Below are 72,089 nucleotides of genomic sequence, written 5' to 3' on the forward strand. Positions count from 1 at the left end.
CATCTCTTAAGAAACTAGTAGATGAAGATTTGGGAAATTTTATGAATCCAACTCACAACCGGCAGAAGTCATGCACACCATTGGGGAATATGGCAAGGCTATGTACGTAGACCTGCCTTTAACTATGCTCAGGGTGGCGAAAATAGCATAAACGCTTTAACTAGAAAATTTTTACTCATGGTATTAAATCTTGGTTTGAGATTGATCTTGGAATCGACGACCGCGGCCTGATAGTCGTTGCAGCAAATTGTAGCCAATATGGCCTCAAAGCGCACTAACTTTGAAAACCTTTATTATTTGGTTGCAATGTAGGGTCACAGGCAACAGTCTATTCGCCTAGATATAAATACCATGCATTAAACATCTTCTCCAAAAACTAACATGAAGGAAAAGAACAACATCTAGTCCTATCATGGGAACAAAACACAAGCTGGTTGAAAATAGGGACAGTTTTCGTGAAGTAGATATAACACAATTTTGAAAGACCTCAACAACCAATAAATTTGATGTGATAAGTATGTGAATAATTTATGAAATGAAGAACTTTAGGTTTAGTTTTCTTAGTCTTAATCTTAGAAAGAATGTGCCAGCTACTGCTACTGATGATTTGCTTTAATATGAAATGCATAGTTTTCATCATGCGCTCGTCTTTTGATTGTCTCTTACTTGCACATCTGTTGCTCAGGGATCTGTCATACAATGAGTTTACAGGCCCCATTCCTGAGAGTTTTGCTTCGTCGACAAATCTGCGGCTTGTGTAAGCACTATTCCTTTCTTTTTGATACTTGCTTTGTCGTGTATTAAAACATGGCTACCATCCCATCCTTGATTGCACTGTGTTACACAGTAGGGGATGTGTTCTGGATTACTCCATAATTTTAATTACGCCTATAAGGGTAGGCTACTTCATAACGAAAAGATGCACAACTAGCCCAGTGAGCCATTTTGTTGGAGGTGATTACTCGTACATGAAAATAATTAGGACGAGAGCTAGTGGACCACTTATGGACTTAGCACCTTCAGCTAGAGATGGTTGTGCAAGTTTTTAAAAATTTGATGTTTGTGGCTATTCCCACTTTATGCATTCTTGTTGTATACATCTATCTTACGTGTTTTTGTGTATCAGGCTGTTGAATGATAATCAATTGGAAGGCCGGGTACCAGATCAGATTTATTCTGTTGGTGTCCATGGTGGAACTATCGAGTATGTTCTACTTCTCTTTAGAACAACATTTTTTCTAAAAATTGTAGGTTGCATATTATGTTTAATGAGCCGTGTGAAGTGTGAACAGTGGTAGATAACATAGACTTGAACACGAATAGAATAAATAGATTTTTACCCAATCCCTTGGCGAATTTTCTATTTTTCTATGCACATGAATTGTTCTCCTCAGCAGCTTCGCCAACGATAGATTAAGTGGTTGCTACTACATGAGGAGTTCTGATCTTACTCTTCATAAGCTAGTGAATTATCGATAAATCAGCTCCGTCGACAGATTTATATAAATTTTGCAAATTGATCTCACGTTAATGGCTTTAAACTATGATTCATGTTAGCTGATCACAAATCATTACGTTAAGAGACTGTATTTTAGCCACATGCTGACGTTTAGCTTTTACTTCAGTCTCTTTGGAAACAAGGGCCTATGCGGTGTTCCATCTTTGCCAGAATGTCCCTTTTTCTGGGATAGTGGCCGAATGTCTACTCGCGGTAAAATTGCAATTGGCATATCTTGTGCTATTGTTTTTGTCTTGCTGATAGTGGTGATATACATCTGCATAAGAAGAAAGAGGAATGATTATGACTTTGGCCTACCTCATGAGTTAATGTGTAAGTTGATTTTCGTGCTTCTCCTCTCTCTTATACCATTATGTGTTGTGTGTATGCTGACGAGTACTGAACTTCATACAAAAATTTACAAATATTCCTTGAGATACAATCATCAAATGGTTGCATTTTGGCATTCATGATCTCTAGATTCTACTATTACATTGTTGCATAAGAGAGGCTCTCTCATACTGTGATGGGATTACAATATTATAAAGCGTACATGATAATTGCATTCACTTGAATTTCATTTTTGGCTTTTGGTGGTTTGGGAGGAGGGAGGAGGGTGATTGTGCCTTTGCTCTGTCAAGGGTTATGACAGAAGATCTAATCAAGTTCTAGTTATTAAAGACCTGGTCAAGTCTTTAGTTTGAGTTTTGTGTATATCTTATAGAAACCTATTCTTCATCTTAGAGCCTTCATTATGAGTTCTCACTCCTATAAGATTGTTTTTCGGTCTCACTCTCCATTATAAGTTCCCGGATGTTGTCCATCTCACGCGAGCACTAGTTCTTAACTTCTTATCAACTAAAAACACAAAAGCTAATAGTTTTGTCAATGGCCAACCTGACATGGTAAACTTGTGATTCTTGTATACTATTTCCTCTGTTTGTCATTTCCTTCCCTCTTTTATTTTTGGATATTTCATTTGTCGGTCCTCCTTTTCGTTTTTAGCAAGTTTTATGAGCAAAATAATAGCTCTAAGCATTTTTTTTTTATCTTTGAGACGCGATGGATTAAATCAAAGTTACTCTTTAAACTCTATGCATTTCTTTTTCTTCACAAATTTGCTTTCAAGATATCGATCACTGTGATCTAACCAATTGTCTAGATCACATAAAACAAAAGAAAGAGCTACTGCGGCCTTACTTCCCAAGTATCCCCCTTCCTGGAAATGAAACTCTGCCACTTCCTCCTTTCTACTCCCCATCAAACCCAACCCAACCAAATCACAGCTACCTCTGCGACAGACCATGAGATCATCTATTCCACCTACCATCAGACCCAACAATGCCATACCATGGCCGTCAAGTAGTCGTCAACCACCAAATAATCAAACATTCACCACCGTCGTAACATAAATACTTTTCAAACTTATCCACTCCCACCAGAAGAACCCCCTTTTTCAACAATTCTGATGAGACATCAAAGTTGGCAAAAGTTACTGTGCTATGGATTAATTATGTAGGGTTTCTAAAGAATCCATCAGCTTCGTTGCCAGAAAAAATGGTACTGGAGGTTTCTGGTGGTTGTGCGGGGTGGTCACTTGGCGGCGTTAAAGGGTGAGAATGTGCAAAAGAAAGTGTGGAATGATTATATTGTCTCAGTGATTATGTATAATCATCCAGCCCCGAATTAGTATAGTATAGTTTGTTGCATCAAGAGTCCTTTTTTGGAAGCAACCTCTCAGTTAGTGCCAAGGAAAGGGTATGTATATTTGACCTCACTACCTTCCCTTGGAGAAGATACTTCTTCAGAGGTACTACGATAATGGTGATGACTAAGATGACTATCTTCCTATATATCGCTACTGCAGGATCTGCAATAGATGTTGGTCTGTTGTTCTCTAGAATTGGTTAATTTACCTCCGTAGAAAACAACTGTTCGGCTAGTTATCTCAGTTTAGTCAGACTTTTCAAACACAGTTTAGGAAGGTAAGGCGGTCAATCCATGGTAGGTACAAAAGGATAATTGCTGATTATAGTAGAATCAATAAAATAAAACATAATTCATGACAATTACTTTACTAATAAAATCACACATATCTGAATGATCATGTGATTTATGTTTTTCCGTTGCCCAAGATGGAGCTTATTTTAAACTGTCAATATATTCTCACCTGTCTGGGTAGCACATTGAGAAAGTCTATATTTTCGCTTAAGATGTTACGGAGTATTTTTTACGCTTTCATGAATTTTATATTTTGACTAATGCCTCAATCATTTTGGGTTTATATGTTCAGCAATGGCTGCGAAGAGGAACAAGTATCAACGGCAAAAGTCTTTGATGGATCTTGAGATGGAAAGTCAACATGCCAAAGGGTTAATGCCATCAAGGACCCTACAATAGCCGGACACATCACTAGACAGGAACAAGTTTTGGTTTACATTAGGTTAATTTCAAGAGGAAATACGAGAAACGCGAGGGATATGATCAAAGAGTGTGATCCAGCATAATCGAAGATTTTGACAGGTTTGGCTTATTCCGAACAAATTGTTGCAAACTGTGGTCACAACACACAACCGCATTCCTTGACAAATGCAGCTCATCTCATTATATTCTTTGGAGATAACATTAAAGGGGAAATGCCCTTATAATTGTCTTATACACATTTCTTGGATGCATTTGGATTTGTCAACACTGAAGTTGTTGTTGCTGGTCCCTGATCCAAACATCATTATCTAGCTTAACTTATTGGATTCTCATCTCAGCAGTTTAGCACATAGTTTTATTTTGTATATTGTATGTATTGCTGTCCACTTACAAAATTGTATACGAGATTCATACGTTTTCTTGTTTCTAGAACTGAATTGTTCGAATATGTTAACTGTGTCTGTCAAAGCATTCTGGAATTGTTTAGGACACGATTCTTGTAGAACTGAAGGATGGATGGATTTTGACAAATTTGTTATTCGTGCTAGCTTTTAAATGTCGTATGATTCCTATAAATGCGCGGGTGTTTACATTAAGAAGGAACTTTTATTTGCGATATGAGTTGGAATCTTGAAAGTTTCAGGCGGATGTCTTGAACTTCGATTGTAAGTTTGTGATCGACTGTTCTTTACAAGGACTAATTTAAACGTGTTAGCGATGTGCTTTGTATACATATTTCGCTCGTCTATATTAGATACTCCCTCTGTATCTATTTCCTTTTCGGGATTATTATTCGATAGTTATCTATTTTCATTTTAAGTAACTTTTTACGAATCATTTATAATGTGCAAATGAAATTATGTACTCCGTATTTTATACTTTTATGTAGTCTATTCTAATCATCATCATATATTATATTAAAGCTGTAACCAGCAGCCTATTTGATCGCCACATGTCAACACGTACTCTTACGCCACGTGTCATTTGCCGAAATCCTAAAACTAAAAAAAAAAAAATATTGATACAGGCATTCACGTACAAATTCCTAACATTATTAAATAGCTTTCCTAATACATGTTACAAAATCACAATAACAATAATTTCAAATGTGCATTGAATATTCTAATCAGAGTAACAAACACAGTCCGGGATATTATCATTTTACACTCCTTGATATCCGGGATATATTTGACTACCCGAAATCTTATCATTTTATACAAATATATAATTGCTATCCATTTATACAAATTAACTAATCATGTCGTCAATTAGCATCCTTCATTTAAGTTAAGAATATTAAAGGCAATTGATTGATATTTTATATATTTCCTCTAAAAAATTCGTTTGATCTACACACATAATTTTTTGTGATTAGTATCCTTCACTTAAGTTAAGAATATGTAAAATAATTTCAAATGTGCATTGAATATTCTAATCAGAGTAACAAACACAATCCAGGATATTATCATTTTATACTCCTTGATATCCGGGATATATTTGACTATCCGAATCTTATCATTTAATACAAATATATAATTGCTATCCATTTATACAAATTAACTAATCAAGTCGTCAATTAGCATCCTTCATTTAAGTTATGAATATTAAAGGCAATTGATTGATATTTTACATATTTCATCTAAAAAATTCGTTTGATCTACCCACATAAAATCCGGGATATTATAATTTTATACTCCTTGATATTCGGGATATATTTGACTACCTGAAATCTTATCATTTTATACAAATATATAATTGCTATCCATTTATACAAATTAACTAATCATGTCGTCAATTAGCATCCTCCATTTAAGCTAAGAATATTAAAGGCAATGAATAAGAACAAATCCTTATGAGTAGAGAAACAAAGGTAACAGTAACATTTTATATACGTTGAATTAGAGAAGACTGATTTCTTTCGATTCCCATTTGCTTAAAGAAACGAAGTGAGAATAATGACTTCCTTATATATATATATATATTAAGGTGTTGTAAAATTCTATCAGTATTTAAAATAGTACATAATAAAATTGGTCTACATATTCCACAAGACTACAATAATAAGGTGAATACTCACGTCATTATTTAAATAGCTATAAAATATATATACTATTTAATAATAAACAACAACACGAAGGTCACAATATATCGAATGAAATAGTCTCATAATAAAATCATGATGACATGAACCCCATATATAGTACCAAATATTTATTTCATAATAGTTCGGTATTTTGATAAATTCTTAAGTTTCAAATTATAAAAATAAATAATAGTGTGACACCGAGTAGTGAGAGAATAATTTCAAGGACAAAATACCAGTGCACAAAAACTTAGAAGGGACGATCTCTTACTAAGTTATTAATGAGAGACAATTTTTCCCCACCATTTCGTTTGTTTTTTGTGACCTTTTTATTGTTGATCGTAAGCAGAAATGACACTTTTTTACGTACCTATTTGGCTATTTTCATAATAAGCGTATCTATTTTACCTTTATTCACGATTCATACTTAGTTTTTTTAACTCCTATACCATTTTTACTACAATTGATAGTTTCATAATAAACATATTATGAGATCGTCTCCTACGAGACTTGGTCAAGTGAGGGTGGGATGATATCTACTCATGTTAATTGTATTTTTGATGAATTGTTTTAGAGTGGCTATATTCTTGTAAAATTTGGGTTGCTATTTTAAGGGTTTTATAGATTAGGTCATTTGAAATGTTTCTAGGACAAGACCATTAAGGTTGTTTACATCTACAAATATAGGAGTATCAAAATTTTGATTAGGGCTTTTAAAATCTTATATGGTACGAGTATTGAATACAAAATGTACTTGTGTATACTCTGTAGTTAGACTTAGTTTGGCATGAAAATGGAAGGATCGAGTAAATGGTGGGAAACATGATGGTGGGAAAGGTTATACATCCTCCGTTTTTATTGAATTATTTACGTTTACTTTTTGCACAAATATTAAGAAAGTGGGTGTCTCTACTTTTCATATGCACACCTACAATCGTAAGTCTCCCTTAAGATGCCACTATTCAGGAAAAGAAACAAATGGTATGAAACTTGCCCCATCTAAAGCTTAAGACAAATAATGCCGTCTTAAATGAGAATTGGTGTACTTACAAAACTACCCTCATAGAAGCCTCACACCTTTTGTCACCCACACCAAAAAGTACAAAAGTAGAGAAGGGTATGTGGGTCGTTTAATTAATCAAAGAAATCCATATAAGGAAACGGAAACAATCAAATGGAACGGGTGTAGCTTAAAATGGAAAACGTAAACTATTCAATGTAACGGCGTAAATAGAATTTTTTGGTTGCATGACAAAAATGACGAACAATGTTCACAGGTGTCAAAATAATAAACAAAAGAAAAGAAATAAAACTACTGGTATTTGACAACTTGAATAAAGATATGAAGGGGCGGTGTCGATGGTGGGATTAGAGGTTGTGAAAGGGGAGGGGTTGCGATAAGTGGGTACGATAGGGTGGATTTTCATACAGGTATGACCAGGGTTAGAGGTCGCGCATAGGTAAGGGTCAGGGGATGACAGTTATGTCGGAGGGATTGTGGGAGGGGGCTTACGGGATGGCGGAGACAAGAGGGGGTATGAGATGTTCGAGGAGGTGATTAATGAGACACGAATTGGTTGGTTAGTTGGTTGGTTAGGGGGGGGGGTGTTGTGTGCTGAGATATAAGTTGAGTGGGAGGTTGTGGCCCAGTAGAAATGAGGGGTTGGGGCTGGGTGCGGTGGTGCGTCGGGTGGTGGGTCTCGAGCAATACTATAAATATATTGCAAGATTTAACTATATTAATATGAGTATGCATTAACAAAATAATTTTTCAAAAGTTTCATCTAAAATCTACTAATGAATTAATCTTACACCTTCACTCCAAAAGATGTATACATAATATCTACTTCGATTAACTCCCTACATCGCCACCCGTGCAGTGCACGGGTACAAAAACTAGTCTTTATACTAAGAGAATAAAAATTCTCTTAGTTTTCCCTCCAAAATGCATTGGTCTTATTAAGGAAACAATTAAACCTTTCTTTTAATAAACTATTTATATTTTCCTTAAAATATAATTTTATTATAATTATAATTATACTCTAATCTTTTAATTAAATTCAAAATTATGATTTTTTTCATTATAATAAAATAAAATTGGTAAATTTTTCATAATGCAATAATGATTACTTTAGAAAGTAACTTAACACATCTCCCTTGTACTAAAAGAATAAGATGTCTCTCAAATTTTTCCGCTGAAGTGAAATGTACTGTATTGGTTCTCGCACTATATCATAAAGTATTAATTATATACCATAAATAGGAGATACTATTACTAATTTTTAATTTGTAAACACACAGGGATTGCATTAATAATGAGGATGATATGAGAAAAATATTCTCCACAATTTTTTTCATAGTTCTATTTTCCTTTTTTTACTACAAAGGTACTCTACAAGTTGACTATCTCATATTGCAAATTCTCTAATTTTATTGTCTATTTAAGTCCTTACTTGAGGTTATTCTTTTGGTAAATGTAATTGTATAATAATTTTATTTTTAATAATTACGTAATAATTTATATAATTAGTTTTAGTTAAATATCAATCTTAGGTGCTGTTTGGCCTAGTTTATGTGAAATAACTTCTACTTTCTAGAATGAGTTTTTTCATAAACTACTTTTTGAAAAAGTTGAGGTTATTTGGCCTAACTTTTGTAAAAGTAGTTTCTTAACAAATTGATGTGTGGCCTACTACTGCTTTTTTTTTTTTTTTTTTTTTTTTAAACTATCAAATTTTCGCTCTTATCCGCTTATCAAGCTATAATATTTAACGTCTTTGTATATTATTATCTAAAAAACCGCGCATTTGTGCGCGGGTTCTACACTAGTAAGAAGACAACTATTGATCTAGGCGGAGCGAGTATATCATATACTCCCTTTCATTCAGATCAAATTGTCGGTAGCTTACAAATATGTGAGAAGAATTTTGAAACGGGGGAATTAAATTTTAACTCAGTTCAATATCGAAACTAAGAATTGTCGGTAGCCTACAAATTTGAACAAGAGAAAACAAGAAGTGATATACATGTATAAAGTAAACGTAAACTTTTCTATTGAACAGAGGAAGTATACTCCAATACTCGTATTTAACAAGAATATGGCAGTAGAGAGCTTAAGAACGCAGTTTTATAATAAGCATTGTACAATCAATATACATTTTATCGGAGCATGTGTAACTTTCCCGAGTTTTTTAAAGTTTTTTTTTTTTTTTTAAATGTGTGAGTTTAGAAATTTTACAGGCTCAGATTCTTTAAAACTTTAATACAGAACTCGATTTTTACACCATATAACTGGTGATATAGTCTATTAATTGCTTAAAAACACTGGCCGACTTAAATTCCTAATCTCAATTAAAAACAACTCGGTCTTGCATATTTAACAATAAAAAAATAAAAACCAAGTGCCAAACAGATCTTACCTCATGCGTGTAATAGTACATTAGTACCTAACTTAATTTGTACTAACTTAATTTAACTAAGATGAACATTGACTACAAAAATCCAGCTATTCTAAAACAACAAACATTGACTTCAGAAAAAGTTAGGAAGATAACGACGATGTTATACTATTACGTAGCACACTTAAAACACTATTGCACTAAATATTTCTATGTATCTTTCCATAAACAAAACTACTATAACGTGTGTTTCTAAGCTTATTTGTAAGTAAGTTTTAACAGGACCACCTCAGTTATGGCCAGAGGGATCGGATTCAGTGGTTTTTCATATTACCGTATAAATTTATCATGCACCTTAATTTAATAGAAGGTTTTCATTTAGACTGCAGCCAACTGTGATATCTTGTTGACAAAAAGTTACCAGAACAACAAACACTTGTTACAACATTTTGTCGTTAAATGAATCACATTTACCATAAAAATGGTCAGATAAGGTCATCTGAAACCTTCAGACGGAATAGTACGTTGAAATGAGAATTAGTCTTAATTCAATGGCTAAGTGTTAATACTCCGTATCAACTAAAAAGTCAATCATTTAAAGTAGTTCGACCACTTATTATTGTTCCAAGATCCGTTACTAGCATACAAAGATGACTTTGGAGGGACTAGCCATTTAGTAGGTGCTCTTGCCTTGCCGATGAAGGAAAAATAGGAAAATTTTAGTTAAAATTTCCAAAACTTTGTCTAAGTTTACATTATGTTGTTACTTATTCACCCTGCTAATCTTTTTCTCTTCCTAACTATAAATCCCGACTCCGCTTACTACTTACTAGCCACAACACAAATCAAGGGTTAACCTATTGACTATTAAGCCGGTCCAAGTGGCAACCCGGCTTAAAAGTCTACCCTATACAAGTGGCCCAATCAATTTTGACTTTTCAACTGGTTGTAATGCTGTACTATTGCGTGCCATGTCAGCAATATGAGTAACGACATCATACACTCGATCACCATACTCTTATTTAACCAATAGAATTAAAATTTATGGATATGGTCAAATATTTAGTGGACGGATGATGCTTTCAACCAAATTCATGTTCATATTATCACGTGTATGCACGTGCTTGAATGTCATTTACTTTATATATAGCTAGTCTGACTTGTGACGAGTTAATCCCGTCAGAAGCTTGTAACATCTCATAAAAAGAGAAGAGGGGACAAAGTGGGGCACCCCATGTGCTTCCCACTCACCTCTCAGTGGGTATTTTGTGAGAGGAAACGGTATCCGTCACAAATGAGAATTTGTGCTTTATATAATCACAAATTCTTGTTTGTGACGGCACATATCCGTCACTTTTGGGTGACGGATACCATTTTACCTCACAAAGTACCCACTTTTTCTCTCTTTGCAACACTATTCATGTGGTCCACTTTCTCCACTAACCCATTTTGTTACCATTTTAACTCACAAAATATCCGCCACAAATGGTAACCCGTCACAAGGGAAACCAATTGTTATATAATATGATGAGTATTAGTACATGACTCCTATAGGATAGAAACAAAGATATGAGAATGCTGACGAGATTTAAACTAAGTTACGCGTGTGCTCCTGACTTTACCAACTAAGTTAATTGACGTATACAAGCGGCCGCCCCCGCTGATGTTTGAAAGTTTCGAATTTTTTAGTTCAAAATTTCTAATTTTTTCAAGGTCCCTTATAATATTACCCTTTTACCCTCGGTGAAAATTTTCGCCCACGCTGACTTAAAATTCTGGCTCCGTCACTGATTTCAACAAGGTTGATATTTCCCGAATTTTTCCAAACATGCATCATCCCGAAATAACAAAGCAAATACTTGGTATTAATTAAGATTAAAATGGGGTATAGACATATAAATTGATGATGGGTGAAAGCAATAAGGATTAAGGGGCGGTGGACCTACATTGACCTGGACAATTAGGGAACCATACTTATAAATGTGAAAAATGTAGTATAGTTAATGCTTCCATCGTGTAAAGTTAATTTGATCGGCTATTCGCATCACATAACTTACCTATTCTTGACATGATCACGTACCGTCTTCGAATATGCTACGATACACCACCACGGCACCAATGCACATTTTTTATGATATCTTCATATCTAGCAATCAAGTATTCCTCATCTTCTTAACGGATATTAATTTAAATTTATGGGTAATAACCGTCTACACTAATCCTTTGCGAATTCGAGTTTAACTAAACTCCATTCAATTCAATTTAGTGTCATTCAATTTGACTCATATCAATTCAAACATCAAAGTAACTTTTAATTAAGTTTCATCTATAGTTTTTTGAGAGAAAGGAACAATTCATTAATAGAACGGCATACGGCATTTACAAAGAATAATTATAATCGAAAACAAATCTAATGGAAACCAAAGAAAAATAATTTTCTTATAAATTAGGGATCTCAAAACAGCATCTGACAATTCGGCTCGTCCTATTATCGCTATCTTCATGTAGCTTTTTTCTAGTTTAAAAAAAAAAAAAAAAAAAAAAAACTATCGTCGATTTTCGAGGCCTTTACTTGTATACGCAGTAAATGGCTTAATGTTTGATGGTTTAGTGCAATGCAACTACTTGTATTAACGAAACCATACAGGACTTTTCTTTTTCACTTTCAAAGAACATGAACTTTTCAAGTTCTATTGATTTATTGGAGATCGTATATATGCGTTCTCCACGAAATTCCCCTTTTGAATCCCGCATGTTCAAAGGAGGTGAATAAAGTGTGGTCTCTTCTTAATTATTGGCGATTTATACGAAATTCGGTTTGGCGAGTCCTATACGCATCGACTGGCGAGTTACGCACCGATATTTGTCAAGTTCGAAAAAATACGACGTTCTTGACAACGAAATTTCAACGATTTGGCGGGTTTGAAAAGCGACGACGTTCCCGCCCGACGAAACCGATTCGAAAATAGAGCCGTTTCTCTTTGTTTACCTTGCAAACCCATGGAAATTTAGACAAATTACCATGGGTTTGAGGGGGGATAATAGAAGATATTACGGTATATATCGTAATATACCGTAATTGGAATAATATCGGTATTAGAATAAGTTATATTATATTGCGATATTAGTTGATATTATTTAGATACTCTGGGTACTATATAAATATGGTACCATTGTAATCATTCGAACCACGAACTATTATCAATAACACGATTTCCTTTATGAATTCCTCCCTCTCTATTTCTAATAATTTATGAAATAAAATTTATCTCTGACTGGTTCCAAAGATTGTTGACAAATCACTTTTACCCTTTGAAAGAACACGCTGCAAACCATCAACGAACTACTCTTGACCATATTACTGATGAAACTAACCCCATGAATAAATGGAAAAACCCCGAAATAAGGGACAGAAAAACGATTCTCACCAAAAGGGAGACTTTTATTGAATAAAAGATAGATATGCATACTATTGATTGAAATTTGAAATAATTTTGGGGCTTACCATCGATCGATTGATGATCGATGGGAGCCCCCTGTATAATATGATGGAGGCTAGGGTTTTTTTTAGAGAGAGTTTTAGAGAGAAAGAGAGAGTTAGGTAAATTGTAGATTTTAAAGTAAGTTTCATTTATAGTTACTTCAACTTAATTCAGCTCATTTTCATTCAGGTCAATTCAATTTAGTTTTTTTTTATTCAGTTAGTTGAATTTAACTTCTTAAAGCCTAACTAACCTGTATTCTGTAATCTCTATAATTATTTCTTATTCATCACTTAGAATAAAAGGTGAAAGTGGTCCAATGCAAAGGTCATCGGATAACATCACAATCCAAATAGATACTTTAAAGATAGAGCTTTGCTAAACTTAATGATGCTGATTTGATAAAATAATAAAGCAAAACCAAGAGCTAATATTGTGCAAGAAAGAAGGAATGAGGTGATCCACAATGAACGTTCTCCGATTGGTTATAGAAATTCATAAAAATTGTCAAATATAGTCACCTCCTAAATTATTTTGTATTATCTTCATTCTAATTATTTATTTACCTTTTATTATTTTTGTGAGAATATTTTAATCATAGGTAAACAAATTATTAAAAAGGAGAGAATAGAGATAAGCCTTATTTGTGGTATTGCGTTTTTTAAAAATTAGTTATACGCGAGTTAAAATCATGTAGTAATGCTCATGCGTATATAAGTAAGCAATTAGTCTTGCTTATAATAACCATTGTAAGTTACAACGAAAAGATGATATGTATCATCACTTCAAAAAAAAATATTAATTTAGATGAATTTACAACAGTTGCAAGTAAAAATTTGGAATAAACAAGTTATGTATTCCACTTTAAAATCTATTGCATCAGAAATCTTATCTTTATTAATTTAGAAGACAATACTCAATCTAGGACGTGACACCTCATTAATTTAGCCTTTTTTTTTAAAATTCATGTTATGGTGAGACCCGTTAGTGTGCAAAGGAATATATTTTTTCAGAATTCCGCCAATACAAATATTCTACAAATTCCGTCGTAGAACAAATATTATGAATAATTTTATACATTCCGAATAAATGAAATTAATGGCATATAAGCGGTATGAATTACAAATCGGAATAAATGAAAATAATACTATGAAATAATTTTATACATTCCGAATAATATGATAAAACTATATTTATAAATATGCAATAAATTGACTGACAACGAGTCCAAAGCGATAAAAGCTCAGATGAAGTGATAATTAAACATTGCTTTCGTGAAGCCAACAAGGTTGCTGACTTCATGGCTACTATTGGACATTCATGTCCAACTCTTTCGAGGTGGTTTGATAGTCGGTGGCTTCAACTTACCTTTCTCATTCGAAAGGAAGAGATATGTTGGTTCTACCCTAGAGGATCAATCTAGTTTTCTTACTTAATAATAATAAAAAAAAACGATAATAGCCAAGGTTTACACTTTGATTTTATTTGTATACAGATTATTAATTTTATTTTAGCAATTCGAAATTTTATGATAAATACGGCATCTTTGAATTTGTTAGTTAAAAATAAGAAATATTTAATTATCAAAACAAAATACGAAGTATTATTTATCGATCCATGTACTTCATTGTATATGGGCTTAATAGCACACACTAATTTTACCAATAAATCATATAAGCTTTGACATTCTGATGTTACACTAAGTTGTGTTAAAGTAGATTATTAAATTATATTTTATTTATTCGGTGTGTAAGTTTTTATGTATGCAAATTTTATTTTTGCAATAATATATTACGTTATTTTCTCTTAAACCATTGCATTTGAACAAGTATTTGAAACAAGTGTAAACATTAATTATGTTCGCTGATTTAGACCAACTCGATAATTATAATAGAAATGCAAAAAAAAAAAAAAAAAAAAAAAAAAAAATCATCCAAAATCATTAATACCAGCCCAAATACATACACGTGCAATTTTATACGGGTTTAAAACGAGTTATATACGATAACCTGCATGCGTCATTATCCAATAGTTTCCACAGTAACATTAAAATGGTAACATCACTTACATCGTGTAGCTTTTTGACCCTTTTTTATTTGACAAAATCTCATTGAAGACGGACGATATCCGTCACAAGCTTGTGATGGATACCGTTTTCTCTCACAAAATATTCATTGAGAGGTGAGTAGGAAATACATGGGGGGTGCCCCATCTTGTCCCCTCTCCCTTTTTGTGAGAGGTCACAAGCTTGTGACGGGATTAGCCTGTCACAAGCAAGACTCGCTGTTTTTATTTACTTTATTTACTTTTGTTTCGTGATGTTGATCAGTGATTACTCTTTTTTATTACTTTATATTATCTATAAGTACCTAGAAAAAAAAGTACCTAGCAAATATCACTTGCTAGATCATCCAACAAAAGAACCAAGTAATTGGTCAAGGACTTTTAACCCAACTTAAGTTTCACAAAATTTCATTGAAGACGGCGATATCCGTCACAAACTTGTGATGGATATCGTTTTCTCTTACAAAATATCATGCAATTGGTCTCCCTTGTGACGGGTTACCATTTGTGGCGGATATTTTGTGAGTTAAAATGGTTACAAAATGGGTTAGTGGAGAAAGGGGACCACATGAATAGTGTTGCAGAGAGAGAAAAAGTGGGTACTTTGTGAGGTAAAATGGTATCCGTCACTCAAGAGTGACGGATATGTGCCGTCACAAACAAGAATTTGTGAATATCATGAGAGGTGAGCGGGGGAGCACATGGGAGGTGCCCCACTTTGTCCCATCTCCCTTTTTGTGAGAGATCTTCAACTTGTGACGGGATTAACCCGTCACAAGCAAGACGCCTAACTTAAGTTTTTCCAATGAAACTCTTTAGTGCATTTTACACTTACTAACATTCAATTAATTGGCCCGTAAGGGTGAAGTCTAGTGGTTAAAATTTGGGTGAAATTCCGGGAGACCCAGGTTCAAGCCTCCTCAAGAGCAAAATTTTGTGGAGCATTCTTGGCCTGAGTTCATGCCTAATAGACTTCGAGCATGTCACCCTCGGGTGGCTTACCTGATATACGTGGTTTGCAGGCTATCACGTACACCCGAAGGTTTATCCAGTGTGCACCGAAGGTAGCGGTTGTGGGTTCCCTCGTCAAAAAAAAAAAAAAAAACATTCAATTAATTAATTAATGAGTGCTATTAATAGTCGATTGGTTAGTTTCATAAACGATCATCTCACGTTATTTTAACGTGAGATATAACACTGAAAGCTAAAAAGGAGAAAAAACAAATTAAAAGAAATGTTAGACAAATGTCGGGTTTAACTGCGCTAATCAAAGGGAGGAATTCCGCGTCACAACCCCAATGATGTTTCGTCACAAAACCAGTTATGGCAATAAGAAAAGTATTTTCATGACACAAATTTTCATTTGTGACGGGCAATATCCGTCACAAGCTTATGATGACGAGTCAAATAAAATTCACATGGGTAGATAAGACAAATATATGTGGCTCCCTAGACACTACTTATTTTTGTCTTATCTATCCATGTGGTAATATTTGAACCGTTACAATCGTGTGACGGATATACTCGCCACACTAAAGACTTACTGTTTTCCTGAAATTCCTATCGTAATTATTCAGTATGGGAACACTCATGTCATATGTGACATTTTTATACGGGTTACTGGGGTTATCGACACAACAAATAGAAAATTGAAAAAATGGAGTTAATAGTATATTCACGATATTTACACAAAGATTCTGAAACGCTTTTTATAATTATATATATCGATAATATAATAAGTGACTTTTTGAAATGTAATATGGAAATAAATTCAATTGGTCAAGACGTTATTTTCACTAACCACTCTTATAAGATTGACGTTATATTCTTCTTTATTTTTTGACGTGTCGACGTATTATTTAACAATAAAACCAAAGAGAAAAAGGCATTGGCGCAGCCCTAAATTTGTAAGCATGTGTGTTAATTTAATTAAGTGCGTAATTATGCATTAAGGATCCTAAAAGCATATGTTTATCTTTAGCTATCCATAGATTTGTTTTTTTGCATTTAAATATTAGCAATGAGTTTATCTTAATCATTAGTTTATTTATTAATTATTAATTATTAATGCCTATTGTATTATAGGGTAACTCCTTCAACTCCCAAGAGCCTTTTCTGTTGGTGATGACCTAATAAAACTAATTGATCTGATTAAGATGACACCTCATGATTGTCGTGAATGTCTTTATGCAACGGTTAGTTGTGATGATAATTTGTAATCGGTTTTTTTAATATGTGTCTTAAGGATTGAAGATAATAAGTTAATTAGAGAAAGATTCATATGAATATGACATTGTTGATGTATAAACTGATAATTATCATAATTAATGAAATAACTCGGTAAATGTTTTTCTAACGTGTGATTTGAAGATTTACGATAAAAAGTTGATTAGAGAATGAGTATTATGAATATAATATTATGGAAGTGCAAATTGATATTTATCATAATTAATGTGTGTTTTAAGGGTAAGTGTTAGAAAAATCGATTTGTAATACGAAATTAACAAACAAAACAGTGCTCGTGTTGGTATATGTTACTCCGACTCAGCAATGCGTGTCGGATATGACATAGCGTTAGAGTGCTTGATATTGTTATTACATGCAGTTTTTGATTTTTATTTAAAATGAAGTGTTGAAGTGTCGTGTTATGTCGTATTCTGTCAAAGATATCTAGCTCATGAGTCATGGCTATAGTATGGGCTCAGCCTATTTTTTGAAGAAAAATCAATATTTAAATAGGGTAAATCAAATTAACATTTTATTTTATAAAATAAATATCTTAACTTAGTAATGATGATCAAGATATTGTTAGTAACAAAATACAGTTCACGAATCACGATAGATCACTTATTCAAATTACCATCTGTGGTAATTCAATAGCGGGTGAGGAGAAATGAATATTTCTTAGATTTCTATTAATAATTTACATTTATATTATTTTATAAAGGAACAATAAGGTTTCGATTAATTATAAATTATTAATTGAGACGGAAATATATAAGAGCGAAAGCGGGCCAAGCTATGAGAGGAAAACAGCAGAGAGTAGTGAGAGAGCAATAGTAGCACAACAATTTTTACTTATTCAAACACATTTATAGTTAGCGCGTGGAATAGTCAGTCAAGTTGATTGAAGGAGGTGCGGGTCGGGGGGACCTTGATCGATCATCTACCAACAAGATTCAAGGCTCAAGGACCCCTCCCTCCATCCGTACATTCTTATTTATTGTTTATTTATACAATTTTCACATTATTCATGCAAATAATGACATGAGACAAATTGACTTCATTTATGTATTTAAATTTGTAGGGACTTTTTCTTGGTGTGGGTGTAAGTGTCACATTGTTAAGCATTGGCTTAGATCGAGTAAATTGCCCATTCTGATTGGTACATATACGTCGAGTCATTTTCAATTATTATGTTTTTATTAGGTCGATTAATATATACCTGATCAGATTGATTTGGTCATTTTTTTTTTTGTTTAATTGGATAGTGTTATTATTGGGTCATTGTGATCTTATAGGTTATGTGCATTTTGGGTTGCCTACTTCGTGGCTGAGTTTCTGTGACGGGATAAATCAATTATTAGAAGGATAATTTCAATTTGGGTTTATTTAGAATTTTGTCGTGTCCTAAGTAGATGGACTTGAGTGTAATTCAAAATTAAATATGTTGAATTGTTTTATGTGTATTCATGTCATTCTAGAGTCTAATTTTTTTATAGGCATTTTGTATCATACTTCTCTATACCACACCAATGATAACATTGAGAATCTTTACAACATTCATGGTCGTAGAGAATTTTCGATATTATTCTTAAGCTATAGGACAAAATATAGTTATGTGAGATCTTGTTTGATTTATCGTCATGAATGTTATAAGAATATCAAATTTTTATAATTTTTAATAATGTGTAGCTAAAGATATTTACGTTGCAAAACGTTTCTCGATAAATGTAAAAAAGTCAATGTTATCATTGGTGTGATATGGAAGGAGTATTACTTTTATGTTTAACAAAGACCAAACTATCTGTCAAACCTAGTCATTTTGAATTTAAATAATTTTAAAGCCATTTTATTTAGGTTTAATTGGAGTCTTATTTTCATTGCTCAAGTTAAACTAGTTTTGTCATGACTAAACATGCATGGATAATAAACACTACAAGGAGATGATATTTGAAAATCCATGATCATATAACAAACGGAGCCAGAATACAATTGGTGAGTAGCATTAATTAAAACTCAAAAGACAACTTTCTTATTGACCGGATTTAAACACAAATTATAAGTGTTAATTTCCATAGTTTTATCAGTTAAGTTGGGCTAATTAGGTGACAATTGACGTTTGCATTACCCCTACTATTTATACACAAATTCTCAGTTAACAGGGACAAAATCCGTCTTAAGTTTAAGACAAGTCAAATGCATACCAAATCACACGGTAAGCTGCTTATCAAATGTCAAAAAAATTATCTTTATTACCATAATGTAGTAATAATAAACCTGTTTTGATTTTAAAACAGATAATACTCGTCTTAAGCAAGACTTAATGTTATTAATACGGTACATGAATGATGATTGATGAATCCACCATGTTCAATTATTTTGCCATATTTGGAGTACATCACTTTCACGAATATCTTACACTCCCAGAGAAATTAAATAAAGGACAAACAAGAGAGGGGACTGCCCACTTGTTGGGGGACCTTGAGTCCTTGACAATCAAGAACTACGTCGGTAATGCATAATGTTTGTTTAACTAATTAATGTAATTTTTGGTTTAAATTCCAATTGTTAATAAATAACCAAGGGCATACCATACACCTAAACAATTACACAAAATCTCATTATAGACGGCACATATCCGTTTATAACTAAAGACATGTCAAATACAATATCATATTTTTAATAGGACAAGCAACAAGTGTGGTGGTGTGAGCCAAAGATGTCACCACTTTCAAGCTATTTAACCTGTCTTTAGTTATAGACGAATATATCCGCCTATAGTAAGACTAGCCGAAACAATTAAGGCACTGCCAAATTCAACGTGCTAAAAGTAAGGCCGAATAAGATAAAGCCAGTGATTCACTGCAGATGTAATCAAAGCTCCCATATTTTCTCTGATCTTTTCAATGTCTATCTTATTCACATTTTCATAAGCAAAAATATTTGGCCAACACAAATCTTACACAAGTATGTGCACTAATATAAATATCTACATATGCTTTAATTTTTTGTCATGTAAAAATCAAGTTAGGTAGATTAACTGATTTTATAAATAGTGTGTAACACTATATTGTGACTAGAGCAATGTTATATCTTTCTTTATCGCATCAAAATTTTATTATCTATGAAAATAATTATTAGACAATAAAAATCTATAAAACGATTTAAAATCTAAACAAGTACCTGGGGTATGATTATTGACTAGATACTTCTCATTCTTAAGACCCTAATACGAAGTATATCAGTTCATCACTAAGTTTTATTATTTCTTTATTATTCAAACTCACCTCATGCTTTATACATTATACGTTAGAATCACCTTATATTCTACTTTTCTACTTCACTTGACAAAGTAGGAGGTTACACAAAAAAAATTAAAAAAAGAAAATAATACATGTGATCCATTTATGCGTCTTAAGTGAATCTTATCATAAAAGTACAAAATTTATCCAAAGACTCATCAATAATCTTATAATCTTATTTTAAGACGGTTTTAAAAAAGACAACAAAAACAATTAAGGCATGCACTTGTACAGTTGTATAATTGTACACTTGTACCAAATCCAACGTGCTAAAAGTTAAGAGAGAATAAGATAAAGGAAATAGTGAAGATATAACCAAGGCATACAGGATTACAAGCTCCCATATTTTCCCTGATCTTTTTAATTTGAAAGTCTATCTAATTCACATCTGTCACACTGTCCTTACATACTTCTCCACCATTGGGGTATTGGGTCCACTACCCATCCTTTGTTACCCTTAACTTGTTCTTCTTCCAATTGGCCAACAACATTCAGGAACCTTAATTATGTACCATTATTGGTGGGTATGTTATCTATGGCTGCACCTAATAATAGAGCTATTCTTATGTTGTTGTGGGCTATGGGCATCAGAATCAGATAGTAGTAACATTTTGGGTGAAAGAAAATTCAATGCCTACTAGAAGCACAACCCTCAATAATTAAACATGACACTAATACGAGTTCTAAAAAGAAATAGAGAGTTCATTTTCTTTCAATAATCCAGATTACATTCTGCTGCATTGAACAATTTAAGATTTATGCATAAAAAAATGAAGGGTTAATAGAGTGTAAAGGGGAAAATTTAATTAAATGGGGTTGTGAGAGGAAATGGAGAAAAAGAAATAAAGAGCCTCTTAATTGCAATAATACTACATACTCCCTTGTTTTTATATTCTTAAACACATTGACTTAACTCGAATTCTGACCGAGAACATGTGTAAATATCGAGATATTTTGGAAAATATATTATGAATTTTCTTTTGTGAAAAATCAAAACTCAAACTCGTAGTAAGATTTAACGAGGCAAATATTTTACTACAAGTGGATTGATATTGGATTCATATTGTATGTTAACAATCTGAATCCTATTGTGGTAAAAATGTAAAATATATCGACAAAATACTCACTTAAATAATCAAACTTTTTGGGATTCAGATTGTTAACATTTAACCACCCAAAAAACCAGTTAAAGCGCGATAGGATGATCAAGAATACTCATTTAAATAATCACAGTTATAATATGACGGTTTAAGTACTAGCCTAAATTTCGATATGCTTACTAAGTTACTATTAAACCGTTATAGAGATAAATTGATAGAATCATATCCTCAACAAATATCGAATTAACCTAATTCTCAACTCGCATTATAACATTCTTAATTAATGTTATTACTATAACATAACATAAATCAATAAAAAGAATTGATAAGATAAGAAGGGAGGGCCATCTAGTCATGGAGTAGAATGAGAAACAAGCATCACGTACTACATTACTACATCATAGTATCATACCTACAAGGGGGATGAACTTACAAAACCACAACCCAAACTCTTTAGAAGTTTCTATTTTTTATCGGTCTTCTTTAAAATGGCGAATTTATCTTAAATTGTAAACTAGGGCAAATATTATTGTGTTTCATATAGATGATAAGACAAAATTTTACCATTTCTTTTGCATTTAACTTTTCAAACAGTTTTTTTCTCATCTATTTATTTAACCCATTTTAATATCTAAGACCGACATATCCGACTTAAATAATTTGGGAAACCCAAAAAATGACCTGTCACATGAATCCCTTCAACTTGACAAGTGGGTCCCCCTTCACACATCTTCTCCCATACATAGCCCACAACACAACATATACACTCTCACTCTTTTTTTTATGTTTATTTAATTATTTAATTTAAACCTCTCTATCCTTGAATCTTCCTTACCGTTGACCCACATCCTCCTTATACAGTACTCGTATTTCTTCATTTTCCTAAACATATTTCTCCTCTTAAAATATTACCAACATTTTGATTTTTGAATTATTTCTTCCCTTTTTATTCCTTTTTTAGGTAATAACAATAACATTAATAATAATATTTTCCTTATATATATACCCACCAAACCTTCATATTTCCCATCTCATTCAAACTTCAAACAACAATCTCCTCCTTCTCTCTCTAGATTTTTAATCTCTAAAACCAAATTAAAATAATGGAATCTATTTCTAGTATGGATAATGAGAGCTCTTCAACAATTGACTCCCTAAAACCGAACAATAATAGTAATAATAATAATAGTAATAATATCATACACCCGTCCCCTTTAGCCCGAATGGGAAGCGGGACGAGTGTAATTATCGACTCGGAAAACGGGATCGAGGCCGAGTCGAAGAAACTCCCTTCCTCTAAATACAAAGGAGTGGTCCCCCAGCCCAATGGGCGCTGGGGAGCCCAAATCTACGAGAAACACCAGCGCGTGTGGCTCGGGACATTCAATGAGGAAGACGAGGCGTCTCGTGCGTACGATATCGCTGCGCAACGGTTCCGTGGTCGTGACGCTGTTACAAATTTCAAGCCGTTGTCTCTTGATGTTGAAGAAGATGTGATTGAGTTACAGTTTTTGAATTCTCGGGCGAAAGCCGAGGTGGTAGATATGCTTAGAAAGCATACCTACCACGACGAACTCCAACAAAACAGACGGAATCTGAAACATCAGATTTCGTCTGGGTTTGTTGGGTCGGTTAATAGACAGACAAACTTCCCCAATGTCGGGGGAGGTTGTCTGAAGGGGATGACTAGCCGAGACCAGTTATTCGAAAAGGTAGTAACCCCGAGCGACGTGGGGAAATTAAACCGGCTAGTCATCCCCAAGCAGCACGCTGAGAAGCACTTCCCGCTCAACAACAGTAATGACTTGAGCGGGAAGTGCTCCTCGCCATCTAAAGGCGTGCTGCTTAACTTTGAAGATGTAAATGAGAAAGTCTGGAGGTTCCGGTACTCGTACTGGAACAGCAGTCAAAGCTACGTCTTGACCAAAGGCTGGAGCCGGTTCGTCAAGGAAAAGAATCTGAAAGCTGGAGATGTTGTGTGTTTTCAGAGGTCTACTGGGCCTGACAGACAGCTGTACATTGACTGGAAGCCCAGGAATGGTGTGCCTTGTTCCGGATCCGGGTCTGGGTCGGGTGAAGAGGTTTTGGGCCAGGTTGTTGAGAGTCCGGCCCAAATGATAAGGTTATTTGGGGTTAATATCTGTGAAGTTAATCCAAGTAGTATTAATGAAAATGGGAAAAGATCAAGAGAAATGGAACTGTTAACCATGGAAACTAGCTGTAAAAAGCAGATGTTTATTGCTGCTTTGTGACAAATATTTTATCTTTTTAGGTTCGATTTTTCAAAAGCTAGGGTTAAAACCGTCTTAAGTTAAGACCTCTTAGGATTCTCTTTTTGTTGTTGTCTTATGTAAAGTTATTGTGAGTGTCGTCTTAACTTAGGACAATCTTTTGTATACCGGTGCACGAGATGTTAATTGTAAATTAGTACTCAAGTTACTATTTTAGGGGAAAAAAAGGTAAAAAGTGAAGGAAAAAACAGCTGAAGAGAGCTGGTAAATGTTAATGTAGGTGCATAAATTAAAAGTTGGAACAGTATGAAAGGAATTTTTACTTTTTTTAGTTCAAAAGCAATGGGAAATCTGTTAAACATCTTTTTTGTCTTTTTTTTGGATTATTATCACACTGGAATGCGGTACCGCATGAATTTTCCGTTTAAAATTTGATTAATTGAAAGTGTGTTCATAAATTAGATCTAAAAAAGGAATGGGATTGAGTATCACTAATTCAAGATTTGCTCACTGTATAATGTGTTAAAGTGGAAGCAATATTAGGTGGAGTTTTGCTAATTAATCTCTTTTTTGTTGAGTAGTCACACTTCGATTTAATTTTATGACCGACATAAGTACGAATACTGTATATAGTTAGAACTTAGATGTGATTTATGTGTTTAATCTTCGCAATAATTTTAGCAACTTGCTTGATGTGATTTATGTACTCCATATTTGATTTTTTTTTTTGTATCTACGAATTATGCATCGACAAAGTGGTCCATCAATAGAACGCGTGCTAAGTTCTACCTAGACTTTATTAAATTTATTTTCTAGAAAAATTCGAATAATCTTATTATGTAAAATACTGCATTATCAACAGACAACGTAGGAAAGGAATTTGTGAATTAAATATTAATATATGATTATTGATTTTTCTCTCATTTTTCAAAGTTATAATATTTTAATACCAAGTATTCACGTACATGTCTTAAGTATATGAATAGTACACACATGACTTTGTTTGCCCGGTTCTTATTTCTACTCCTTTGTTTGAACAATTTGTCTCTCTTATATCATCTTAAGATTAAAACAGATTAATAATATTCTATTTATATGAACAAGATAAACATTTTATTAATATTTTGATATTTAACTTTTATTTTATTTATACTATTTAACTCGTTTTAAGTTTAAAACGAATACAAGTAACAAAAGTATTATTGTGGAGTAGGTAGGGTGCCAAATAGTCCAAGTTAATCAACAAGTTGCAATATTGCATGGTTACTACAAGTCTTAAATACAATAAATTTAAAACCCCACTATGCAATTGCACTAGTGGCATACGTTTACAAATACGTGTTAATACAATCTTTTATGTGAAAAATATTCAATTTTCTGTTGAGAAATCAAGTTAAATTAATTAGTTAGATAGCTTCACAATCCCCCAAATTGACTTGGCTTGCAAATGCAATGCACATGCTTATATAGATTGCTTTTGATTTGGCTTAGTAAGTTTATAATCAATTGGGTACAAGCACTGACAGGTTTAGGGGGCTGGAAATTGAGAATTTCGAATTTTTTAGTTAAAATTTTCGGAGGTTTACTTTATGGTATTACCAGTTCGGTCCTGTTGAAATTTTTCGCCCCCTTAACGAAGAATTCCGGCCTCGTCACTGTACAAGACTACAAGATCGAGTATAGTTGTGATTTGTTTAGACTTGAACCCATTATCGAGTATAGAGAGTCTAGCTGTAAAGAAAATTCCGTAATTGCTAAAAATAGTTAAAACATTTAGGAAAATGAAACAAATACTAAATCTTACAAAAGTTACAATAACTAATATGTAAAAAGCATCTCAAGTTATCAGTTAATAGATCCTACAACCAATTGTACACAATTGTATGCTCTAGAACTCGAGCTATATAATAAAGTTTTGGAGTTTTGTTTTAAAGAAGTCGAGCTATAACATAAAATTTCGAAACTCACTCACTTAAACATAAAAAAAATTAACTTTAAGAAAGCTAAAAAAAAAAATTACAGGTAAGCTCGATAAGATATAACTTGGTTGTATGATGTTATTGTACAATTGGAGGTATAATGTTATTTGTGTCAAGTTATGCACTTTAGAGCACCTACAATAGAGAGGATTGAGCCTCCTCTTAACTCTTTTTCTTCTCTAAGAGGACATCATCTCTATGTTAAGAATATTCAACAACCAAATACTCTTCCCTAGTCTTACGCCTTCTATTTCTATGTTTTAGCTATTAGTTGTTGACTCCTTATTGTTAGCTTGTACATCCTAGTTTCTAGCCTTTAGTTATTAGGTTTAGTTATATGCTCCTCTTTGCTAACTCTACTATATATACATGTAATCTGTACATCTCGGTTACTTCATCAATATAATTCTTATTCATACTTTACATGGTATCAAGAGACTTTCGATCCTCACGATCATAAAAAATAAAAACAAACCCGTTTCCCGCACCTTGCGTTGTGTATCCGTCCCTCAGTCAGGCATCCTCTACTTCTCGCAATGGCCAACAATCAACTGCTAATCCCCAACGCTGCCCAACCAAACGCACCTCTCACCCTTGTTAACCTTCCTAATTGTATCCAACTTAAGGACACCATGACCTTCCGACAATGGCGCTTCCAAATCCGTGCCATCATGAACGGACTCCACCTTTTCTCGTACCTTGATGGCTCTAACCCCGAACCACCAAAAACCATAACCGTGGCTGCTGTAGCTCCTGCCACCGAACCCACCATTGAAGATAACCCTGCTCACTCGACTTGGTACCGTCAGGACCAACTAATTCTTGGTGCTCTCACAGGTACCTTGTCGTCCCCCATTGCCGGTCTCATTGTGAATGACAACACGTCACATGAGGCTTGGACCACACTCACTAGGACCTTTGTCAATTCCTCACGTGGTCATCGACTACAAATAAAAGACCGCCTCGACAACATTAGCCATACCGACAATATGACCATTACCGAATACATGACATCCGTCAAAGCCTGCACCGATGACCTTGCCCAGCTCGAACACCCAATGGACATTGACGATATTACTAATAAAATTCTCAATGGCCTTGACCAAGAAAAATACCGTTCTGTTATTGATGTTGTCCGCGCTCGAGATACCTCGATTTCTTTCGAATCTCTCCACGAAAAGCTCATCCAACATGAACTCCGTATCAAGCATGCTAAGCCCGCCACCAATCCCACCGATTTCCAACCCTCTGCTCACACAGCCACCCACTCTCGTCATACCTATCAAAATCAAAATCGCTCATACTCGAAACCAGCCTACAACTATCAAAATTCCAACAACTATCAAAATTCCAACCGTTCCCCTCCTACTGGTTCCAACTCCAACCAGTCCTACCTGAAACCATACCGTGGTCGATGTCACTTTTGTGACGAAGTCGGTCACGTTGCCTCTGCTTGTTCTCTCCTTCAAAAACTCTACCCGAATGTCGTTTTCCCTACCCGTCCAAAAGGCCCCCGTCCCCAAGCCAATACCGCAACCCAATCTAGCAATATACCTCGCTCTTGGATTGTTGATAGTGGCGCATCTCACCATATCACGGATGATTTGAATACACTGTCCCTTCATAACCCGTATGAAGGACCAGATGATCTTCTAATTGGTGATGGATCGCCTCTCACAATCACTCATACTGGTTCTTTTTCTTTCTCTTTATCTCCTCGCTCCCTGTTATTTACTAATGTTCTAGTCGTTCCCAAAATTTCTCACAAATTGTTTTCCGTCTCTCAATTTTGTCGTGATAATCATGCTTATGCAAAATTCTTACCCGATTCTTTTTCTTTCCATGATGTCCAGACGGGCTCCCTTCTTCTTCAAGGTCGTCTCATTGACGGCATGTATTATTGGACTCCGCCTTCGCCTCACGCGCACTCTGCCAAAGCTTCTGACTCCTCCTTGTGGCATCATCGTTTAGGACACCCATCGCTTAAAATTATGCAGCTTTTCAATTCTAGGTTTAATTTAAAAATTTCCAATTCCGATTATTGTAATTCTTGTTATCTTAATAAAAGTCACAAGCTCCCCTTTTCTATTTCTACACTGCGTTCCTCTGCTCCACTTGACTTAATATTTTCCGACCTTTGGACATCTCCCATCCTTTCCCCCGCCTCCTTCAAATATTATGTTATATTCGTGGATCACTTTACCCACTATGTTTGGTTATACCCGTTAAAACACAAATCCGACACTGCATCCACATTTATCAAATTCCGAGCTATTGTTGAAAAATACTTCAATAAACCTATCCGTCAGTTTTACTCCGACAATGGAGGTGAATTCATTAAACTTACTCACCATCTTCACACTAATGGCATTAATTTTCTCACATCTCCACCACATACTCCCGAGCATAATGGGTTTTCCGAACGCCGTCATCGTCACATAGTTGAAACGGGACTATCCCTTCTTACTCATGCTCAACTTCCAACTTCCAACTTCCAACGACTGTCTATTTAATTAACAGGATGCCCACATCGACACTTCAAAATAATTCCCCGTACTCCATTCTATTTAAATCCGAACCAAATATTTCAAAACTTCATAGTTTCGGGTGCTTATGTTACCCGTGGCTTCGTCCCTATACCCGTCACAAACTCGAAACTCGGTCCATTCAATGTGTCTTTCTTGGGTATTCGCAAACTCAAAGCGCTTATTTGTGTCTTGACCCGCTCACGTCTCGGGTCTACACCTCCAGGCATGTTCGTTTTCTGGATCATATTTTTCCATACTCTGATCTCCTCAAACTGTCTCCCTCTTCTTCCTCTATCACACCCTCTGACTGGTGCTCCGTCTCTCTCCCTGTTCTGAACCCGTCACCCACACCCACCCCTTCCACGGCCTCTCCTTCCACTTCCACCACTGCCACGATTCCTTCCTCCCCTGCCCCTTCCCCGAACCCCGCTACCTCCCCTGCTGATCACCCATCCGAACCAATACCCGCCTCCACCTCTGCTTCTTCCTCTGCTACTTCCTCTGCTACTGCACCTACAACGGCTCCACAACCGTCTCCATCTTCTACCTCCCATCACAACACCCGTCTCACCAATAACATTATTAAACCCAATCCCAAATATGCTAAACCTAACCCGAAACACGCCAAATTATCGTCCGTACCCTCTGCCTATATTACTCCCACAACCGTCAAACAAGCTCTTGTTGATCCGCGATGGAGAGCTGCAATGCAGTCCGAGTATGATGCTCTCCTTCGCAATCGTACCTGGTCCCTCGTCCCTCCTGATCAAGCCCAAAACATCATCGGTTGTAAGTGGGTTTTTCGAATTAAGTATAATCCCGATGGCTCTCTCAAGCAACATAAAGCTCGTCTTGTTGCTAATGTTCCATCAACGACCCGGCCTTGACTATACCGAAACCTTTAGCCCAGTTATTAAACCCGTTACGATCCGACTCATTCTTTCCCTTGCTGTCTCACACGGTTGGTCCTTGCGACAAATAGACATTAATAATGCCTTTCTCCAAGGAAATCTGACTGAGTCCGTATACATGACTCAACCTCCGGGATTCGCAAATACTGACGCTCCAAATCACGTTTGTAAGTTAAGTAAAGCTATTTACGGATTAAAACAAGCACCGCGTGCTTGGTACACTGAATTGAAAAATTATTTTTTATCTTACGGTTTTCGAAATTCTATTTCGGACTCCTCACTGTTTATTTTTGATCGCACTGACATCCGGTTATATGCTCTCGTCTACGTTGATGATATTGTTATTACAGGTCCGAATTCCAATGATGTTGATCGGTTTATTGCAGCTATTTCTGCTCGTTTTTCATTAAAAGATTTGGGCCCTTTATTTTATTTTCTTGGCATGGAAGTCACTCCTACGACAACCGGTATACATATTAATCAGTCCAAGTATATTTCTGACATTCTTGTTCGATTTAATATGCTCGATTGCAGTCCCTCGACGACTCCCATGCTCTCGCATCCCTACTTAACCCGTGAAGATCACTTACCAATGGTTGATGCCACGAATTACAGGGCAGCCGTTGGTAGCTTACAATACCTGTCCTTAACACGGCCTGATATTGCTTATCCGGTTAATAAATTGGCACAATTCCTTACTCATCCGACATCCACACATTGGGGAGCTTTTAAGCGCCTCCTTCGCTTCTTAAAGGGCACTATTCACAAGGGTATTTCGTTTGACAAAAGCAATCATTTTAATTTTCATGCCTATTGTGATGCGGACCTAGCTGGTGATCATAATGATTATTTATCTACTACTGGTTTTCTTGTTTTTATTGGCAAGCATCCCATCTCGTGGTCCTCAAAGAAGCAACGTGCATTGTCTCGATCCTCTACCGAGGCTGAATTTCGTGCTATAGCTGATACTACGTCTGAAGTTTTATGGTTAAAGTCGCTCTTCAGTGAACTACGTCTTTCATTGCCTAAAGCTCCAGTTATCTTTTGTGATAATCTAAGTGCTACGAATTACTCGGCCAATCCTATCTTTCATTCACGAATGAAGCATCTGGCCCTGGCCTTCCATTTTGTCCGAGAGCAGGTTCATCTCGGTCACATACGGGTTCAACATATTGATGGGGATGATCAACTTGCTGATACGTTAACTAAGCCCTTGTCAAGACCACGTTTTGACTTACTTGCATCCAAGATCGGTCTTACACTCCGTCCGTCCGTCTTGCGGGAGTGTGTTAAGAATATTCAACAACCAAATACTCTTCCCTAGTCTTACGCCTTCTGTTTCTATGTTTTAGCTATTAGTTGTTGACTCCTTATTGTTAGCTTGTACATCCTAGTTTCTAGCCTTTAGTTATTAGGTTTAGTTATATGCTCCTCTTTGCTAACTCTACTATATATACATGTAATCTGTACATCTCAGTTACTTCATCAATATAATTCTTATTCATACTTTACACTCTATTGTGAGAACTATGCTGGGTGTCTTCTTGTATAGAGAAAGGATTTTAGAGAAAGGAGACATAGGCCATTGTGTCCACAAGCTAATGTTCATTTGCCATATCGCCCATATGTATAATATTTAAGTTATAATTTTTATTTATTATGGAAATAAAATTACTCAATATACTTTTAATTGTTATTGTACATTCATATTTGTTGGAACATATATAGACTAGGTTTCAAGGCTCGAACATAAATTAAAAATATGTATCACAATTTAATGTTGAGTTTCATGTATTTTGTTTTATGAACTTTATATCTTACTTTGTATTATGAATTTGATGTATTTTATTTTATGAATTTTATATGTTATTTAATTTAGCAACACAATTTTTTTAAAAAAATTAGTTTGATTAATTTGTAAATTATTAAAACAATATAAAGTAACTCATAATATTAAATATAAATAATATAAATATAATAATAAGAAAAGTAATATAAGAGGATCCTTTCTATTCCGGAGGAAAAAAGATGTACTAGAAATGAAGAGGATGTAGAGAGTGGGAAATGAGGTGGATGAAAGAGGAAATGTGGTCTCAAAAAAATAGAAAGAAAGAGAAAAAATAAGAAGATGAAACCATCATCTTTATTGTGGGTGCTCGTAGAGCATCCGCAAAGGTGGGGAGGTGCCTCCCCATATGTCCTCTCTCTCCTCATATGGGGCTTCTCATTGTTGCACAAAGCTCCCTAACATTTGAGGTTCCACTGTTTTTAGAGGAGCTCCAAAAAAAAAAAAAAAGTAAGGCAATTTGTGTTACTTTTGGGGAGTTTTCCAAATTTTTGTGTGTGAATTGGGAAACCCCATTGTTGCATAAATGTAATTATGAAATGGGGAGGGTAAATGGAAAAGTTAGTGGAAAATGAGGTGAACGGATAAAAAAAGGAAAGAGAAGATATGGGGAGCCTCACCTTTGCGGATGCTCTTAGAGGAATTGTAAATGGAGTGACATTGTGACAATTATAAGGGTGATATTAATGTTGACTAGCAGATTTTCAAAATTTTAGTTACATTTTTCAAAAATTTTCATGTGTATTTTATATTATTACTCATTGGTTCTCTCTAAAATTCTCTGTCTCCATAAATTCAATTCCTGACTCCACTACTATTACCCAGTAAACCAGTTGATATCGACTTAGTTTACCAGATATAGAGGTTATTAAGAGAGTCCTCTCAAATTCTCAATTATGAGTCCTTGCGTGGCAGAACTATATGACCATATGAGGAGTATGGATTCTCTCCATTTTCTAAAAGAAATGGAGAGTCCATTTCTCTCTCACAATGTAATATTATATTACACTTCTCTCTTTACTACCTTTTACCTTTATTTATCGCGATAAAATCCGAAGCGTTGAATCGCCCCCAAATGAAATTTTGTCCGTTAAAAAGAAATGGACCCTCTATTTCTTTTAGGAAATGGAGAGAGTCCTCATTGCTATATGAGGTAGGTTGTGAGCCTAATAGTACGGTTTACGTTAAAGACATTTGTATTCTTCTTCAGTCTTTGTCCATATGTGCTTGCTGGTTTCTGATCTTTAACGAGATATTCTCTCCAATCGAGGTATGTTCTGAAACAACTATTGGTCCATTTCTAGTTACTGTCATTAGGAAACTACTCCATCATTTACTCACTTAAAAAGGCATCTAACATTAAATCCGGAATAACGTTATTGAGTGGTATCGAGTTTGATTGAAATTTTTTATTAATATATAATTTAATTATGTTATTAAAATATCTCAAGTGAGTATGATAATGTGAATCTCATTACGACCGTGTGATGTGTTACACTAATACGGAGTATAATTCTTCCGTTTGTAGTCTGTAGATGATTGGAAAATTATTCCTAGGACTGTATCATTCTTTCTTGAGGAGGAATTATTTGTTTATATGAGTTACTTGCGTGATAGGATAATACTGAAACTTTGTACTCCGTATTATACTAGGTTGAAAACTTTGAAAATTCGTAGACCTATATTAGAATGTTACAATTCTCAGAATATGGTAAAATTTTGTATCACGTTATAATATGTAATCTACTTTTTTTATGATTTACCTAATACGAAGTATCATAGTTATAAATTAAAACATCGATAAAAAGTGTGATAATCATTACCCTCTAAACAGGTAGTATCGATGTTTAAATTGTCGATCCTAAGCACATAGTACTGATAGTAGTAAACTAGTAATGCTACTTTGTCTCAAATACAAATAAACTTGAGTTGATCACGCCGTATTTTATATAAATATGATAATATTGACCCGTTTAACTTAAAATTATACTCCCTCCATTCAACTCCACAAGGCCATTATCTCTTTTGCACACTATTCACAAACGGACATTCAAGTTCAATTTTCTCTCGATACATAAGTGAAAATATATTCGTGTGAGATCTTATTTGATTCGTCTTTAGGAGTACATTAAAAATATGTAACTTTTATAATTTTTGCAAATACGTAACTAAAGATATTTGCCGAGTAAAAGCCGCGTTGGCAAACGTGATAAAGCATAATGGCCTTGTGGAGTTGAATGGAGGGAGTAATGGACTAACAAAAAATACATCAACTCGCTCAAAACTAAACTCTGTAATTTTAAACCCCTTTTACCCTAGCGATAAAACTCCACAATAATAATCTGATACATAGACACATAGTATACGAAACCATTTGTCTCCCTCTAACCTTCTCTCCAACTTTCTCCCTTTATCTTCTCACAACCGATTAAATTAATATAGATCGTGTGAGGTTGAAAAATAAGTGTCAAAATATATACTAATAATAGTGTAAGCGATTGTGAGAGAAAAAGGTAGAAGAAAGAAAGTCGATAAATTATGAGTATCATATGCCCAGATGACAGAATGCAGGAATCTGACTATGAAAGATTAAAACAATCCTGTCTATACACTACAAAAAACAAACATTGTCAGGCACATGGAAGCTTACAATGCATGCTCCTAGTGTTGTGTATGCTATACGTATGAAATACGGGTTACATTCGTACAATCGTACATGTAGCAAACTAGCAATGCTATACGTCTAAATCTTTCATAACTTGATAAATGAATTTTTTTTACTATGATACAACATACTCTCTCTGTTTGATTACAGATTGTCCCGGTCATTTATTTACCTTTGGTTTTGACACAAAGATTAAGGAAAGAGGAGCAGATTAATTATTGGATGACAAGTGGGTCAAACTGGGTGTGGATGATTAAATTACTCATCAAAGACATTTCGAAAATAGAAAGGTAAACAATTGACTAAGAAACTTTAAAATGTAAACAAATAAGTAAACAAATAACCGGATCGGAGAGTAATTATAATCACAAATTCTCATTTAAAATGAATCAAATAGTTAGAATAAAATAAAAGTAGGATGCACAAGGAAAACCAACAAATTTATCTTATATACACATTTGGGATGATACTTGACCCGTTTTAATATTAAGATGAATATATACGTCTTAGAAAAACTTATTGAATTATATAATTTTTGTTGCGAGTCTTATGACTGATCATATACAAAGAGTAACACTCAAACGAAACATATCGTTGTTTTAATACAGAGCCGTGCTTAACCCCACTTTTAGTAAATTTACATTTGTATATCAATGGTTTACAAATAATCAAATATATATTCAAAATTACCCTTACACATGAAATAGTGATAGACTTGTACTCCTAATTTGTTGTCAATTAGGTCAAAACGTGCTTGACTGCTTGCGCATTAGTTGTAACTAATACTCCCTCCGTCCCGGTCATTTGTTGTCCTTTGGTTTTGGCACAAAGACCAAGGAAAGGGAAAAGAGGCCAATTACTAAATGACAAGTGGATAAATTGAGTGTGAATGATGAAATTACTCATCAAATTCATTCTTAAAATAGAAAGGACAACAAATGAGTGAGACACCCCAAAATGGAAAAGGACAACAAATGACCGGGACAGAGGGAGTATGTAAATATTTAAAAAAAAACGAGTCACAAATGAAACATACTCCGTAGAAAGTTAGAAACAACTTATCAAGACATTTCAAATTAAAAAATTCGATCTATTTTAAGCTTAAAACCTATATTACCTGTTTTTGAAAAGAAGTTTAGAATTTGTGATAGTTTGATAATCAATTTGAATTCAATGATAAACAACAAACAAGTACACTTATTTGATATTTGTTGTCTGTACTACCAGAAGCCATCCTCGACACAATCTCATTATATTATACTCGATCTTATAGGATCATAATCATGTTATTCATGTACACTGTATTATTTTAATATTTTATTATTGCAGTCACTAACTCAGTTTAATTTATAATTAATCCAAGATATGGTGAAGCACGCACTAAAGCATACTCCATTTGTGATGTTTATTGTATATTCAAATTTCAATATTTGAATCATGTGATGAAATTTAAATATCAGGGGATTGGAGCGTCAATGCGTCATGGCCACTTTGATAGCTTACGAATTGAAGTACGAAATGCATTCCTGCCCTCGTTTTTGTTTCAATTACAAGAGAAATTTAATTTGTATGATTATGCATTTTATATGACAAGGAGAAATTTGTTTGGTTAAAATATACGTCTAGACGACTAGACCTAACAAAGGTGACCGACCAGATAAGTGTGACCCGATATCCGAAAGCAACCCGAATTTGCTTGATCCGAAATTCGAATTGACCTGATTAGGCTCAAATCTGACCCGAAGATTGACCAAATGCTGACCGATCCGAAAAGATCCTACCCATAATTAACCTGATCTAAAATGACTTAAAGTGACCAGAATAACTCAAAACGACAAGTACTATGTGATATCAATGTTATAACGTAAAAATAAAGTTTGTTTTTTCTTAATCAGAATAGTACTAACTAAAGTGTTTTAGCCATTAACCCGAAATGACTCATACCTGATATTACCCGACAACAATTCACTCGGAAATTGACCCGAAACTTGAAATGAACCGACCCGATCCAATATGTATGACAAACTCGAAATGACCCCCCACTTAAACTTTCTTGACCCATACCTGGCCCAATTAACCCATTTACCACCTCTAACTACATTCACTGGGGTAATTGAAGTTCCTATAAAATTCTAATTTATGTGATTTGGGCAAACAACCTATACTATTTTTGCATATTCTATGAATTGTAATGCATACTCCAGAGAGAAATTGTTTTGGTTTAATGGCTTCTCGGATGGGTTAATGGTTAGGAATAGTAGAAATTAATCATGGGGCTCCTAGAGTATCATGCATGGTTTTAATCTTATCATTGATAATATTGGCTCGAAGCCTGGTAGCAATTCTGATTTAGTTAATTTTCTATTTAGTGAAAATTATGCAAAAAGAATACTTGCAATTCCTTTTTGTGTCTCAAGAAGGAGGGATGTGGTTCATTGGTTAAATACAAATATTAGTTCTTACACGGTTAAAAGTGGTTACGGTATCATTTTTAAAAGGTATATGGAGCAAAAAGGGGTCGCTTAAGGATATACAAGATTAAGCATTAGGGGTAAGAATTTATGTAAATCTCAATTTTGACGCTTACATGGTCCTCGTAGGTGGAAAGTTTTTGTGTGGAAAATCCTTACTAATTCTATCCTAGCGGGAAGTGAGTTTGCTAAAAAGGAAGATTTTAGTAGATCACTACTGTCAAGGGTGTCACCTTTGTTCTAATGACGGTAATGAAATTGAATCGTTGGAGCATTTGTTTAGGAATTGCTACATATCAACAAAGATTTGTGCTGCATTTTGCATAAATACGAATCACATGTCCAATATTAATATTGGAGAATGGATTATTAATTGGATTTATTACTTGGATAAGTGAGAGGAGGCCGAACAACGGATATTGCAGTTTCTAGCGGCTTTATGCTGTTTGTGGGTGCTGCAGAATAATATAATCTTTAAAGGTGGTTGTTCATTCCGCATTTGTTTGTGGCAATGGCACTTGGTGCTTCTCAATTAAGAAGTGAAGGGAAGAAGGGTGATTTTGTGGTTGGTCGACTGATGGATGAGGGTAGTCAGATTAGGATTCAAGATAGACACATTTTCTATGTTATTGGGGGGTTAGGTCAATGTCACGCTAAAAGGGTGAAGGTTGATGCAAGCTGGCATGGTTCATATGATACTGCGATCAGATAGGTTGCTTACGAATTACGATAGGGTAGGTGAATTTTTTTTTTGAAGGGAGTGTCAAGACTAGAGCGGAGTCGGTTTTACAAGTTGAAGCATTCGGCATTCGTAAAGTTTTAGAATGGGCGCGTGATCATTGTCTACTACACCTTGACATCTCTTCTGATTGTCTTCAGCTGTTGAATCAAATTGCGGGAATTGAGAGTGGACATCATCTCATCAAAGGGATTCTTGAAGACATCTTGCTCTTATTTTCGTCTTTTCATTGTCTATGTTTTGGTTTTGTACCTAGGGGGTTAAATAGAATTGCTCATGAGTTCGCGCATCGGGCTATGAGAATGTAGAACTCTTTTCTTTACGGTTGCCAAAAAAAAAAAAAAAATCATACTCCGTATGTTTTAGGAAGCATACCCAAGCAATTTGCCAGAATATATTTTGTAAAGTAGGAAAGAAATTATCAAATAGAATATAGTATGTTATATTTTCTTAATTAATTATCAGGATGAAGTCCTAAATTCATCTACATCTTTGCTCGAAAGCCTATGAACGAGTCAACGGGTTTTTATGATTAGTAAAGAAATTTAAGTGCGGGAAAGAAAAATAACGATGGAACTATTTATCCTATATTCATTAATTCTTTATTTAATTTTTGTTATTTTTTGATACGAAAAATAAATGTTAATAAATGACCAAGGAAAGCATTGTAGCTGGTTTGCCCGAGTGGTTAAGGGGGCAGACTTAAGATCTGCTGCACATAAGTGCGCGTGGGTTCGAACCCCACAGCCAGCATTTATCATTTTTAAGATTATCCCTTAATTACCCGTTTCCAAACCGAATCAAATAACCCGTTTGCAATATCATATGTATATTAAACCAATTACCCACCAATCAATATTTTCATTTGAAACCTCACTTACTTACTAGTTACTGCACTATCCACAGGGCCGGCCCAGGGGCCGTGCAAGTGGTGCGGTCGCACAGGGCCCCCGACTTGAAAGGGCCCCATTCGCAAGAAATATTTGTGTTAGTTGATAATTTAATTTAGCGTATTTTTTAGCATAGTAATTAGCTTGACTTGGTGGTAAGAGTCATGGTATAACTTGTCAATGGTCTTGGGTTCAAACTCTGCTTCATGTTTAATTTTGTTAAAGTTTTACACAATGGGGTGGCTTAATTTTCAGCAAAATAAGGCTAATGGGAATCGAACCGGGTTGCATTGCAACCTTATTATGCACCTAACCACTATGACAAATACTTGTTGTTGAAGAATTGAAAAGACATTTATTTATGAACTACATTTCTTTAGAATTGACTCATAAACTAGGCTTATAAAAATTACTTAAAATAGTTAACATACGTTTTTCCAATTATTCTTTTACGAGTAATAAAAATAGTAACGGGGCCTCACTTTAAGATTTCGCACAGGGCCCCCAAAACTACCGGGACGGCCCTGACTATCCATGGCGATATGTTCTTACGCTCCATTAAAACCTTCATCTCCTTTTCTTGGTGATGCTTTGCGCACTTCTTCAACTTCGTTTTCCCTTGTTTCTGGTTCGTTTCATTTTTACTGTTACTCTTTATTATGCACTTGTTCTTGAGATATATTTGAGTTTTGGGTTATTTTTTTGTTGTTGTTAAGAACCCTATGAATTTGTTGAATGTTTAAGGTATGCCCAGAAAAAGGATGGTTGTTTTTGCCAGGAGGCTTAAAGGGTTGGAGGAAGCTATGAAAATTAGGAGGTATAAACATGTATTTTAATTGTAAATTTGTAATTTATACTCCCTTCATCCCAATCATTTGTTAAACTTTAATTAAAATAGCCCTCACAAAGAATAGAATACGTAAACAAATGATTGGGACGGCGGGAGTATATTTTTTTATTTTTATTTCTAATCCGACCCCCTTACCCCGCAATTTGCGGGAGCCATTTAGGCACTGGGGTAATGTTGTTGTTGTTGTTGTATTTGTATCATTCAATTATGATATTTGTATGATGTGAGGTGAAAATGTTGGTACGATCAATTTGGAGGGGATAGGATAGGATGGGATGGGATTCGAACCTGAGACTTAAAGCCCTATTCTGTCGACATAATATCCGTTAAGTTGAGCTCAGGTTCAGTCCCTATAACGCCATAAATCAGTTTAGTTCAGTTCATTTTTCTCTTCAGTTTGGTTCAATTTCAGAGAGTTGACCAATTGCCTTAATCTTACTTAGAGGCTAGTAACTCTTTGATATGATTCGATTATGTTGTGATTGAAAGATTGCAAAACTAGCCGTAATGGATAAGTGGATATAGATTTTGAACACTATACTTGGTTGCCATCTTCTACGTGGCATTATAGCATCCGCTTATTATACTATTTGCGTTGGGGGTATAAATTGTACTTTCTGTTTTGTGAATAGTCTCTTCAAGATCGAGCTAGTGCTTGGAGTCTACGTGTATCTGACACGATAATATTACGGGAATGTATATAGGGTGCTACTAACTTAGGAGCATATGGATTACTTCAGCTAATTTGGATGGCAGTTGCTCGGTTTTGATTAGAATGAATCGGCTACTTAGCGTTTAGCTTGATAAGTTGTTTCAAGAACTTTTTTTCCTGCAACTGGTATAATACTCCCTCTATCCCCACTTGTGTGTTATTAACTAGCTATTCTACTGCTTGCATAGGGAAAGGGAATTCCAAGCTACAAAACCCAAAAGAGGACCCCCGTTAAGGCGAGGAAGAGTATCACCCACACTTCCTGTCCCTGATCACATATTAAAACCACCTTATGTAGGTTCCCTAGAATTGCCAGAACTCTCGAAAGACTATCAGATTCATGATTCTGAAGGCATTGCTCGTATGAGGGAGGCATGTAAACTTGCTGCTCGTGTTTTAGATTACGCAGGAACTTTGGTTAGGGTGAGAAATCTAAACCCTTGCAAAATTTACTGCCCACGTAAAATTTCTTGATTACTTTACTTTATGTGATGCAATTTAATCGTCTTTCCGCTGGTATTAATCATTAATTTACCTAACTTGAATAGATGTAATTGTGTGTATTAGGATGACTTTTATGGTCACAATATTTACAAATTTCATGGTACAAGATTATGCTAGATAGACTTATAACTTGTTGATTTTTTTTTTTTTTTCCATGTTGCTTACATTATCAATATTAAAATCTACCAGCCGTCAGTGACTACAGATGAAATTGACAAAGCAGTACACCAGATGATTATTGACAATGGAGCATATCCTTCACCTCTAGGTTATGGTGGGTTTCCAAAGAGTGTATGTACATCAGTTAATGAGTGCATGTGCCATGGGATACCGGACTCTCGCCAACTACAGGTTCATTGATTGCGGTATCCGTTTTCTATTCCAGTGATCATTCTGTTTCTGGCTTTCTGCAGCTAATCTTTGGTTGACAATTGCAGGATGGAGACATTATCAACATTGATGTGACTGTTTATCTAAATGTAACTATTTCATCCTCTCATTGCATCTTAAATGTATTATGTTAAAATTTTCCCATTAGCAGTTTATATCTAAAATAAAATATAATTTTTTGCAAAACCATCTGGCCCTTCCTAACTTCCACAGAACTGTTAATTTTCTTATTCAAAAAAGCAGTACGCCTCGTGTCTGTAAGGCATGCATCTCGTTGTCAGGGGTCTTCGTTATGGTGCTGTAGGTACAGCGAGTTCTACCATAGTCCATAACAGCCAGTTCTACCATAAATGTGGCCGTAATTACCTCTAAAATCTCGCTAACTCCATCGATTCAGTTTAGTGGCCGATATTTGAGATATATTCTGTGCCCTAATCAGCAAACTTTCCTGGATTGATGCATTTGGACTTTGGAGGGAAAGAGAGGGGATCAAGTCCTTTGTTTTGTACTTTTGTCAGCGAAATTGAGTTGAAGGGAAATGGAGGGAAGTGAAAATGGATCTCTTTATTTCCCTCCTACAAGTCAATATGAAAATCATTTCTCAGAAAAAATGTTGCGAGGAAAATGAGTTTGGTCCAATCCTCCTCTCCCCTTCCTTCCCTCTGACCCCTCCCACATCTTCCTTCCCTCTTTTGCATGCAGTATTCAAGCTTCACCACAATTATTAAAACTCCGTGACTTGTGGTCTATGGATGCACATGGTTATCATCATCTGTAATACATTCAGTTTATGTAATGATGAATGCCAATCTCATCATCTGTAATACCCCAACCTCATGAGTAGGTGATGTAGACCCACTTTAACGAATTATTCACGTACATTATGAATCATTTGACGTAATACACTGAGTACTTCAAATATTGGACCTGGCCCCTTAATTTGATGTACGTATTGCTTTTCTCTGATTAGGGTTATCACGGAGATACATCAAAGACATACCTTTGTGGCAACGTCAGTGATGCGTTGAAAAGACTTGTAAAGGTAGACTACGTTCCTCTCTGTTCTCGCAAAGGCAAACTAAGCTCGTAGTTGCTTTGGAATATTCTAAGTGTGGTTTCTATTAATGGATCTTGAATGATTCCTCATTAGGTGACGGAACAATGTTTAGAGAAAGGAATAGCTCTATGTAAAGATGGTGCCAGTTTCAATAAAATTGGGAAGAAAATCAGGTATCTATATATTCTTCATTTTATAGTATACTGCCTATACCCTATACAGAGTGATTATGGATGAATTTTTTCAAACATTAAACTGAATTTAGGCTTCACCACCCCAAAACCGATTGAATTTAACTAGGCTTCACTCGCTTAGTGATTTGTTTATCAACTCTTAGACTACCTTGCCGAAGTTTGCTATTTGACCTCCTATAACAAATTACCCTTCTATCCTCCTATAACAAATTACCCTTCTATTTATATTAGTGTTTACTCGTAAGGGGTTTCTTGTATTGAGGGTAATTAGGCGAAAACTGTGTTTTATACACTTAAATATGAGCCGTTTGGGAGGTCGTATCGGGTTATGTTTCTTTTCTTCCCGGTTTTTCTACGACATGTCACTGGTCGCTTCATGAGTTACCGTATTCGATTTTCAGCCCTAAATAAAAAGTATTCATCTATTTTTAAGGAGTACCTGATTTTCGTCTGAAACTCGTTTATCGTGTGGCTGCTTTATCTGACCCGAGAAAACCTACTTAGTATTTACAGACATTTTTGCTCGGGACCCTGAAATCCCGAAAACCGTGTATTATACACTTAAATTTGAGTTATTTGGGAGGTCATATCGGGTCATGTTTCTTTTCCTCCCAATTTTTCTACCACGTGTAAGGGGTCGCTTTAAGAGTTACTGAAGTCGATTTTCAACCATATTTAAGAAATATTCATCTATTTTTAAGGAATACCTTATTTTTGCTCGAGACTCGTTTATCGCGTACCGGCACCTTCAATTGTCCTCTGTTGCTTCTCAAATTTTGTGTGACTTTTTTATCTAACCCGATGAACCGTCTGTATGATTTACGGGTATTTTTTTTCCAAGACCCATAAATCCCGAAAATCGTGTATTTATACACTTATACTTAGCCGTTTGGGAGGTCGTACCGGGTCATGTTTCTTTTCCTCCCTGATTTTCATCCACGTGTCAAGGGTCGCTTCATGAGTTACCGTAGTCGATTTTGAGCGCTAAATAAGTGGTATTCATCTATTTTTAAGGAATAACTGATTTTCGTTCGAAACTCGTTTATGGCGTACCAGCACCTTCAAATTTCCTCAATTGCTTCTCAAAGTTTGTGTGGCTGTTTTATTAGACCCAGAAACCCTTCGTAGTATTTACGGACATTTTTATTTCCTTGACCCTAAAATCTCGAAAACCGTGTATTATGCACTTAAATTTGAGCCGTTTGAGAGGTCGTATGACTCGTATCGGGTCATATTTCTTTTCCTCCTAGTTTTTTTTAAGACGTGTCACGGGTCGCTTCATGGGTTACAGTAGTTGATTTTTAGCCCTAAATAAGAAGTATTCATCTATTTTTAAGAAATCCAGAATTTTCGTCCATAACTCGTATATCGCGTACCAGCGCCTTCAAATATCCCCTGTTGCTTCTCAAAGTTTGTGTGACTTTGTGTGACTGTTTTATCTGACCCGAAAAAATCCTCCGTAGTATTTACGGACGTTTTTATTTCTGGACCCTAAAAATTCGAAAACCATGTATTACACTTAAATTTGAGTCATTTGGGAGGTCGTATCGGGTCATGTTTCTTTTCCTCTCAATTTTTCTACCACGTGTAAGGGGTCGCTTCAAGAGTTAACGTAGTCGATTTTCAAACCTAATTCAGAGGTATTCATCTATTTTTAAGGAATACCTGATTTTTGTCCAAAACTCCTTTATCGCGTACCGCCACCTTCAATTGTCCTTTGTTACTTCTCAAATTCTGTGTGACTACTTTATCTAACCCGAGAAACCGTATGTATGATTTACGGCCATTTTTGTTTCGGGACCCTGAAATCACGAAAATCGTATATTATACACTTACACTTCAGCCGTTTGGGAGGTCGTACCGATCATGTTTCTTTTCCTCCCTGATTTTCAACCACATGTCGAGGGTCGTTTTATGAGTTACCGTAGTCGATTTTCAACCCTAAATAAGTAGTAATCATCTATTTTTAAGTAATAACTGATTTTCGTCTAAAACTTGTTTATCGCGTGCCGGCATCTTCAAATGTTCTCTGCAAATGTTCTCTGTTACTTCTCAAAATTTGTATAGCTGTTTTATCTTCTCCGTAGCCCGAAAACCGTGTATTATATACTTAAATTTGAGTCATTTGGGAGCTTGTATCGGGTCATGTTTCTTTTCCTCCCAGTTTTTTCTACCACGTGTAAGGGGTCGCTTTAAGAGTTACCATAGTCGATTTTCCACCCTAATTAAGAAGCATTTATCTATTTTTAAGGAATACCTAATTTTTGTCCAAAACTCGTTTATCGCGTACCGGCACCTTCAATCGTCCTCTATCGCTTCTCAAATTTTGTGTGACTGCTTTATCTAACCTTAGGAACCGTCTATGTGATTTACGGCCATTTTTGTTCCTGGACCCTGAAATCCCGAAAACCGATATTATACACTTACACTTAGCCGTTTGGGAGGTCGTACCGGGTCATGTTTCTTTTCCTCCCTGATTCTCAACCACGTGTCAGGGGTCACTTCATGAGTTACCGTAGTTGATATTTAGCCCTAAATTAGATTATTCATCTATTTTTAAGGAATGATTTTCGTCCGAAACTCGTTTATCGCATACCGGCACCTTAAAATGTCCTGTGTTGCTTCTCAAAGTTTGTGGCTGCTTTATCTGACCGTGAAACCCACCGTAGTATTTACAGAGATTTTTTTTCCGGGTTCCTGAAATCCTGATAACCGTGTATTATGTATGCACTTAAATTTGAGTTGTTTAGGAGGTCGTATCGGGTCATGTTTCTTTTCTTCTCAGTTTTTCTAAGACGTGTCGCGGGTCGCTTCATGAGTTATCGTAGTCGATTTTGAGCCCTAAATAAGAAGTATTCATCTATTTTTAAGAAGTACTTGATTTTCGTCCGAAACTTGTTTATCGCGTACCGGTACCTTCAAATGTCCTTTGTTGCTTCTCAAAGTTTGTGTGGCTCAGACCCGAGAAACTCTCCGTAGTATTTACGGACATTTTTGTTCCGGGACCCTCAAATCCCGAAAACCGTGTATTATACACTTAAATTTGAGTCATTTGGGAGGTCATTTCGGGTCATGTTTCTTTTCCTCCGAGTTTTTCTACCACGTGTAAGGGGTCACTTCAAGAGTTACCGTAGTCAATTTTCAACCTTAATTAAGAAGTATTCATCTATTTTAAAGGAATACCTTATTTTTGTCTCAGACTCGTTTATCGCGTACCGCCACCTACAATTGTCTTCAGTTGCTTCTCAAAATTTGTGTGACTACTTTATCTGGAACCGTATGTATGAATTACGGGCATTTTTTGTTCGAGGACCCTAAAATCCCGAAAATCGTGAATTATACCGGGTCATGTTTCTTTTCCTCCACGTTTTTTTACCACGTATCAGGGGTCGTTTCATGACTTGAATTTCAGCCCAAAATAAGAAGTATTCATCTATTTTTAAGGAGTACCTGATTTTCGTCTGAAACTCGTGTATAGCGTACCGGTAGCCTCAAATGTTCTCTGTTGTTTCTCAAAGTTTTTGTTTCTCAAAGTTTGTGTGGCTGCTTTATGTACCCGAGAATCCCTCCGTTGTATTTACGGACATTTTTGTTCCGGGATCTTGAAATCCCGAAAAGTAATTATTATGGAGTAACGGAGCTCAAAACAACGGATAAAAGGAGGAAAATGATAGTGATGAAGGGGTGGTTAAGACATAATAGATATGGAAGATTGGTAGGGGAACCATTAATCGTAGAGGTAATGCATTATCCTGTGGGAGGTACCTATTATCCGCCACTACTACCATTCCTTTTCCTTTGTTAATCTCTGCATTACCCGGCTAGCGTATATCCTCAATCCAAGCAAGGCCCTTAGACTAATAGGAAATTATAAGACTTCTAAATGAACTAGGAAAGTTTAAGACTTATTAATACCGTGATTTGTGAATGCTCTGATACTCGAACTTGGATACGAGGATCCGACACGGGTACGGATCCGAGTGTCGGATCCTTGAAATCTCAAAAACAAGGACTCGGATATGAGGATCCAAATTTAAATTTGGACTCGGCTGATTTTTTATTTTTTTTCTGAAAAAATTGATTATTAGTTAAAAAAATCAAAGAAAAGAAAGGAAAAGTAGTTTCTTCATGTCAAGATCACTCCTGATCACTCCTGATATAGGGCTGTTGTACAAAACAGAGGTTAAAAACAAAACACTCTCACACCGATTTCTCATAGAAGGATCCGTGAAGGATCCATGTTCGGATCCTGTCCACCAGATCCTCAGGGTCAGGTGAAGAGTCCGAGCATCAACAGCGTGAATGTTCCATGGCCTCCCTCTCATCTATATTGTTTTTATATAACTTTGAGAATCAAGTTTGACTGTTCTTTTCTTACAATATAGATTAGTTATGACTCTTTTTTAAAGTGAATATAAAGATAGTTATTTGAAAAATTAATCGTGAAAAATGACATTGTACATGCATGTTATCTGGAAATTTTCATGGTCAAGCTACAACCAAAATCAAATGAGATAAAATATACGGAATGAAGGTAATTTATCATGCCTTCGAGTTAATGAATGATGACTCAGTCTCGTACATACTTACGTAACATATGCTGCTAGGAGAAAAGGGGGTATATACAATGTATAGTTCAGTGTTAGATCTATGACTATACTAGCTGTTATAAAATCAGCTTCCGTAGTTATTATTATGGTTTCTGAAACCTCAAGTTAAATATATTCACTCGACATTGTTTGTTACTCCGCGCAGAACTATTAACTCCCTCTTGTTATTCTGGTAGGAGTCATAGGGCATATTTCGTTGATATGTGAATCCATTTCATTCTCGCTTCTGTTCATTTGAACATTGTTCCAAACTATATATTTCAGTGAGCATGCGGAAAAGTATAACTACAGCGTGGTGGAACGTTTCGTTGGCCACGGTGTTGGGTCCGTCTTTCATTCTGAGCCGATTATATATCATCAGAGTACGTTTAACTTTTCTGTAGTTCATATTTTTCTATATATTAATTTCACACTGTGTTGCGTAAGTTAATATGCCATTTTTGTTGCTCTCCTCATTCTGTTTGAGTTGCATTGACAGAAAATGACTATCCGGGTCACATGGTTGAAGGCATGACGTTTACTATCGGTGAGCATCAAATGTTCAATTTTTAATGCCCTTTTGTCTGCATGCTCACATTGATGCATTGAACTTCGTCCCGTCCCACGCCCTGTCGCCCACCATCCCCCATATCGAATGGCCACATATAGCAGAGGATAGATACTACACTGATCTTGTTTGGATTCCAAATTCAAAGCTTAATGCAAATGAACATATTATTACCCTATAATATTTTATGCGAGTTTGGTGATACTAAAACGCCTGATATTGTATTAGAACTCATAAGATTCGACAAGTTTCTGTAATAGTTAGGATTAGAACGTTAACAGAGTTGCAATGTAAATGCAGAACCGATCCTGACAATGGGAAGCATTGAATGCGTAACATGGGGTGATAACTGGACTGCAGTTACTGCTGACGGAGGACCCGCTGCTCAGTTTGAACATTCCATTTTGATTACAAATACGGGCGCTGAAATCTTAACCAAGTGTTAGAACACAAATAGCAGTATCTTCAACCAATTGTCTTTGTATGTACATACTCTAGATTACTTATGGCCCTCGATTTTTGGATCTTGATGCTACTATAGGAGAAAATTCATTTTGTGTTTGTTATAATGATAGTTGACGTTAATTTGTTTGCCTTACATGCTTGCCCGATAAATCGTTAGAAACATCAATGATCAGAACTCAAAATCGTTGAGAAACATCGATGATCAGAACGCAAAAATATTGGAAAAGCCGACAATGAATCTAACAAATCTCATCAAAACTGGTAAATTTATCAGCGAAACTGTGAATATCAGGAGTTTAAGCTCAGCTTTTTTATGTTTGCGTTAACTGAGTGAGCGAGAGAATAGAAATGGTAGGATAGAAAAAACAAAAAAAAATGCACTAGAGCAAAAACTGAACATGCTTTAAAACACTACTAACCGCAATGATTCGCAAAACTAGTAGATAAAAATATTTACATCATTAGGAAAACCAATTCCCAGTTCACACAAACGATCCTAGCAACGATTTACTTAAAATTCCAACGGCTCCAGAACTTCCTCCAGCAAAAGCAGAATTAAAAATTGTATCAATAACGACAGATTGAAACTAAATTCAGAGCAGCAGCAGAAAAAAAAAAACTAAATCTCCACCCAACTAACCAAACCGTAGAGTGTAGACACTTCCAAGTTTCGGCTTCCAAAATTACATATCAACGTTCATCCCTTGAGCATGATAGGTCTCAAGTTCTTTGTCAAGTTGCTCGGCAGATTTATCTTGTTTCTTTCCACGCCCTCGTCCTCTTCCTCCACGCTGCCCTCGCCCACGGCCCATACCTCGACCTTGATTTGGTGCGCGCCCCTGAGGGCCCTGACCATTTCTCAGTCCACCTCCGGGCCTTTGACTAAACCCACCATCAGGAAGAAAGCAAAATTAGATATTTCACATATGATGGATACACAAAAGAACGGAACCATAATGCCATATTCACACAATTGATGTGAGCCACGTGAATAAAAAAAGAATAAAAAAATTAAGGATATCAGCTTTCAAATGACAGGAGTCAATTTACAAAATGACAGGAAGATGATGAAGTAGCCAAAAGACTGGGCATTTGTCGAGTTGAGTAAGAGTAAGAGCCGGACAACGGCTCGAAAAACAAAACAGCAAGGCAACAGTTGAATTATTGCTCGTACCTAATAAGGTAAGCTCAAAAGAATTCTAGAAGTAGAAAAACTGACTGTGTATAGATTCATGTTTCCGAATTATATCTTAGACCAACAAAAGAAACTCACCCAAAACCACGATTGGTTGGAGCTGATGGCACACGACGACCCCGACTTTCTCTGCAAATTGAAAAAAATGGTTGACCATTAGTGTAAACTGCTAATACATGATATACATCATCAAAGAAATTACTCAAGACACTAGCGCGAAATAAAAGAGAAACAATCAATCAGAATATCATAAAACTAAGTAACCAATGATGAAATGAGCTTACGACGTTTAAAAATCACAAATAATATCCTGAGGATTGACTGGAGGAGGAAGTATAGATGGGTGTTTCTGGGCTGGGGGAGGAAGTTTCGGTGGTGTTAGTGGGAGATTGTTAGCTGGTGTCATGGTGTGATGATTAGGAGTTGGGGAAAGTGGGGTTCGAAGGGGAGTTAAGACTGGCAACAGTGAGTTGCGCCCGGCAAATGGGTGAGAGTAAGGGGCCACCGGCTCCGCCAGTTGTGGTAGCGTTGGGGTGGAACTGCAAGCAGAAAAACTAGAATTGCTCTTATTGCTTGTGAAAAAAGGGTCGCCGGAGTTTACAATAATTACAGCAGGAAAATTTCAAGAACTGCCTTTACCCTCTCAAGGCAAGATGTCTGAGGACTGAAGTCTACAATAATTCTACAAGATTGATTATGAGTTTCAAGGCTCAATTTGTTCAACCTGTGACTTTTAGGTTGACTTAAGCTCAAGGACAGTTATACATATAACTCAAAGATCTTTCAACGATATGAGAGAGAGAGAGAGAGGGGTGTCAAAATAAACTACTTACGGCAAAGTAACTCTTCTTATTGGCTTTCCATTAGAACCTCCAAAGACATTTATCCGAGTAGAAACAGGAGCTTCAGCATTGGGGGTCACAACTTCAATCTTCATAGGCTTTCCATCAAGTTGAACATTGTTGTAGCGCTTGTGAGCTGCAAAGGCATCATTTCGTTTTGCATAGACCACTTCAGCAGATCCCTGAAAAACATAAAAGAGAAACAGAAATAATCATTTCCATGCTCGACAACTGGAAAAGAACAAGCAGCTATAATTCTCGTAGTCAAGTAGAAATGCCAAAGATACACACAAGTAAAAAGGACCACATCAAAGTTAAGCTACCACATCGGGACCAACTTTTGCATAATGGTTTTCAAGTTAATTGTATTCACAAGAAAAAGGACCAAACCCGTTTCAGCATGGCAAAATGATCTATCAACACTTTGATTCTCACTGTTTACCATAACAAAGGAACAGAATAATATGCATTGCAATTTTAACAAACCATCAAGCTCAATTAAACTTCTACCCCAAGTAGGCAAGTGACACTTTAAAAATATACTGAAACAATAACACCACAATCATAAATGATGAGACAATACAACAACAAAAATAAATTTCTACTCGTAGTTCATAAAACGGAGCAGATTGTTGAAGAACTCCATCTCCTTCCACTCCATAACCCAACATTGTCTTCCAAAATCCACCAAAATTATTATTCAACTTCAGGTATTCAACTCACCTACCACCATCCTTCCCCTGATCAAAATTCACCATCATACCAAACTTCATCCCAGCCCTAATAAGGAACTACTCCTAAGAAAGACGCATTGTCCATAAAGCAATCACCCACCACATTAAAAATATACTGCAACGCTAACACAACAATCATAAATGATGAGACAATGTTATCAACCAATTAAACTTCTAGCCCAAGTTCATAAAAAAGAGTAGAATGTGAAAGAAAAAAGCATCCCACGGTTCGCCCTGTTTCAAAGAAACCCATCTCCTTCCACTCAGAAGGCCATTCCTTCCAAAATCCACAAATTTTACTCCCTCCATTCAACTCCACTTTACATGTTTCTCTTTTGCACACTATTCACAAGCGGACATTCAACTTCAATTTTCTCTCGATACATAAGTTAAAATATATTCATGTGGGATCTTATTTGATTCGTCCTTAAAATTACATTTTAAATATCTAACTTTTATAATTTTTGAAAATACGTAACTAATGGAATTTACCGCGCAAAAATCGCGTTGGCAAACGTGATAAAGCAAACATGTAAAGTGGAGTTGAATGGAGGGAGTATTATTTAACTTCGGAAATTTAACTCATCTACACACTCCTTTCCCTGATAAAAATGCACTATCAAACCAAACTTCATCGCAGTCCTGATAGCCAGCAATCATCCACTACATTGCTTTCTCAGTCAACAACCATCTTACACCATTTACCATGATCCTTCATTACTCAAAAATATAAATGTATTGTGCACCCAAATTATCAAATGCTTCCCTACATCCCTACAACCTCAGATTAAGGTGGCTTCGGAAATGTACCCAAAACAAAATGAGCGACAGAAAGGGAGGATGAAGGAGGAAAGGTATCGCTTGTAAAGGGTAATTTCGTCAGGACAGTGGTTGGTAATTTGGTATAAAGAAGATTAGTATGCAGTTCATCGATTTGATTGAAACTCTTGTCTTCATTCTCACATATCTGATGTCAGGTTTTGGTTGAATATCAACACAAAAACTACAGCTCAGCACACGCCAAAATAAAGTCACGCTTAATTTAGCAACACTAAGTCACTATCAAAACAAATCATCAACAGAATAAGAAAACACTAATGTGATGTTCAGCAATGACTTACACTTGGTCGACCACTTTTATCAAAGTGAATAGCATAGCGTTTCAGCTCCCCAATCTCAGAGAACAGCTCCTGATTCCAAGCTCAAAGTTTAGGCCCAACAGAAACTAGACGTGATGGTCTTTATAATTGAAAATTAATGGATTAGGCAGTACCCTTATATCATTATTACTAACTCCAGAAGCTAAGTTGGATATGAATAACTTTGTGCCACTTTCCATCCCGGGCAATCCAGCAGCTGCAAGGCTTTCTTCGAGCAAATCACGCTGCCATGGGAAGGTCTTGGGTCTGCGAAAAGTCTGCTGATACGACAAGGAAACAGAACCCAGGTACAGGAAAAGTTGATGTCAGCATAGGTAAGAGGACAACTCCCACTCTTTTGAGGTATCAATGAGAGATCATCTTATCTTATCACAAAATGTAATAGTAAATTAAGGATCAATCCAACTATACTGAAAGGCTGTAAGCCAGTTTCATCTGAGATGAATTTGTATTATCAGGTGATCAATGGGTGTTAGGCTGAAACTGGAAATATAAAGCAGGATCAAAGTAGTACGACATAATATACATATGTTCAACACATTGGAACTCTTTTCTCAAGTAAAAATATTCCCTCAGCGGAGTATCCTGAAGTAGGACAGCAACTTGCACTGAACCACCCCAATTATAACAGTTTAGTTCACTGCCCTTGCTTTAAAATAAACCCACTAAAGAAACTATAGGCCGGAGGCGTTACGAAACGCTCTCACGAAGCTTAATCCTTTATTGGTGAAGTAGATTTTCAACTAATGGTAGCTCGGAATTAAAATGGTTGAAACCCCTTAAGAGTTGATGGCCATTAGAAAATCATGTTATTAGGCGATGCAGCAAAAAACTTCCAGATTAATGAATCGTTGAATGTCCCATGTAATCTTGCAGCAAGAATTCGAATCCACATGTAAGGACCTTCAATTTAAAAAATAAGGTCTGAAGACGAAAACGCCTTGTAAATAAGACTGGGATACTTATTGATTACTTGTTTAGATTTCTATAGCAAGAGGATCACCGTTCACCAATACATCTAAACCACAGCCAGGAGTTCATAAAATATCTGAAGTTGGAGCTTGCCTTGGCTATTGCAGAAGTTGAAGGACGAGTATTAACTCCAAGAAACGCAGGTCGGCCTGACCCTCTCCCACTACCTCCCCCTCTTCCTCTCAACCTTCCACCACCAATAGATCCTCCTCTAGCTCCACGCCCTCGAGGGGCACTACCCCGTCCTCTACCTCCTACACTTTTCTTGCTCTTTATGATATCGTCCAACGACATATCCAATGCCTTATCCATCTGAGTATATAAAATCAACAAAGACCAATTCTTTCGCACCAAAGTAAAACTGAAATAGCACCTGAATAGAATGACAAACCAAATAATTGAGAAAAATTATTGACAAATATAATAAAAATAACAATTTTAAGATCTAAACAAGCAGAAAGACCTATTTTTTTAACCAGATTTATTCTATGATTCCACAATATTTCAATTCCATAACAATAAATGTATCCCACAAAAAAAGAAATTCAAAAATAAAAGAACCAAATCGATCTATATCACAATTTGATTAAGCAACAGGAATAAAACCTAACCCCAAAATCACAAATCAACACAAGTTCCGCGATAAAAGATTCAAACCAACAAATCCAAGAATAAATTAATCTCGAGCTTAAAACTTTCAACCAAAGTGGAAAAACAGCTTCAATCTCCAAATACAATTTCACGGAAATATATTATAATCGTCAAAAAAACCGATAAAAACGACAATTTGAACCCTGAACCAATCAAAAGCCTCTTTCTTTTACGAGATCCAATCAATAATTTGGCAATATTGAAATTCAATCACAATTAATTCAGAATTAATTCAGAAAGACATCAATCAAATTTCAACAACATCAACGAATCTAACAATTCGCAAAGAAAGGAACAAAACCAATCAATTAACAAAATCATAGATCTAATTCAACAACATTAACAAAATCCTAACCCTAAGATCACAAATCATCACAATATTCGAAATAAACAATGTAAATCAACAAATCATTGAATAAATCAATCAATCATACAGTAAATCAAATCAAATCAAATCAAATAATTCAACGATTGAAGCCATAGAAATCTAAAGATTACCTGGAACAAGAATTATAGGGTGTTCCTCTAACGCTAGATCTCTAGAAATTAATTTTTAGGGTTTCGAAATTTGTGAGATTCGATTTATACACGCCGTATGAAAGAATTTGAAAGTGATAAGGAAAGTGAATTATTAGGGTTGAATTTTATTTTATGGTAGCGGTTTTTATAAGAATCGGGTTTATGGGTTGTTCCCGGATTAGGTTTGGTGGGCCGTTTATTTAGATTCGCTTAACATTGATTTATAAAGCCCAGTCCAATTACCCGCTTGTAGCCTTGTAAGAATAGTAATAGTAATTCGGCCCGGTTCTTCTAGACTAATACCGTCTGAAATAAACTGAATTTAATGGAGCTGAACTGAATGGAAATAAACTGAAGTAAGAGTTAATTTGTGAAGGAACAAAGTTGAACGGAACTAAATTGAACTGGATAGAGCTGAATATAACTGAATTTATGTTTAAAAAAGCATGGTCTATTGGTGTCCAACTAATAAAATAAGGATATGAAGAGAAAATGTTGAAAGATATTTATTTTTATTTTATTTTTTAAAAAAGAAGAGAAAATGTTGAAAGATTTTGTAGCATTAAACAAAATCATTAAAATTTGGTTTTTCATTCTAAAAGTAATTAAACAATCATTAAACATCAAAACAAAACAAATCATATTAGATACTAGTTGAAAAGCCCGTGCGATGCACGGGGATCCCATTAGGGTCATCTTTATAAATATATTATATAGTTGATAAAAAAAGTTCAATTATGATTAAATCATTGATAAACAAAAGTTCGTAGTTGGTATAGTTAATCAATGAACTATTAGTGCTTTTAACATAGGAGTTTTGTCATTTAGTAGTTATCATTTCAGTTGTAAAACATCAAGTAACATAGTAAGAGTATGTAATTAGTTTTTCCATTATTGTTATAGAAATCACTGGTTTTAATTAAATACAAAACATTATCTCCATAAATATAGTGCAGCCAATGTTGTCAGGATCGGGATTCTATTTTGAATCGATGTGGAGGGTAGGATCGAATCGGTAGAATCGGATCATAGAATCGTAAGATTCTCCAAATTCACTAAATATAGTTTTTTATTTGGTAAAAATATATAATTGAAGATGAAAACACTTATACCCAAATATTGATAATTAATGAGTTTAGTATCATTTCATGAACATGTTTCTAAAAATGACATGAAATTTGGATTTTACGATGTCATTATATAAAAATTTATTTTAATATGTTTACTATGGAGTCGAATTGTTGGATCGTAAGATCGTAATATCGTAAAATCGTATTATGATCCTACCTCTAGAAACTTTCAAATAAATAGGATCGTAAGATTCTAGAGACATGATAGAATCGTAGGATCTGAGATCGAACAAGCATTTTTTGATCGTAAAATCGTAGAATCATAGGATCGAATCGTAATTCTGACGACAATGAGTGCAGCTCACCAAATGAACCGCCCTTAATAACGGAGATAGACCTTTATGAGTTTTGCAAATTATTTTTAACCTATAACAACTACGTAAAACTAAATGGTTCTACGTAAAGCAACAAGTATCATAAATATCTATATTTAGTGTGTTTAGAGAAATGTTAGATCTCATATAGAAAAAGTTTACCTTGACTATCTACAATTAAGAGAGTGTTTTGCTCTTTTTATACCTTCTCGTAAAATCAAATCCATACTAAATTCTAATAAAATTAGTAGTCTCTAAACAACAGTAAAAAAATATTTGTGATTTTGTTACATAGAATGCATGAAGCTCCCATTTAGGATCATCTTTAACAATATGCATGTTGAATGTTCTAAGAATTTGTTGAACAACAGATTACAAACGTTGGTTTACATTGTCATGGTTTGATAGTAAAAGTCAATTAAGCTGATAAAAAATAAAGTCCAATTATCTTGAAAATCGGAACACAAAAAACTTTTGGGTTGATTATTGATGGATCATCAATCCCTTTAACTTAAAAGCTACTCCTTTTGGTATTAACTATATCAGTTGTATAGCATCCGAAGACACAGTTATGTTATGTAATTACCTATCTTTATTGTGGTACGGGCCACCGATTTTAGTTAATTTAAAATGTCGTTCCCAAAAATGTGGTTTAATTCCATAAAATGAACACGTGATAACTGAGGCCGATTTTATAAGATTCACAAATTAGATTAACTTACAACATTTACTAATATTCCATTTTGTAATACGACCATGTAAATGTTGAATGGTGGTACGCAAAACATGTATCTCAATTATATATGTAGCCTGTTTGTAGGATTTTTGTTAGATCTCTAAACAATAAAAATTTGTTTTTGACTATTAACCATTAAGGCTGGTTGTTCCCTATGAACTTCATGTAAAAGATATAATACGAAATTTATTTTTTTAGATGTGAGATATATTTTTAAGTGAATTAACGGTCAAATTTTGCAAAGTTTGACCTCCAAAAAATAAATCAGGGGTTTTGTGTGGATTCGAGGGAAAGGGATATTATGAAACTACTCCTAAAATCGATTAGTTTTAGATTAATTCTATTAAAATTATTATATAACTCATTTTTGTTTATGTGAAATGTTATCTATTCACAAATCAAGTCTCATTATCTTACCTTGTTATTCTACTCTTTATTTATAATAACAAAATGAACAAATTTTTAGAATGAGTTTCGATTTAAAGAAAATTGCTTCAAATTACTAAATATATACATTCATTCGTTTTCCTTCTTAACCAATATATATATGCAATTAGGTTTTTTTATCTTAAGGTCAAACTCTTAAGTTAGACCTAATTTATTACACTAAGGAGTATTGTATATTCAACTAAACCCTTATGGGATACCCGATAGTTAACCATTAAAAAAATAATTATTTCCACCTTGGTGCCCTAAGGTTTAGCCTAATTTTACTTTAGTGCCCTGAGATTTGCATAATTACACTTTGGTGCCTTGAGGTCTACTTCCCACTTAAGTGATCTATACATAACATTCTTAATATTTTATACTCCTTCCATCATCTTTTATCTCCCCGTCCACTTCTCTAATATATGTGAGAGAATTTTATTAAAATAAGAAGATAAAAGATAATGGAAAAAGTACTAAAAAAATATTTTGAACATAACAAATCAGACATTTTTTTTGCAATATTACTATTTTGAACATAACAAATATTATGCACTTCATTTTACTGAAAATATAAGTACTTAAGATAAAAGTTGACTATTATATGTTTTAGGCGACGAAAATGAAATTTTATTCAAAACTCAAGTTAACAAAGTGGAAGTAGTCGAAACCTTAGGACACTAAAATGGAATTATGCAAACCACATGGCACTAAAGTGGAATTAACCCAAATCTCAGGGACCAAAATGAAAATTTTACAAAAAAAAACACCTTTGAAAAGTTACAATAAAAACCATTGCACTTTTTAATATACAATCAGTACATGACAAAGTAATAACCAGCCATTCGCAAACCGATGTAAATAAATAAGTGAATAAAAACACATAGAAGAATTGGAATTTAAAAACTAAAAACTGATTTAACCGCAAAATTTTGTATATTTCGCAGTTCAATACATTTTTAACATCTATTATGGATTTCATCTGAATTTGAAACCAGTTTGAAAAAAAAAATCGGTGATATAATAGTAGATTATATACAGTTCTCACAATTTGTATATATGTTTACATTGATTTATTCATAGTTAGCTAATTCTTGAATTATTAGTCTGCATAAAATTGAAATTCTTGACTTTGTTCTTTGTATTTAATTTTTTGGCTCATTTGATAAAATCGATATGAGACTAATTTAATATTTTTAAATGGTAGGTCAATTTGTTTAAATCTTATGTGAATGTTATTGGTAATTTAATCATACAAATTTGATACGTTATAGAAAGTCAGAGTTAAAACTATTTCATGCCATCATTGAAGTTCTTTATTTCTAATATTGTCATTGTAGAAATTTTTCTCTGTCAAATGTTAAGTAAATATCATTCTTGACTTCTTTTTCCTATTATGACATATTACTTTTTCATAAAGTATTTTTTTTAAAATAAAGTTTAGCTTTTTGCTAAGGTTTTTGTGTAAGATAATTACAGGTTTGGTTATAATAAGCAGCTCGGATCTTTTGTAAATCTTTTAAATATACAAAAAGTTTCTCAATAAAATTATCTTTATTACTACATGAATTTCACCAAATAGTTAAAATCGAATAACTTAGATTTTTGACAATATTTATATTTGTAAGAAATTAGGATCTCTTTTTTATTTTCTCATAAAGATTAATTATATATTTATAACATATACTATTTTAACACTTTTATACGTTTATTATATGACTTTTTTTACTTTATAAATATTTCTAAAACAAATATTCCTTATAACATTATTTTTCTATTATTATGTTAATTAGTAAAGAATAATCGATAAATTATTAGATCCACTTCCTTTAGTATTTTTTTCTTATAAAATATTTGATTTACTTCTATTAGGATTACTTTCTCATAAATTAAGAGATCTACTTTGATTAGGATAATTTTATCGTAAATTATTAAGAAGAAAAAGCTAAATCTACACTTATTAGGAATTCTAAAAAAGTTGGACTCTCTAATATCGCTCGAAAAGTTTCTACTTTATATATATGTATTGATTTTACTGTTAGAATAAATCTTAGGAACAAAACCAACATTAATTTTTATTTTAATATACAAATGACCGAGAGGAAAGGAGTATAATAAACAAGACGAAAAAATTCGAATACAACTACAATAGTAACAATAATCGTGGAAAAACATTAATAATGTAACAATATTCATGGCAAAATACTAATAATCCGTGGCAAAATTTTAGTAAATTGTGGTCATATACATAACATAATTATACTTTGACGATATACGCACTGATTAATACAAGAAAAAAAATCTTATGAAGCTCTTTTCTCCGTAAGGCCCAATGCGATCACTAATTCGGGTTTTCAAAGCACCACCAACGTCAAAACATAGTTAATTCCGTAAATTTCACGGCTAGTTTGGGCCCTAGGCCACCGTCCTCCAGACTACCCTCAGGACCAGCCCTGTTGTTTAGTTACTGTTTTCATAATTTTGTTGTTGTTTTTGAAAAATATTTGTTGTTCTAAAGGTTTTTTGTTGTTATGCGAGAAGACAGATGTTGTTTAGTTATTGTTTTCATAAGTTTTTCGATTTTACAATCGATCAAGTTTTTTTTTGTTGTACATGCGTTCAATTAGTGTTTTATTTATGTAAGCTTGCGGATTAATTGAATAGTTAATGTTTCAATGCTATATTATGTTTTTATACCTTATTCCTTGATGGATTTACAACTAAATCATTCATTTTTTTAATGTTAGAATGGATAGCGATCATTCCCGTTTCGCTCATCTTGTTGGCCTCATAAGCTGGAGGGAGACACTAAGAAATGAAAAACGCTTCTATTTACGAGCTGTTAATGAGGTTGATCAAGATAAGAAGGAGGCGGCTGACCTCTTTAAATGGAATGCGGCTGATCAGCAGAAAAATCTCACCAAAATCAAAGACAAGATAACCGACTTGGACGATAAGATTGAGTCGGCGAATGCGGCATTACAAGGAAGCCAAGAGGCCTTCTTCCAAAGTGACCCGGACGATTACAATGTTTTGAAGACCCTTGAAGTGGACTAGTGTTTGACAAGGTGATTTTGCAGATCTTATCCCTACCATGAAAGAGGACAAGAAGAGACAAATTGAGAAGTCTAATCAGAATGGAATCGTTTGTTTTAAGTTGATCTGATTGCCTTATTTTGGTGAAACCCAGGTGTCACCTCCTGCTGATGATGATGCTGATGCTATGTTGCTGCTACTGCTCCTCCTTCTCCCTAGGTTGTCTTACTTGGCACACTATCCTAAATTTCTAAATATTTGCTGGTAAGGTTATTTCAGTCGTTGGCCTTAATCAAAGTAAACCTAAACTACTACTAACAAGATAGCTAGCGGTAAGTCAGGGTCGAATCCACTGGGAGTCGGTGTTTATCTAGTTTGTTTATATTTAATTCTTTATTAAAGTAACCAATTTTGGGGGTTTTGATTGTGTGTATGCTAACAACTAATTGCAAGTAATTAAAAGATAAATAACAATAATATTAAAGAGCCTAGGGATTCGGGTTCACTAGGCAGCCATACGGGGTATGATTTAATTCATTGATAAAGCTAATTATGTTGCTTAAGGTTATATGATCGATCGATTCAATATTCCTTTAGATCAATCGCTATCACTAAATTATCTCTATTAAGTTATTGTGGCCTATATTGATTCTAACCCAGTCGGTGAATGTCTCAATTCGCTATACTAGTCAATTAACCCTGACCAATAATTAATTTACTAGATGAAGAATAATAACATGAACAACAACAAATAAGCAGTATTAACTATCAATTCATTAGTTTAATCCCCTTCTAACAACCTATATCCTCTTTCACTCTAGATGATAAACTTAGTACTCATGATGATAACAATAACAATAATAATTGATGAAGTCATAATCAAAAACGATAAATAAGAACAAATAAATAATAGCATGAACTGAATTAAATAATTAACGAGGAAAGATTAAGAACAATACCGTATATAGCTAGATCCGGAAATAAGAACAATAATTAAACTAAACTAAGTATTTGAGAGAGTTTTCTAAGGTAGCTATACTAAACTACTGGAATAAAAGCATAAATAACCTAGGGTACGAGTTTAGGTATTTATAATAATACATAACCGACTTAAGGAATTTGCGGAAAAATATAGAAAGTGGAAGGTTCCTCGATCGAGCCCATGTGCACTCGATCGAGGCACCAATTCTCAGATACCCCAACTCTCGACATTGCAGTAAACTGGTTCCTCGATCGAACCCTCGTACCACTCGATCGAGCAAGGTGGTTTCTCGATCGAGCCCTCACTGTACTCGATCGAGGCATCAACTTTTCCTCCTTTGCGCACAGAACTTCAAACAAACGTCATTTGTTCGTTACTTGTCAAAAACAAGCGATTTTCGCGGCGTTGGAAAGCTAAGAAGATAAGCTTTCACTTCCAGTTAGAATCACTTGAAAATCAGTTTTACAACTCGAGATATGGCTCTTCAAAGTAGGCATTATTAATAAGATATGCTTCGTGTATCCCTTCATGCCAGGGGCGGACGCAGGAATTTTTAGTAAGCGGGGCACCCAAAAAAAAATTAATCTGATAAATAAATATTTTCGATTTTTTTCTCTTAAACTAATGTTGTATAGAGTAAAAGTGAAAAGTAATTGATCCGGGGTTATTTTGTAATCTGATAAATAATATACAGTATTATTTTGAATTTAAAATAAATGTAGTTATAGACTTATAGTTAATGATAAATAAGATCTTGTATTATAAGTTATATTACCTTGAGGTCTAAGGTTCAAATCTCATAACTAACGATGAGATGGGCTTGGCCCAATAACAAAAAAATTATTTCACAAAAAAACAGGACACCAAGAATTGAACCTGGCACCTGTTCTTTGCAACTCAAAATCTTAACCAACTGAGCCATATTGTCAATATGATTATATACGCACTCATAAATATTTGTTTCTCAAATTTCATGGTGGGCACGTGCCCACCCGGGCCCCTGGATCCGCCCCTGCTTCATGCACACTCCGCGATGGCCATTTCATTAATTTGCTTCTCAAATGCATCATTCCTGCATTAGACATCAAAAAGCGGAAGTATCGACATTCTAATATAAAAGGCATGTAAATGACATAATTTAGCATGAAATCGTATCAAAAGCGATTTAGGGAAGGCATAAATATGTATATAATTATGACTCATCACTTGCCTTTTCTAGTTACTTCTTAGTGGATAATCTCTAAATCGTATTGCTTCTAATTTAAGTATCTGAGACTCTGAGTTTGTGTGTGTGCGAATTTTATCTAAGTCTTCGACCTGATTTTTGTTTCTTTTCATCAATGTTATGGAGTTTTATGGTCTCTTTTTTTGAATGGGGAAATTTTACTAAAGTCAAGTAGCTTACTTAAAAGTCAGAAGCCACAATAGCTTCAGGACACGAATCGACCCACACACGGGTTGTATAATCAATAGGGGCATACTGTGCTAAAACATGGGCAAAACTGTAATACTCCGTATTTATGGTCTTGGGGGTACTCTATCGAGTAGCCCTTACTCTGTCGAGTAAGGGTATGTCGCAGAATAAAATAGTTTCTGACCTGTTGGGCACTCGATCGAGTAGTGGGGCACTCGATCGAGTAGAAGGTACTCGATCGAGTACCTTGGGTACTCGATCGAGTGTCCGGTTTATCGGGGGTTTTTCTCGGGTTTTGTTAATTACGCGATTAAGGTATTTAAATCAATTCGTCTTTATTCTAAATCACTTTTTACAAAACCTAAAATCTGTTTAAGAGAGAAAGCAACTTGTCTTCTTCCTAATCGCGTTCTTGACAATCCCCGGAGATCAGACGGTCGGTTTGCATCGTAGTTTGTGTCGTTGGATTCCTTGCGTCGAGGGTAAGCTTCTAGCATAATTTTTATAACGTTTTGTTAAGATTAGTGAAACCCTAATTTAGTAATTGGGGGTTTTATGAATAGTGTTTGAATAGTAGTATCCGTGTGTTATGTGTTAGGAGGAGATTTCATAGAAGAGGCGTTTTGAGACATTTGTAGTAGATACCGTGCGTGTGTGCTTTCCGGGTAGGATTTCTACTCGTATTAGTCCCATAGTGGGATATTGGTGATGTCTTTGTAGTTAGTTAATTGATTGGATGATTGTAATTGTGTTTGTGATTGTGGTTGTGTTGTTGATGGTTCTCGAGATGCGTTCTCGGCTGAGTGGGGTCACTTGCGGGAGTGATCTCACGCCCTAGTTTCGCCCTTAGTGGAACCCGCCACGAAAGGGGATGTGCACATTAATGGACGGGGTTATCGCTCGTACGATGAGCGGGGCTTAGGTGGGAACGGCTGCGGTCCCCCATCTGGCGGGGCTAGTCCGGTGGACGATCGGTGATTGAGACGGTTGGTTGGATGTGTGTGTGTGTGTGTGGCGGTTCAATTTGTCTGTTTGTCTTATTATTGTTATCTGTTTTGATTGTGTGATTTAATCTTACCGACCCGGTGTTGTTTTGTAAACTGCGGTGATCCATTCGGGGATGGTGAGCAGATATTGAGCAGGTATAGAGATGATACGGGGATAGCTGGGATGGCCACGACATGACGATAGAGTCTTCCTTTTGTAGTTTAGCATTCATTTATATTTCGGTTTGAGTAGACAGTTTGGAATAATGTATCTTGCTTTGAGTTTGGTTTCAAGGATTGTTTTCATTCATTAAACTATTAGTAATAAATGTTGTTTCTTTATATTTGTTGTTTGATTATCATACCTCGGCAACCGAGATGGTGATGTCTCCATACCGAGTGGTCCTGGTAAGGCACTCGGAGTGTGGGGGTGTTACAAATGGTATCGGAGCGACGATCCGAAACCTCGTAACCAATGAACTTAATGAACATAGGGAGTCAATTAAAATGAACCCGGGGTAAAAGTGGTAGGAGCTAGTGCAAAGGCTTGGGAGACGTCCTAAAGTCACGGGGGTCGCCCTACAACTTTGAACCGGTCACATGGGAACGTATTTGTTGAGTTGTCTGTGTGATTGTTTAACTTGTGCAACAAAGTGATGAAGTGTGTTGATTGTTTGGTGTTGAAATAGGAAGTTGAGCATGTGAAAGAGAATGATATGTGGAACATGTTAATGAGATGATAACATGTTGGATGTTTATAATGTGGCTTTAATAACATGATGAGTTGATTTTGTTGATTCGTAGAATAGATGCGTAGCCTATTTGTTAGAATATAATGTGGTTTTATAAAGTTTGGCATGTTAGTATACGAAGTAACATGCGGGTAGCTCTTACGTATTGGGGGTACTTGATCGAGTGAGACTGACTCGATCGGGTAGGTTTTTGGCGAATTTGAGACCAGAATCGAGTTTTGGGGCACTCGATCGAGTAACTAGGGGTACTCGATCGAGTAGGGGGTCACTCGATCGAGTAGCCTAGATACTCGATCGAGTGGGTTAGCGATCAGAAGGCCTGTTTAGTTCTGGAGTTCGGGTACTCGATCGAGTACCTGGGGGCACTCGATCGAGTAGCCCGTTACTCGATCGAGTGGGTCTGGATACTCGATCGAGTAGGTGCTGGGCAACGCGTGTTCGTGTTTTGAGGTTTAGTACGCGTGTTTATGTTTACCCCTTTCTTCTATAGCTTCAAGATGCCGCCAAAGAGAAATGCCTTGTACGCGAGAGCTGAGCTTATGACTACGGATGACATCGTTAAGATGTTGGAACACCAAGACGCTCTTACGGAGACCTTGAAGAGAGTGAACGAGGACAAGGATAAGAGTAAAGAGAAGGAGGTTGACCATGCTAAAGTCAGCCTTTATATCGCGAGGTTTAACCCGAAGGAGTACAAGGGGGTTGAGGAACCTAATCACCTTGATAGTTGGCTGAGGGAGATGGAGAACATACTAGATTTAGTTCGTTGTCCGGATGAGATGAGAGTGGATCAGCCGCATTCTATCCGAGGGAGGCGGTGGCAAGTGGTGGGACTCGGTGAAAGTGAGTGCCAAGGAGATATATACCAACCAGGGGTTACCTGCTATACCTTGGGAGGAGTTTCGTAGAAATTTGTGAGGAAGGAGTTCGTGCGAACATGTGAGGAGTAAGCCGAGGGAGGAGTTCGACAAGTTCAAGATGACGGCTGAGATGTGTGTGGTGAGTACTACGACAGTTCAATGAGAAGTCCAGATATCGAGGACATGGGTTTGAGTGAGGAGAATCTTGCTTTGAGGTTTGAGAGAGGGCTAACCACGACAATTATGGATAAGTTACCCGTGGGAGTCCTTGCGATGTGAAGGAAGCATATGAGAGGGCGGGAGAGCCGAGAGGCTAGTGGAGATGGCTAAGGAGAGGTTAGGTGGAGAGAAGAGGAAGTCGGAGAGCGAGGGTGGTGGCCAATCTAATTTCAAGAAAGGCAACCACAATCAATCTAAGGGGTTTTCTTCGGGTCGGGTTGATCTTTGGAACTTCCTTTGGGAGAGGTCGTGGGAGTGTGAGCAACGGTGGGGAGTGACTGCTTTGGATGTGGTGGCGTAGGCCACAAGAGACATGAGTGCACAAGTGCACCGGATCTTTCCAGACTGCGAGCTTCGCGAGCAACGAGACCGGCGGGATCATGGCCAAACCGTGGAGGTCGAGCTACCAGAGTGGAGGCAACCGCAACGGCGGTAATTCTTATCGGAAGACACCGATGAACAACAACAACAATCAAGGGTCGGGTGCTAAGCCGACCGCATCGCCTAATCTTGTCCGGGGAGGTGGGCGGAAGACAAGTGGCAAGTTGTTCATGATGGACAAGAAAGCGGTGAGGAGGATGAGCACGTTATCACCGGTACATTTCTTGTTAATGGCGTTCCTACGTTTGTTTTGTTTGATTCGGGGGCTTCTCTGTCGTTTGTGTCTTCGAGTCATGTAAAGCGATTGGGTTTGAGGGTATATGAGTCCGTTAGGGAGCAAGTTTTCATACCTTCGGGTGAGTCCGTATCGTGTGGGAGGTTGTTTAGAGATGTGTCCTTGATAGTTGGGCAAGTTGATTTCCCTGTAGACTTGCTAGAGTTTCCTTTTAATGGTTTTGAGATGATAGTTGGGATGGATTGGTTAGGAAAGTACAAAGCCAAGATATTTGTCATCAAAAGAAAGTGTCCCTAAGAGGTCCTAAGGGTGTTAGTGTGTCTTACCGTGGGTTTCTAGTCAAACCCAAAGTTAAGTTGATTGCATCTGTCACTTTGAAGTCGTATCTGAGGAAGGGATGTCCCTCGATTTTGTGCCATGTGAGAGATGATCGGATAGAGAGCCCGGCAGATTGAGGAGATACAGTGGTGGGAGAGTATGCGAGATGTCTTTCGGAGGAGATTAGGGGTTGCCACCGAAGAGGGAGATAGATTTCACCGTTGAGTTGAAGCCGGGGACGGGGCCAATCTCTAAGGCACCGTACCGTATGGGTCCTAAGGAGATGGAGGAGCTTAGGGAAGCGGTTGGATGATTTGATAGAAAAGGGATACATTAGACCAAGTGTATCGCCTTGGGGAGCACCGGTTCTGTTCGTGAAGAAGAAAGATGGGAGTTTGAGGTCGTGCATAGATTACAGAGAGTTAAACCGTGTGACGATAAAGAACAAGTATCCTTTGCCAAGGATAGATGACCTGTTTGATCAGTTGAGTGGTGCAACGGTCTTTTCTAAGATCGATTTGAGGTCCGGGTACCATCAGGTGAAGATTAGAGATGTGGACATACCGAAGACTGACCTTCACGTCGAGGTATGGCCATTATGAGTATGTGGTGATGCCGTTTGGGTTGTCAATGCGCGGCGGTGTTTATGGATTTGATGAATAGGATCTTTAGACAGTTCTTGGACCAGTTCGTGGTGGTGTTTATCGATGATATCTTAGTCTACTCAAAGACTAAGGAGGAGCATGAGGAGCATCTGAGGATCGTGTTGCAGACGTTGAGAGATCATGAGTTGTATGCTAAGTTGTCCAAGTGTGAGTTTTGGTTGGAGAAAGTTGCTTTTCTGGGGCATGTAATCTCTAAAGATGGGGTAGCTGTGGATCCGGCGAAGATTGAGGCAGTGACAAGGTGGGAAGCACCGAAGAATGTTGCTGAGGTAAGGAGTTTCTTGGGTTTAGCTGGATACTACAGGCGGTTCGTGAAAGATTTCTCCAAGATAGCTAGACCGATGACGGCGTTGATGAGGAAAGAGAACAGGCTTCGTTGGGATGAGAGTTGTGAGAAGGCGTTCCAAACATTAAAGGAGCGTTTGACCACAGCTCCTGTCCTAGCATTGCCTGAAGGGAGCGAGAATTTCGAGGTTTATACAGATGCCTCGAAGAATGGGTTGGGATGTGTGTTGATGCAGAATGGTAAAGTGATCGCCTATGCTTCTAGGCAGTTGAAGCCTTATGAGGAGAATTACCCTACTCATGACCTGGAGTTGGGTGCAGTGGTGTTTGCTCTCAAGATTTGGAGACACTACCTTTATGGAGCAATTTTTAAGGTATTTTCTGATCACAAGAGTCTCAAGTACATCTTCACGCAGAAGGAGTTGAACATGAGACAGAGGAGGTGGATGGAGCTGATTGGTGATTACGACATGGAAATCATCTACCATGAAGGAAAGGCCAACGTTGTAGCTGATGCTTTGAGTAGGAAGAGTGTACATTCTTTGTGTACAGCTCTATCTTTGATGAGGCTGAGGGATGAGGTAGCGAGCTTTGGGATTCATATGTTGCAGAAAGGAGATGCCATGGGTGATATGACAGTACATATGGAGTTTTATGATGATATTCGAGGTAAACAGGCTTTGGATCCTAAGATAGTGGAGTGGGAGAGTGGGGTAGAGAAAGGGGAAAGTGTCCCGGTTTTCCATTCATACGAGATGGTAGTTTGAGGTTTGATGGTAGGTGGTGTGTTCCTAATGACGAGGAGTTGAAAAGGATAATCATGATGAAGCGCATTGCACACCATATTCGGTTCATCCGGGTGGAGACAAGCTTTACAAAGATTTGAAGAAAACGTTTTGGTGGCCTGGGATGAAGAAAGAGACAGCTGAGTTTGTGTCCCGTTGTTTGACATGCCAGAGAGTTAAAGGGGAACAGAGAAGACCACAAGGAAAGGTTCAGTCTTTGGAGGTGCCTGAGTGGAAGTGGGAATCCATTTCCATGGATTTCATTGTGGGTTTACCTAAGAGTCAACAAGGTAACAATATGATTTGGGTGATAGTAGATCGTCTGACCAAGTCAGCTCACTTTGTTCCAATGAAAGATACATGGACTAAGGCACAATTGGCTATGGCCTATCGAAAGAACGTGCTTAAGTTACATGGAGTCCCTAAGGACATAGTGTCTGACAGAGATGCGAGGTTTATATCGAGGTTTTGGAAGGAGTTGCAGGAATCGTTGGGAACAGCTTTGAAGATGAGTACAGCATTTCATCCTGCGACAGATGGGCAGACAGAGAGAACAATCAAGACCTTGGAAGATATGTTGAGAGCGTGTGTGATGGATTTCGGTGGTAGCTGGGAGCAGAGGTTGGACTTGATAGAGTTTTCTTACAACAACAGCTATCACACTAGTATTGGTATGACACCGTTTGAAGCTTTGTATGGGAGGAGGTGTAGGAGTCCGATCTGTTGGGACGATAGTGCTGAGGCAGTGGTTTTAGGACCAGAGATGGTACATGAGATGGCGGAACAGATTAAGATGATCAGAGAACGGATGAGAGCGGCCCAGGATCGACAGAAGAGTTATGCAGATCTACATCGTCGAGACATAGAGTTTCAGGTTGGGGACAAGGTTCTTCTGAAAGTGTCTCCTATGCGCGGAGTCATGAGGTTTGGGAAGAAAGGCAAGCTAAGCCAGAAGTTTATAGGGCCTTATGAGATCTTAGAGCGAGTTGGGGAAGTGGCTTATCGCTTGGCTTTACCGGCTGCGTTAGAGAGAGTGCATAACGTGTTTCATGTATCGCAGCTGCGGAAGTATGTGAGTGACCCGTCACATGTGTTGGAGGCAGAGAGCTTGGAGCTTGATGAGTCTTTATCATACCTTGAGGTACCTAAGCAGATCCTAGACCGAAAAGTTAGAAAGACCAGGAGTGGTGAGACAGTTTTGCTTAAGATCCTTTGGTCTAACCACGAGACTGAGGAAGCTACATGGGAGGCGGAGGATATCATGAAAGAGCGTTACCCTTTCCTTTTTGATCAGGTATGTATGGTTACGGGGACGTAACCTTGTTTCTTTTAGGGGGGTAGGAGATGATCGCGAGAGTTTTTAAGAGTTTTTACACCCCTTTTATATATGTTGTGTCGGTATGTTGGTCGGGATAAGTTGGGTTAGTAACATGTTTTACGTTGCGTTTATGTTGACCTTCGAGTAGGGAAGCTTATGGGAGTACCTTTGTTTGGTAGTGGTTTGAACTTCGGGGACGAAGTTCCTTTTAAGGAGGGAAGACTGTAATACTCCGTATTTATGGTCTTGGGGGTACTCTATCGAGTAGCCCTTACTCTGTCGAGTAAGGGTATGTCGCAGAATAAAATAGTTTCTGACCTGTTGGGCACTCGATCGAGTAGTTGGGGCACTCGATCGAGTAGGGGGGTACTCGATCGAGTACCTTGGGTACTCGATCGAGTGTCCGGTTTATCGGGGGTTTTTCTCGGGTTTTGTTAATTACGCGATTAAGGTATTTAAATCAATTCGTCTTTATTCTAAATCACTTTTTACAAAACCTAAAATCTGTTTAAGAGAGAAAGCAACTTGTCTTCTTCCTAATCGCGTTCTTGACAATCCCCGGAGATCAGACGGTCGGTTTGCATCGTAGTTTGTGTCGTTGGATTCCTTGCGTCGAGGGTAAGCTTCTAGCATAATTTTTATAACGTTTTGTTAAGATTAGTGAAACCCTAATTTAGTAATTGGGGGTTTTATGAATAGTGTTTGAATAGTAGTATCCGTGTGTTATGTGTTAGGAGGAGATTTCATAGAAGAGGCGTTTTGAGACAGCTGTAGATACCGTCTGCGTGTGTGCTTTCCAGGTAGGATTTCCTACTCAGTATTAGTCCCATAGTGGGATATTGGTGATGTGCTGTAGTTAGTTAATTGATTGGATGATTGTAATTGTGTTTGTGATTGTGGTTGTGTTGTTGATGGTTCTCGAGATGCGTTCTCGGCTGAGTGGGGTCACTTGCGGGAGTGATCTCACGCCCTAGTTTCGCCCTTAGTGGAACCCGCCACGAAAGGGGATGTGCACATTAATGGACAGGGTTATCGCTCGTACGATGAGCGGGGCTTAGGTGGGAACGGCTGCGGTCCCCCATCGGCGCAGGGCTGGTCCGGTGGACGATCGATGATTGAGACGGTTGGTTGGATGTGTGTGTGTGTGTGTGCGGATTCAATTGTCTGTTTGTCTTATTATTGTTATCTGTTTTGATTGTGTGATTAGTACTGACCCCGGTGTTGTTTTGTAAACCTGCGGTGATCCATTCGGGGATGGTGAGCAGATATTGAGCAGGTATAGAGATGATTCGGGGATAGCTGGGATGGCCACGACATGACGATAGAGTCTTCCGATGTAGTTTAGCATTCATTTATATTTCAGTTTGAGTAGACAGTTTGGAATAATGTATCTTGCTTTCAGTTTGGTTTCAAGGATTGTTTTCATTCATTAAACTATTAGTAATAAATGTTGTTTCTTTATCGCTGTTGTTTGATTATCATACCTCGGGCAACCGAGATGGTGATGTCTCCATACCTGAGTGGTCCTGGTAAGGCACTCGGAGTGTGGGGGTGTTACAAAAACGATTACCATTTCTCTTAAAAAAAACAAAAAGATATCGTCCGTCTGAAAATCCTTCGCAACCCTAAGAATGTCACGAACCAGATTGCCCAAGTAACTTGACGGAATCCGACGTGCCTTTAGTAAATTTATCACCTCCACTTCAAGCATTACATCACTCAACTCCATTTGTCTGGCCAAGCATAGATCGAAATACGCAGCCTTAGCTTCCACCAAGTCTGGTCCCAGCATTGCCTTACCGGCTGCACTCCCGCCCTCCTAACCAACTCCGTATCATCGCGGATCACCACTACCTCTACCGCCCAAAACAGCGGCATCCACATTCACCTTTATTATTCCTACTGGATGGGGTTTCCACAGTCATCATGTGTAAATGTTAGGGAGTAATTTGTTTGACTATAACAGTCTTGCTTAGTCAAATTAAAGTTCATGCTTAACTTGTTCGAGAAACTCTCAACTAAAGCAAAATGAGTTTAGGCATACGTAAAAATGAGAACGACGGTCATTCCAAAACCGAGATGTGTTAGTAGATAATAGTAGGCTTCCATTTTCATACGGAGCACAAAGTAAATTATTATTCCGATATGATTAGACCTGGCAAAAGTAACCCGACCCGAAAAGACTAACCCGAGACCCGAAGTGACCCGAACTACATCACCCGAATATGACCCGAAAACCCGTATTGACCCGACCCGAACATGACCCGAGTTTTGTTAACCCTAACTGACCCGATCCAAAACCACCAAACTCGAAAATGACCCGACAAAATATAACTCTAATTGAACCGAAAAGATTTGAAATGACTATTTCTCTATTATTCATTGATCCGAAAATGACCTGACCCGAAACAACTCGATCCGCTTGACCTGAAATAGACCCGAAACTCGAAAAGACCCGTCCCGATCCGAATTAACCCGAACTCAATGAGAGACCCGAATAGATCCGACCCGAATCGGCCCGACCCAAACTCAACCAGTTGGCCCGTTTTAATAGGTCTAGATATGACCAACCTTTTAAAATTTTTGGTTATAATTATAAACTTTTACTTTTTGCATGCTGGATTGTGGTAGTTTCCATCTTACTCATAAGTCATAAACTCATATCCAAGTATTTTTTGAATGGCAGGGGAGTCTTTAGGGAAACTCGGAGGCTGGTTCCCTGCTTATTTCTAAATCTATAAATCTATAAATACTATTAAAAGATTACTCTAAAATGTCCAATTAAGTCCACGTAGACAATGCCACGAAGGATAAAAAAAGTCACGCAGACATTTGAAGCTCACGTCAGCCGCATAACCCAAATGCCACACACACATTCATACCCAATTACCCCGTCTCTTATCATCATTGTTCCTACCGACAACGACAATCTTCCTTTTTCCGCTCATTTCGTTAACCGGCATTAATTTATTATTACATGGCATTAATTTAATTCATTTATCCATAAATTAATTTAGTTCACTTATCTATAATATTAAACGATATTATCTATATTCTTAAAAGATTTTTGTATATTAAATATATTGTTTTCCCAAATTTATGTAAACCTTAGAAATTTACATCAAAATTTCATAATTTATAGTTAATATTGACATTTTAATTAGAATTTTTGTGATAAAACATGTTAATAAAATTTATAATTTATAATTAAAATTGAATGTTTTGTAATAAAATATGTTAATAAATTAATTAAAACTTATTAATTAAAACTCTTCATATTACTTACCACCATCATTTTTATTAACATTTTTTCCTATTTAATTCATTTTCTTAATTAAACATGGAAATAAATTGATTAAAACTCTTCATAATACTTAATACCCACCAAATTAATTAAAAAATTTTCCTATTTAATTAATTTTTATAATATAATATGTTAATAAATTTATTAAAACTCTTTATATTACTTCACAGTTAACACCCAGAATTTTCATTAACATTTTTTTCTATTTAATTCACCTCTTTAGTTTCTTGGCAATCAATTATCTAATTAAATAATTCCACAAAATAAATTAAAAATAAAATTAAAATATTGGAATTTATGGTTGTATAATGGCAAACCTATAATAGTTTCTATCTATAAAATCTTATTAAAAGGCTAACTTAAAAAATGTGACATTGCAAGTTTAATTGTGACGTGACAACTTTTAATGTGACATGATAAAATAAAAGTGATATGGATTACCAATTTAAGAAAATTAAAAAATATAAGATAATTTTTTTTAAAAAATATAAGGTATAAACACAAAAAAAAAAAAGAAAAAAAATTGTAAATCATTGATCTCCTCTCATAATTTTTTTTATTTATTTACCTTATTTATTTAACCATTATTTCCTTTATTTAATGAAATGACCTTTTAACTTTCCTTTCTTTTTCTTTTTTTTTTTTGGTGAAATGTAAGTAGTTTATATATCATAACGAGGGAAGAATTATAAGATAAGCAGAACTTT

At 35.9% G+C, this 72,089-nt stretch overlaps 4 protein-coding genes and 1 non-coding gene across 6 annotated transcripts in view; 4 read left to right on the plus strand and 1 right to left on the minus strand.

The window, feature by feature from the left end:
- Positions 1 to 4,368, plus strand: part of LOC141643931 (receptor-like protein 4) — an 8,157-nt gene extending 3,789 nt beyond the window's left edge. Inside the window, exons 6-9 of the mRNA XM_074453330.1 lie at positions 686 to 757; positions 1,127 to 1,204; positions 1,626 to 1,831; positions 3,792 to 4,368. Of these exons, the coding sequence (XP_074309431.1) occupies positions 686 to 757; positions 1,127 to 1,204; positions 1,626 to 1,831; positions 3,792 to 3,898 (463 nt within the window). The 3' untranslated portion in view covers positions 3,899 to 4,368. The remainder of the gene's footprint in view (positions 1 to 685; positions 758 to 1,126; positions 1,205 to 1,625; positions 1,832 to 3,791) is intronic.
- An 18,157-nt stretch (positions 4,369 to 22,525) lies between these two features.
- Positions 22,526 to 24,168, plus strand: LOC141643934 (AP2/ERF and B3 domain-containing transcription factor RAV1). Its single transcript, XM_074453333.1, has one exon. It carries the CDS (start codon positions 22,678 to 22,680, stop codon positions 23,824 to 23,826), a length of 1,149 nt encoding a protein of 382 aa, XP_074309434.1. The 5' UTR covers positions 22,526 to 22,677; the 3' UTR covers positions 23,827 to 24,168.
- Positions 24,169 to 37,614: 13,446 nt separating this feature from the next.
- On the plus strand, positions 37,615 to 37,697 carry TRNAL-UAA (transfer RNA leucine (anticodon UAA)). The gene has a single exon. It is a non-coding gene; the product is annotated as a tRNA-Leu (tRNA).
- A 77-nt stretch (positions 37,698 to 37,774) lies between these two features.
- LOC141643935 (methionine aminopeptidase 1B, chloroplastic-like) lies at positions 37,775 to 47,296 on the plus strand. The gene is made up of 11 exons (XM_074453334.1): positions 37,775 to 37,839; positions 38,362 to 38,462; positions 38,579 to 38,651; positions 39,585 to 39,819; positions 40,090 to 40,251; positions 40,338 to 40,379; positions 41,261 to 41,332; positions 41,441 to 41,520; positions 46,416 to 46,513; positions 46,630 to 46,677; positions 46,999 to 47,296. The coding sequence occupies exons 2-11, from the start codon at positions 38,369 to 38,371 to the stop codon at positions 47,142 to 47,144; spliced, it is 1,050 nt and encodes a 349-aa protein (XP_074309435.1). The 5' UTR covers positions 37,775 to 37,839; positions 38,362 to 38,368; the 3' UTR covers positions 47,145 to 47,296.
- A 250-nt stretch (positions 47,297 to 47,546) lies between these two features.
- Positions 47,547 to 53,356, minus strand: LOC141643936 (THO complex subunit 4C-like). Of its 2 annotated transcripts, none has more exons than XM_074453336.1 (7): positions 53,216 to 53,356; positions 52,160 to 52,439; positions 51,208 to 51,351; positions 51,056 to 51,124; positions 49,192 to 49,382; positions 48,437 to 48,487; positions 47,547 to 48,045 (listed from the first exon to the last, which is right to left on the minus strand). In XM_074453336.1, the coding sequence occupies exons 2-7, from the start codon at positions 52,376 to 52,378 to the stop codon at positions 47,847 to 47,849; spliced, it is 873 nt and encodes a 290-aa protein (XP_074309437.1). In that variant the 5' UTR covers positions 52,379 to 52,439; positions 53,216 to 53,356; the 3' UTR covers positions 47,547 to 47,846. The 2 variants fall into 2 exon arrangements, with proteins under 2 accessions (XP_074309437.1, XP_074309436.1); XM_074453335.1 differs by having other exon boundaries at positions 51,208 to 51,354; positions 53,216 to 53,346.
- Positions 53,357 to 72,089: the final 18,733 nt, after the last annotated feature.

The sequence above is a fragment of the Silene latifolia genome, chromosome 2 (genome assembly GCF_048544455.1).
Source record: "Silene latifolia isolate original U9 population chromosome 2, ASM4854445v1, whole genome shotgun sequence".
NCBI classification, from domain to species: domain Eukaryota; kingdom Viridiplantae; phylum Streptophyta; class Magnoliopsida; order Caryophyllales; family Caryophyllaceae; genus Silene; species Silene latifolia.

What these genes read in the sequence shown, in the direction of transcription:
- LOC141643934 (XM_074453333.1), top strand. Translation starts at nt 22,678, where the DNA reads ATGGAATCTATTTCTAGTATGGATAATGAGAGCTCTTCAACAATTGAC.
- LOC141643935 (XM_074453334.1), top strand. Translation starts at nt 38,369, where the DNA reads ATGGCGATATGTTCTTACGCTCCATTAAAACCTTCATCTCCTTTTCTT. An exon ending in TTCGTTTTCCCTTGTTTCTG is followed by an intron (nt 38,463 to 38,578) that starts GTTCGTTTCATT and finishes TGAATGTTTAAG; the next exon opens with GTATGCCCAGAAAAAGGATG. An exon ending in AGGCATGACGTTTACTATCG is followed by an intron (nt 46,678 to 46,998) that starts GTGAGCATCAAA and finishes ATGTAAATGCAG; the next exon opens with AACCGATCCTGACAATGGGA.
- LOC141643936 (XM_074453335.1), bottom strand. Translation starts at nt 52,378, where the DNA reads ATGGATAAGGCATTGGATATGTCGTTGGACGATATCATAAAGAGCAAG. An exon ending in ATAAAAGTGGTCGACCAAGT is followed by an intron (nt 49,383 to 51,055) that starts GTAAGTCATTGC and finishes TATGTTTTTCAG; the next exon opens with GGATCTGCTGAAGTGGTCTA. An exon ending in ATAAGAAGAGTTACTTTGCC is followed by an intron (nt 48,488 to 49,191) that starts GTAAGTAGTTTA and finishes TTCAATTTGCAG; the next exon opens with AGAAAGTCGGGGTCGTCGTG.